Source organism: Ruditapes philippinarum, unplaced genomic scaffold, assembly GCF_026571515.1.
Source record: "Ruditapes philippinarum isolate M1 unplaced genomic scaffold, ASM2657151v2 ctg2529_1_1_1_1, whole genome shotgun sequence".
NCBI classification, from domain to species: Eukaryota; Metazoa; Mollusca; class Bivalvia; order Venerida; family Veneridae; genus Ruditapes; species Ruditapes philippinarum.
In genome coordinates, this window is record NW_026865887.1 from 60,707 (window position 1) to 132,795 (window position 72,089).

General features: G+C 33.3%; 4 protein-coding genes across 7 annotated transcripts in view; 3 read left to right on the forward strand and 1 right to left on the reverse strand.

Moving 5' to 3' along the window:
- Positions 1–497: 497 nt before the first annotated feature.
- On the reverse strand, positions 498–7,628 carry LOC132730655 (mediator of RNA polymerase II transcription subunit 4-like). The gene is made up of 6 exons (XM_060716630.1): positions 7,472–7,628; positions 4,788–4,909; positions 3,918–4,033; positions 3,155–3,299; positions 2,206–2,355; positions 498–1,415 (listed from the first exon to the last, which is right to left on the reverse strand). The coding sequence occupies exons 1-6, from the start codon at positions 7,588–7,590 to the stop codon at positions 1,225–1,227; spliced, it is 843 nt and encodes a 280-aa protein (XP_060572613.1). The 5' UTR covers positions 7,591–7,628; the 3' UTR covers positions 498–1,224.
- LOC132730656 (eukaryotic translation initiation factor 4E type 2-like) lies at positions 7,620–14,173 on the forward strand. The gene is made up of 6 exons (XM_060716631.1): positions 7,620–7,755; positions 8,492–8,576; positions 8,950–9,177; positions 9,851–10,003; positions 12,177–12,313; positions 12,648–14,173. The coding sequence occupies exons 1-6, from the start codon at positions 7,736–7,738 to the stop codon at positions 12,688–12,690; spliced, it is 666 nt and encodes a 221-aa protein (XP_060572614.1). The 5' UTR covers positions 7,620–7,735; the 3' UTR covers positions 12,691–14,173.
- Positions 14,174–21,769: 7,596 nt separating this feature from the next.
- Positions 21,770–29,057, forward strand: LOC132730663 (uncharacterized). Its single transcript, XM_060716639.1, has 7 exons — positions 21,770–21,906; positions 23,835–23,990; positions 25,938–26,153; positions 26,466–26,834; positions 27,152–27,277; positions 27,749–27,870; positions 28,333–29,057. The coding sequence occupies exons 1-7, from the start codon at positions 21,855–21,857 to the stop codon at positions 28,627–28,629; spliced, it is 1,338 nt and encodes a 445-aa protein (XP_060572622.1). The 5' UTR covers positions 21,770–21,854; the 3' UTR covers positions 28,630–29,057.
- Positions 29,058–50,534: 21,477 nt separating this feature from the next.
- LOC132730664 (uncharacterized) overlaps positions 50,535–72,089 on the forward strand; it is a 22,052-nt gene continuing 497 nt past the window's right edge. Inside the window, exons 1-25 of one of the 4 annotated variants that reach the window (XM_060716640.1) lie at positions 50,535–50,661; positions 51,128–53,823; positions 55,373–55,478; positions 55,726–55,825; positions 56,223–56,376; positions 56,826–56,861; positions 57,305–57,385; positions 58,290–58,406; positions 58,809–58,907; positions 59,638–59,793; positions 60,364–60,456; positions 60,730–60,843; positions 61,217–61,312; positions 61,800–61,996; positions 62,474–62,539; positions 63,140–63,227; positions 63,808–64,232; positions 64,716–65,290; positions 65,622–65,718; positions 66,245–66,329; positions 66,849–66,918; positions 67,588–67,670; positions 68,051–68,129; positions 70,355–70,611; positions 70,928–72,089. The exon at positions 70,928–72,089 is cut by the window's right edge and continues 497 nt beyond it. In XM_060716640.1, the coding sequence (XP_060572623.1) occupies positions 51,190–53,823; positions 55,373–55,478; positions 55,726–55,825; positions 56,223–56,376; positions 56,826–56,861; positions 57,305–57,385; positions 58,290–58,406; positions 58,809–58,907; positions 59,638–59,793; positions 60,364–60,456; positions 60,730–60,843; positions 61,217–61,312; positions 61,800–61,996; positions 62,474–62,539; positions 63,140–63,227; positions 63,808–64,232; positions 64,716–65,290; positions 65,622–65,718; positions 66,245–66,329; positions 66,849–66,918; positions 67,588–67,670; positions 68,051–68,129; positions 70,355–70,611; positions 70,928–71,098 (5,979 nt within the window). In that variant the 5' untranslated portion in view covers positions 50,535–50,661; positions 51,128–51,189 and the 3' untranslated portion in view covers positions 71,099–72,089. The remainder of the gene's footprint in view (positions 50,662–51,127; positions 53,824–55,372; positions 55,479–55,725; positions 55,826–56,222; positions 56,377–56,825; positions 56,862–57,304; positions 57,386–58,289; positions 58,407–58,808; positions 58,908–59,637; positions 59,794–60,363; positions 60,457–60,729; positions 60,844–61,216; positions 61,313–61,799; positions 61,997–62,473; positions 62,540–63,139; positions 63,228–63,807; positions 64,233–64,715; positions 65,291–65,621; positions 65,719–66,244; positions 66,330–66,848; positions 66,919–67,587; positions 67,671–68,050; positions 68,130–70,354; positions 70,612–70,927) is intronic. The other 3 variants (XM_060716641.1, XM_060716642.1, XM_060716643.1) reach the window with 3 other exon arrangements.

Below are 72,089 nucleotides of genomic sequence, written 5' to 3' on the forward strand. Positions count from 1 at the left end.
TCTGCTAGCAGCAAAAGGTTACACTCACATGACCAGTGCAATGCAGACGAAGAAATTGAAGATCCGTCAACACATGGGTGCAATCTGATTATGATCTGTACTGCTCACTGAAATATGGTGAATGGTTTAGGCTAGACTGCCAAGTCAATTCAAGATATATATGAGCCGCGTCACAACAAAACCAACATAGTGCGTTTGTGACCAGCATGGATCCAGATCAGCCTGCGCATACGCGCAGTCTGATCAGGATCCATGCTGTTCACTTTCCAACTCTATAACAAGTAGAGAAACTGATAGCAAACAGCATGGATCCTGATCAGACTGCGCGGATGCACAGGCTGGTCTGGATCCATGCTGGTCGCAAACCCATTATGTTGGTTTGGTCATGACGCGGCTCATATATAGTATATGCCAAGTATAACTAAGTCTTTCCCAAGCAACTTTTAATACATATAGAGGATATTGAATGAGTGTAAGTTCAATACTGAATTTATTGCAACGCTAATGACGTCACGTCAAAATATATGCACGGCCGTGCAATATCATATTAACAGAGTCGCAAAATCGGCACGGGTGTGTGATAAACATGTATATTACACAGGATAATGATTTTCTAATTTTTTCCCTTTCTTTTAGCTATCAAACCTTCATAAAATATCAGATACCAACAAACCTATCATCCATACAAGAAGATGCTGACAGTGTGTCCCAATAAGCTTATCTGAAAGTGATTTGCATTTTTTTATTTTTTTTTTACAAAATTTGTAAACATTTGTAATTTTGTAAACATTTGTAATTTGGCTAGCATAAGTTATTCTTCTCAAACCAGTGAGTCCATTAGTTATCTGATTTACCAAACTGTCATTCATTTTTGTATAATTGGTCCCTGTGTATGAAATCTGGTAAGAACAGTAATTGATTATGATTTCAAAACCATTTCATCTTTAATCTTGTTGGCACAACTTCTGTCAAAGTACATACTCTTCAGAACTTATGAGAATAGAATGGTCGGCTCAATTCTACTCCCAAAGGGTGTCTTTATCACACAGACTCTCCCCTTCTATCTAACTGGACCAGCCCAACATAGACAAAAGGTTGTAAAGGTCACTACACAATTGATCGTAGCATTATGCCAAACATCATATTATATAATTACTCTGTGGCATTATGCCGAACATCATTTATAGAATTACACCGTGGCATTATGCCGGACATCATTTACAATCATTCATCACTACTAGAACTACTAGAAGAGTCACTTGACATCAGTTCTACTTCCTCATTCTCTTTATTATGAGATTTAAAGTCGACGAGGCCGGTATGCGGATGAGACGACATTGACGATGAAGACATGTCGGAAGGTGTCTGCCACGTGACTGTCTGCTGCTGGGCTGGTGGAGCAGGTACTATCATTTCTGTAAAAGAAAAAAGCTAGATCAGCTCACTGAAAGTTGGTGACTATTGCAATTTAATGAATTTATCTATGCCAAAAGAACATTCTGGTTACCCATATAAGGCCAAACAGTTTGATCAATCTCAATATTGTTGTCTCATTTTTTTCTAAAATGAAATCAAGATTTCTTACGTCGGACAGCTTGAGATTCAAATCAGGGTCAGTTCATTACACATGTATATTTATAGCAGAGTAAATGTTAAATTTATTTTTCAGATGAACCTTTGACTCCATTTCAAAATAATAAATATAATAAATACACTTTAGTAATAACTTTTATACAATAATGGAAAACAAAATTATTCACAAGTAATAGATTTTCCCATCTTAACCCCGGGATACAAACAAACTTTACAGTTATTGTTTCACGGTGCACTTCTTTCTTAACAGAGTGAGTAAGGCATTATCAACACATTTACCATATTGTAAAATGTAAAAGTCTGTTTGCAACACTCCAGGATAAGAGCTTCAAAGTATCTCTGTCTCTTGGCATTAATTATTCATTACTAAAACTGTTTAACATATTGTCCCCTTAGTGCAAGAATGGGTTAAGTCATTCTAAATTTTATAGGAGTTAACCAGTTATTGCACTAAGGTGATGATATGTGACCTTGACTATGAGCTATTATAATTTAATTTGGTCACAGAGACTAACAAACACAAATAAACAACTTAACTAAATAGGCAATGAATGCAAATGACCATTTATTTTTAACAATTACATGTACATGTACTTAAAATTACAATTTTACCTCCAGGTAAAGGATTCCTGTTGGAGGCCATAGGTTCACCATAAGAGCCCTGGGCTTGTATTGCTGGTGTGTTTGCAGGTATGTCACTCATCTTTGCCAACCAACCACTTCTCATTTCATAGTCTGTAGGGTAGGGACGTCGGGGGTCACCTGGATAATGTACTCAGTAGTTTTAGTTAAATAAACCTTAATCTGCTTACTTTGTATAATAGATTTGCCCTGCTTTTAATTTGGAGCAGTGATGTACAAAGTTTTAAGCTCTAAATAGCAATAAAGATAAAATTTGAACTTCTTGCAAAGATCAAGTGATGCTCTTAAAATAGAAAAATCTGCCAAGGATAATAAAGAAAAATACACAATTTTTAGCCTGTTTTGAGTGAAAAGCATACAATGTAGCAATGCTTTTCATTTTTCAGTCATTTACCACAATCATTAATGTATTTTGGTCAAAGATTCATTCATATCAGGCCAAACTTTTTCTTGTGGATTTTAAGATGAACCCACTCTGTAAAGGCCATAAGGTTAACTTTCCAGTTACATTTGATGCAGGAGATCTCAGATGTCCCTCTTTGCATTATTTCTGGCACAAATGTCCCTCTTTGCATTATTTCAGACACAAAATTAATGTCCCTCTTTGCATTATTTCAGGCACAAATGTCCCTCTTTGCATTTTTTCAGGCACAAATGTCCCTCTTTGCATTATTTCAGGCACAAATGTACCTCTTTGCATTATTTCAGGCACAAATGTCCCTCTTTGCATTATTTCAGGCACAAATGTCATCTTTGCATTATTCCAGGTAGAAGCTGGTATCTACCGTAAGACAAACAAAGAATGTAAAACAAATCCAAACTTTCAGTAAAAAATACAATATACAGAAATAAGTGGGGAATTGATCTGCAATAATGGGATTAACCACTTTACCAACAAGTGACAAAATCACATACTAACCTGGTTGCCAAGTGGGCGGAGCTTCCACAGCATTACTAGCACTGATCCTGTGAGCAAATTTAATCAGCTCCTCAGAAGAGATTCTTTTCTCATTAGCCTGGCTTATAGAGTCCAACTTCTGCTTTGCTTGGAATATCGCCGTGGACTGAAAAAATTCACAAAAGTTGTTGTTTCTTTTGGGTCAATACAAAAATTAACTAAGTGCTGAAAGCAATATTTGAGAATAGGAAATGATTTCTTATAGGATATAATCTCTGTCATTTTCAGCCAATTTCGCAAAAAAAAAAATTGCACAATAATATCTGTATGTGCCTTGGTTGGTTTATACAGGCTAGATAAAATAACAAAGAATTGGGTTTATATTGAACAATGTTAGTGGTTCCAGATATAAATAATTTACATGCAAGTTCTATATTAACACTATCGCAGGAGCAAAATTATAAGGGCAGTCCAAATATCTTTTGGAAACTTCCGACAGCCGAGACATAAAATCAAAAATTTCTCAAACTATTCATTTAAGTGTTTCAGCACATGTTGATAATTAACTTTTCTTTGATACACAATGTTAATGTCTTAGTCATTTTCAGTTTAATATATATAGTACTGTATATGTTTAAACACCATGCACATGCTGCAAGTTTGTGTAAATTGTTTCTTTGTATACATGTTTTTGTGCCGATCAGAGGCTTTAAATCGAAATAAAGTATTGTGTTGTAATTGCTTTAAAATCATAAGAGATAAAATAACATAAACTATGAAATACCAGAACATTTTCTGCCTCTTTGAGATTTTTCTGAAGTATTTTGATATCTAAGTCTCTCTTGTCTACCTCATGTTTTAATTCATCTATAGTCTTCTGTACTTCACCCTGTTTACCAGCTGAAACAATAAAGCAAGTTTATCGCATACCCGTGCCGATTTTGCTACTTGGTAAAAATGGTATTGCATGACTGTGCATATACTTTGACGTGAGGTCAGTTACATCATACAAACATAGTGTAAAGACGTGCTACATTAAGTGTTACACTATAGGCATCCTCAGTGTTAAATGATTCTTTTGCACATTAAACAGTCTTTATTTTCGGTATACACATGTGATTAACAGAATATTATATTCATGAAGGTTGATTTCTGAATTTATTGAACTCATTGAATAAACAATATTTTGCTCGCCAAAGGTTCATATAATATAATATTATTCAACTTATTCAATAAATTCAGTATTGAACCTACACTCATGCACTTTTTAAATACTATAAAAGTTCACCAAAATTAAAAAGCTATTGAGAAATAAAAATTGAGGATTTCTGAGGCATAATGAGCCTTTTATTAATACATACATTTTATGTATGAGACTGGCCTCATATTTGACATTTGTGTTAATTCTTTGTGAACAAAGAATCTATCTTAAAATGAAACAGAAGAAACTGTTGAAATAACTCTAAAATTGTCATTTATATTAATTATCTCCCCTTCAAAACATTTATAATTAAAAAGCAAATATATTTAAGTCCTACAGCATAATAACAAAAAATTTTGATTATGTTTACTTTTGTTGAAAGATAACTTCAAAAAATATTTACAAACATATATTTAAAATATTACACTCTTGCACAATATTCAAGATTAATACCTGTTTTTAAGCAATCTTTGATTTCTTTGTCTTTATCAACCAGAAGTTGTATTAATTCAGACGGTTCTGGAGCTCCTTGCCGTTGTTGACTTTTTGGCGTACTCATAATCTCAAACAGTTCTCTGAAATTGAAGAAATTTATAAGATTTCACTATGAAAATATTTAATGTCTCAACCTTATTAATAATAGTAGAAAGTATTATATCTCTCCGTACAATCATGAATGTACATCAAGATGAATATGAACAGTTCGACAAAGACAACAAACTAATCATTAACATATAATTAGCTCTAATATACTTAAAATCAACAAAATTTGGCAGACGGCTTGTGGTCAAGTGCTAAATATTTTCACCTATCTGAACTTATTAGGTAGTTTATTTTTGAAATTAATGTTTTATATGTTGATACTTGGCTTATAAACATGGGAGAGTCAAAGGCCTGGTCTGCAAAGCGGGCCAGGAATAGGGCTGGCTTTGGCGGCTATTAACTCCATGTGTATATTTAAAAAGAAATGAAGTAAAATAATTAAAAAATATATAGACTTCGATAACTATCAGTGAAATTTTCAGTGTCAATTCTTGTTGCGCGCTGCAATTTTTTCAATGTAAGTCAATGATAATTGCCAGGCTAGTCAGATAAGGAACAATCGCGACTTTTCAGCTTAAAATAATGGTTGAAATGTTCAAATTGAAAACAGAAGTGCATGAAATACCAAATGACATCTTAAAAAAGAAAATTGTAAAATGAAAAATATTTTATCTAACTTTCCCTTTCATAGGCTTTGCCTACTTTCATATAAAATTACATATTATAGTTTTATCAGCATATGCTTCATTTAACTAAGTGGAGTGCTTCATGAAAGAAAACGATCATGACTAAACAACATTGTCTTCAGTGTACCCGTTCTTTCTACAGTATAAAAAACAGGAATGCTATTCAGCCTAAAGACCTTAACCCTTTCCCCCATGAGCATATTGTGAAAAATGGCCGTTTTCACTGAAAAGCCTCCTGTTACAAGTTCAAACTGCTATGAAACTATGAAAAATGCTTCAATACTAATCAAACTTGGCACAAATGTTGACTGGACCATTGCCTTTGTAACGACATGCTCAGTCTTAAATTTTCTGTTACCATGTCAACGAGGGGACATCTCAAAATTGCCAAAAATCACTATTTTGCCTCGATTTTTTCCATCAAATTATTTCAAAGTGCTGCAACTTCTCAAGGGATTGAGATAGAGTCAAAGGCTTTTCATCGTTGGTTACACGTTACCTTATGATCGACCTGGGGTCATTTTTAGCCTCTCACAAGTCCAAAATTTTCTTGGCGATGAGGGGGACTCCACCCCCCTTCAAACCCCCAAAACAGAAGGGGGCATATCCCCCTCCTGGCAACCCCCTGATATAGCTTTTGGATGGGGGGCGACGCCGAAAAAGTGCTCACTATTTTTAGCAACATTTCTCAAATGAAAACATGTGTTTGGGACCCAAATAGGACATTTTTTCACTATTTCAGGCCTAAAAAAGGGGGGGGGGGGGTTGAAAGTGCGTTGTTTCGCGTATATATGAGGTAAAGGGTTAAGCTATATCTATATCCGACTGTGAATTGGACGATCTGGCCCTTCTGGGTTTCATTCCTGGATGGTGCTTTCATTAAGATTGATCATTTAATCATTTCTTCTGTCATTCACACTGTACCTCTGCTCAGGCATGTACAGAATTTATGAATCCGGGTCAGCTCGGCCCTAAAACGTACTCGGCCCCCGAGTCAGCTCGGCCCTATTCCAACTCGGCACGGGTCAGCTCGGCCCACTTTTCAATTATTAATATTTAGGTTTGTGTTATCACTATTTATTGTAATTATTTTAATCAAACATTGTGTTGAAATATATATTGTTACGGGCTATTATTATCAATCAGTGTGTATGTTAAGGATACGATTAATTAGGTGATAATTATGATTGACTCATTCATTCATTTGATTAGTGACCACCTGCAATTAATTAGAAGCTGATGATATGAATATAAATCCGTGTATGAAGTAAACACGTTTTTGTTTCATATTTCTTTGAATATTACTTTACAAACAAAATGCCTCTAAGGAAACACATTTTTATTAGATCGATCTATATTAATTTTATCGAATCTGTGAGACAAATAAATAAAAAAAATTTAAATGTACTTATTTCGGCAGAAGTTTAATTATATAATAATAAAATATTTTTCATTATTCATTTACCTTAACAACATTCAAAGCAAAGCAAAGTTAATACGTTATATATATTTTTGTAAAGTGGGCCGAGTTGACCCGTGCCGAGTTGACCCGTGCCGAGTTGGTATAGGGCCGAGTTGACTCTTTTCCGAATTTATTGAATAAATAAATAAATAAATAGTTACTAGCAAAAGTGAAGGAACTAGAACTGGTAAACTGCTTGACAGCCTGTCCAGGAAATAATGCTGTGGCTGAACTGTGCTCTGGTAATTTAAAAAAGGCCTTCTGCCGTGAACCAGAGTGAAAACTACCAATACCACCACCAGACCTTAAGCTAATGTATTTTTGTGTGAGTACACAATAGATATTTTTTCAAGAAAAGTATTCTACACCACTCTGCTTTGTGATCAAGTTAATTATTTATGAAATAATGTCTTTGAAATTCTACTTTTTGAAATAATCATGTATACCTCGAGACAATCTCAACATCTTCGATCAATGATAAAAGTTTTTGTTTTGTGCTGGATGTTGTGGAGGCTGCCATCTTGCCGGCTTTATAACAATAAACCAATGAAAATACTCGATACATTTTACAATTTGATATTGACCAATCAAAACTCAAAAATATTTTTCTAAATCATTAGAGCGCTTGACTCGGAACAAATTGAGCGTTTCTTAACACAGAAGAGAAATTTGCAAATTATCAACGATTTTATCACATATTTTTGTGAATTATGAACAACAAATTTGAAGCGTAAGATATTTTTACTTCATTACATGCCTATTTCTTCGTTTCTCGGAAATATAACGGCTTAATCATGTTTAAAGTCCCTGTTTACGTACTTTGTACAAGAAATAACGTGTCATCGTGACGGTATAGGGTCAACTCGGCCCTATACAAACTCGGCACGGGTCATCTTGGCCCTAAAGGATAGATTGTTCAGCTAATTAACTTTTAAGTAGTAATAAAATTACTGTAAAAGTATTTAAAAGTTACGATCAGTAACAATCAAAATAGAAACTGAAAAATTCAACATATTTTTTGAAATTATCTTTGTTACTTAAAATGTTTTAAAACTGATCATCTTCTGGATAGTGTTTGTTCAAATGAAAGCTATGGGGTCAAAGTTGGCCTTGTCCCAGGGGGTCATCGATTTTTTCTGACATGTACACAACTTTTGGAACTGTTGGTTTCCCTTTGCAATAGCAACCTTTAATGTTTTTACACATTTACACTGTTTCAGACACAAATATGAACTTTCTGATATCAGTTTTAGATTTAAATTTCATATCTGCTTTTGTTTGCAGTTTTCAATATTTCTTGTTCCTTGTCATGGACTGGAGAGTTTTATATTCAGATGAGCGATTTCAGGGCCATCATAACCCTCTTGTTTATGGTATTTGTGTCAGTGGAACTGCTTTCAGGTTTTATGACATTGGATTTTATAGAAATTATTTGAACTAATATTTACTATAATTTTTATCAACAGTTTAAAGGCTGAAGACAGCAGTGGATCTGGTGAAGAGGAAAATGAAAACAAACAAGAACCAGAATCACCACCAAGACCCCCTCCAGTAAAATAACTTATAATTTCTGATAATTGTGCATGTATCAATTAATTAACATAAACTTCACAAACAAGAAAATAAATCTTTGTAATACCATTTCATTCTGAATGGGGTTTTTATTTGCTATCAATTGTGTAAATGGGGACAGTTTTAAAGTATGTAATTTGAACAAAATTAAATACATAAGTGTTGTATATGTAATGCTTTTTACTTTCATATGCTCATTGTATAAGATTGTTTTTCTGTTAAATTAGTTCGATCAGTGAAATCCAGTTTTCTATTTTGCTTTCTACTAAGCAAATATTGCATTTTTAACCCTTAAACATATCTTTGCAAACATGTTAAACATTTGACATGCCTTCATGTATGTTCATTACAGAAGCCAGGCCCAGGAGAGCACCCATTACAGTATAACTATGGTTTTTGGTACTCCAGAAAATCTCAGGGACATAAAACAGCGAGTTATGACCAGAATTTAAAGCTAATAGGGACGTTTGCGTCTGTGGAGCAATTCTGGCGACATTATTGCCACATAGCTCGGCCCAGTGATCTCACAGGACACACAGATTATCATTTATTCAAAGAAGGAATCAGGCCAATGTGGGAGGTATTTTACTCATTAATGCATTTTTCTGTCATTTAAAAATAAAATTATACGTTTAGATTTATTACTGGCTACATTACATTGCTGGCTAATGTTAACACCTTTAGAGTTGGAGCTACTTTGCAGTTGGTATATTCAATCCTGTCAGAAAACTTTAAATAATATCATAAGTTTTCTTATTAGTTTGTCTGTAGCGAAGAAAAAGTGAAGCTACAATGATTGCTGCATTGTTGTTCTTCTCTTCGTCTTGCATAAAACTTTAATGTAGCCCATTATTCAAACATTTTAAAAGTTAACAACATGAATTCTTGCTTATCATGACAAGGTGCACTTGTTAGACAAGGGGCATTATTCTGAAAGCTTTACTTTTGGAGTTATACCCCTTGTAGAATTTTGCAAAATTTGGTTATTCATAGTCATTGCCCTTAATTAACAGACAAGCATTGACACTTTTTTTATTTATTTTGTTTGTAATAACGTTTCTGTTCTGAAATGAAATATAAAATGTTAAAAAAAAGTATAGTTGGTCAAACCGTCAGAATATAATTATAATACATATTTTTTTAATTTCATTTATCATCAGTGAATGAATTAATATTGGATGAGAGACATACCATCAGCTTGCATACCATATTGTGTTCTATGATTCCTGAAGGAGGGAGGTTGTTTATTACAGGACAGTGCAAATAAGAATGGTGGAAAGTGGATCATTCGTTTAAAGAAAGGTTTAGCATCGAGATGTTGGGAGAATTTGATACTTGCCATGCTAGGAGAGCAGTTTATGGTTGGTGAAGAGATTTGTGGAGCAGTTATATCTATAAGATATGCAGTAAGTATATGTTGTCCATCACTTAGCTCTAACGTAGCATTAGATTATCTTAATAAGATGGCATATATTTTTTTACCAGGCCTTTGTTTAAGTAGCCTTATTTGTTGTATGTTTAGGAAATTCATATTAATTTTGAGTGAATTGTTGTAAAATACTGCACGCTACGAGTTCAAATGCGTAGGAATATAATCATGAAGGTCAGTAGGCATAATTTAGTATTATGCCAAAAAAAATTAAAATGATATCATCTCCATTCTAACATGCTAATAAACAAGAGCTGTCACAGGAGACAGCGAAGCTCGACTAATAAAATACTGGACGCAGTAAGGAGGACAAAACTATGAAAGAAAAATCAATTATGTATAATTATGTATTAAGTTATAGTAAAAAAAATAACATTTGTTAACATAAATTCCAAGATCAAGGGGAATAATTCTAGAAATAGTCATGCTAGAGTTATGGACCTTTTCACACAACATTTGTGTAATGATAAGAAATATATATTTGAAGTTTGAAGTAGATACCTTAAAAAGTAAAGAAGTTATCATATTTCTTAAAGAAAATCCTAAGTTCAAAGAGAGATAAATCTGTAAATATTGCTTTAAGAGTTATGAACATTGTCACATAAAATGTAATTGATGATAAGGAATAAGTATTTGAAGTTTGAGGTAGATACCTTTAAAAATAAAAAAGTTATAATAAAAAATAACATTTTTCTAGTAAAAAAATCTAAGTTTATGGGGAGATAATTCTTGCAATATTGGTGCTAGAGTTATGAACCTTGTCACATAAGATGTGGATGATGATTACGTAAATATATTTGAAGTATGAAGTTGATCCCTTTAGAAATAAATAAGTAACAGTAAAAAATAATATTTTTTATGGAAAATTCTAAGTTCAAAGGGAGATAAATCTCAAAATATTGGTGCTAGAGTTATGAACCTTGTCACATAAGATGGGGATGATGATAACGTAAATATATTTGAAGTATGAGGTTGATCCCTTAAGAAATAAAGAAGAAACAGTAAGAAACAGCATTTTTTGAGGAAAATTCTAAGTTCAAGGGGAGATAAATCTGAAAATATTGGTGCTAGAGTTATGAACCTTGTCACATAAGATGGGGATGATGATAAGGTAAATATATTTGAAGTATGAGGTTGATCCCTTAAGAAATAAAGAAGAAACAGTAAGAAATAGTATTTTTTAAGGAAAATTCTAAGTTCAAGGGGAGATAAATCTGTAAATATTGGTGCTAGAGTTATGAACCTTGTCACATAAGATGTGGTTGATGATAAGGAACATATATTTGAAGTTTGAAGTTGATACCTTAAGAAATGACAAAGTTATAGTGAAAAATATTTTACTGCACCAAAACTTTAATCTAAAATCTGGACGCGGACGCCGACGCCGGGGCGAGTAGGACAGCTCTCCATATACTTCGTATAGTCGAGCTAAAAATTGATAAAATTATGTTGCACTACATCGAACGGAGAAGTAATTTTTCTGATATCATATGAAATGTAAGCATTCCTTTTATATGATGTGCATATATCATGTAATAATGCACTTGACTGACCTATTTGTTTGATAGGGGGAATAGTGTGAGGCATTTTAGAATATGACTTTATTTCATACAGAGCATGATCCTTTTTGTGATGTTGTAGAATGAAGAAAACTATAGTTGAAGTATGAATAAGTTATGTGGGTTAGGGCCAAATAAACTGTGCATGTTTAATCATTAAAAACAGAAAATTTAGTTTAGCAATAGAAATATTTTACATCAAACATTTGAAAATGTAAATCATGTAGTTTATCCACTCAGTGGAGCAGTAAAGAACAATCTGTTTACTACGAAAGACTGGTGGGGGACATTTCAACTTCACAAATTCAACTTTGTGAATTCACATTTTCAACTTCATGAATTCACAATTTCAACTTCACGATTTCAACTTCAGTAAGTTTAAATCGGGAATTCATGAAGTTGAAATCGGGATTTTCTGAAGTTGAAATTGTGAATTCATGAATTCGTGAATTTTGTATGTTGAAAACAGGAATTCACAAAGTTAAAATGATGATAAAATTGGGAAGTTATGAAGTTGAAATGGCCATACGGGTCTTTTGTAGTTTACTATCATTGGTAAATCATTGTAAATTATTGATCATGTTCTTTCAGGAGGATATATTGTCTCTATGGAACAGAACGGCAAATGATCACACAACTACATCAAGAATACGAGACACATTAAAGCGTGTGCTGAATCTACCACCTAATACAATCATGGAATATAAAACCCACAATGACAGTATGAAGTAAGTACTTGCTTCATTTACACATGAATTGTTTTTTTGTTTTAGTTTTAGCTAGTACTATTTTATTACTTGTGGTCCTTCACTCACCTCTCACTGCTGTTTGGTTTGACCCTGCAAGGAAATTTGGGTTTTCTTATGCTAGGAAGCTATAAAGTAGCTTAGAGAAGAACTGTATAATATATAATTGATAAATTAAAATGTTGTTTATTTCTTGTCACAATTATAGGAAAGTACAAGTTAATATGTTCTTGAGGAATGTTTTTCCCAGAAAAAAAACAAGTGCTTTTTACCATTAATAAAGTTAATGTAGCTTTTCAATTTCTTTTTCTTTCAGAGACAATTCCAGTTTCAGAAATACAGATGTCTTCATGAGATAACGTTTGTCTTGGTGCAAGTTCTAAGAGAAGATTCAGAAATAATTCCAGCCGTGATGACATTTTTTCAAAACAAACAAAAAAAGCTGTTTTTTAGCCATTTTTTTAAAAAGGGGAATTAAAAAGTAGAGGTCTTGTTACAGTTATGTTGGCATTGATTTAGCTACAAGTGGCTATAACTTGTAATTTTTGAATGGATTGTCTTCTTTAGACTTGAAAATAATAATCTTTTAGGATAGAACTTTAAGTTAAATAGACATACCTTGACTTTAACTCATAATTGACCTTGTTGTTGAAGGTCAAAGTATTGAAATTTTCTTTTTTTGCTAAACTGGCTTTAATTTGTTATTTTGTAATGGATATTTTATAACATAACATTCTTTAGGATATGACCTTTATGTATATCATAACATAACATTCTTGAGGATATGACCTTTATGTATATCAAACTCAAACTGACCTAGGCTCTTTTATGACCTTGAAGGTTAAATTAATGAAATTTTACTTTTTGCAATAGTTGACTGTAACTGGGGAATTAATAAATAGATTATCTTAATACTTTAGAAAAATATTTGGGACAAGTCCTTCCGAAATGTGATCTGACCTTGAGCTTTAAATCTTGACAGTCAAGGTCAAATTAATGAATTCTCTTGTTTTTTTCTGTGACTGTCTTATTACTCTGTTATTTATGAATGGAGTAACTTGATATTAAGACACAACATCTTTTAGGTCAGGACCTTCATGTATATCAAATTCAAATTGACCTCGACTCAAATATGACCTTGACCTTGAAGATCAGTTTTAATTTTATTTTCACTGAGTATCACTATAATAGGCTGTAACTTTGGAATTAATCACTGGATTATTTGCATACATGGACAATACAACCTTTTTGACAAGATATTCTACAATTTTAACTGACCTTGACTGTGACCAAACAGACATGCCAAATAATTGAGATATAACCTTGATCTTTAAATGACCTTGACCGTCAAATGAAAATACTTGAACAAAACAATAAGTGTGACTAGACAGGAAAAAAATTTTTCTTTAATTTTCTTTTTAAGATTTGTGTAAAAGATTTAATTGTTTGGTTTTAGAAAAAGTAATGTTCGAGCGTTGCCCCCACCCGGCGGTGGCTCTTATTTAATTTTACTTATCAGTCAAATGGAAATGCCAAATTTAAAATAATTGCCTGGTTTAATTCTAGTAGATTGTATAGAGAACATTGTTTAACCTTTTCCCTGCCTTGACCGGAAGTGATTAGCATTGGCCACCAAAAGTAAGGCCAGGCCTATCTGGACTTCTGTGCAGTCTGACCAGACTCAATACTGTTGGCTGAGTAACCTTAATTTTTCAAGATGATGTGACTAAAGCTAATAATGGACAGTTCCAGAAATGGAAGCTGTATAAGATCACTTGTAAATGCAGCAGGTAGTGTTTAGAAAGCTTAGCATAAGTCACTAGTATTCTGTTGAAAAAGTATTTTAAAAAAATGCCCTACCTTGAAGCCAAAATAGATAACAACCTTGTTTTAATACCTGTAAATAATATGCTATCTCACTTTTAATTGTTATGCCCCCATTTCGAAGAAAAGAGGGTATATTGCTTTGCACTTGTCGGTCCGTCGGTCCGTCGGTCTGTCGGTCGTCGGTCCGTAGACCAAATGGTTTCCGAGTGATAACTAAAGAACCCTTAGGCCTAGGAACTTCAAACTTGGTATGGTGATTGGTCATGACAAGTAGATGACCCCTATTGATTTTGGGGTCAAGGGGTCAAAAGTCAAGGTCACATTGACCTTGTAAGCAAAAACGGTTTCCGATCAATAACTAAAGAACCTTAAGGCCTAGGAACTTCAAACTTGGTATGGTGATTGGTCATGATCAGTAGATGACCCCTATTGATTTTGGGGTCAAGGGGTCAAAGGTCAAGGTCACATTGACCTTGTTAGCAAGAACGGTTTCCGATCAATAAGTAAAGAAACTTAAGGCCTAGGAACTTCAAACTTGGTATGGTGATTGGTCATGATCAGTAGATGACCCCTATTGATTTTGGGGTCAAGGGGTCAAAGGTCAAGGTCACATTGACCTCTTGGGTAAAAACAGTTTCCGATCAATAACAAAAGAACCCTTAGGCCTAGGAACTTCAAACTTGGTATGGTGATTGGTTATGACCAGCAGATGACCCCTATTGATTTTGGGGTTAAGGGGTCAAAGGTCAAGGTCACATTGACCTTGTAGGTAAAAACGGTTTCCGATCAATAATGAAAGAACCCTTAGGCCTAGGGACTTCAAACTTGATATGGTGATTGGTCATGATCAGTAGATGACCCCTATTGATTTTGGGATCAAGGGGTCAAAGGTCAAGGTCATATTGACCTCTTGGGTAAAAACAGTTTCCGATCAATAACTAAAGAACCCTTAGGCCTAGGAACTTCAAACTTGGTATGGTGATTGGTCATGATCAGTAGATGACCCCTATTGATTTTGGGGTCAAGGGGTCAAAGGTCAAGGTCCTATGACCTCTTGGGTAAAAACAGTTTCCGATCAATAACTAAAGAACCCTTAGGCCTAGGAACTTCAAACTTGGTATGGTGATTGGTCATGACCAGCAGATGACCCCTATTGATTTTGGGGTTAAGGGGTCAAAGGGCAAGGTCACATTTACCTTGCCCTTTGACCTTGTAGGTAAAAATGCTTTCCGATCAATAACTTAAGAACCCTTAGGCCTAGGAACTTCAAACTTGGTATGGTGATTGGTCATGACCAGCAGATGACCCCTATTGATTTTGGGGTTAAGGGGTCAAAGGGCAAGGTCACATTGACCTTGTAGGTAAAAATGCTTTCCGATCAATAACTTAAGAACCCTTAGGCCTAGGAACTTCAAACTTGGTATGGTGATTGGTCATGACCAGCAGATGACCTATTGTTTTTAGGGTCAAGGGGTCAAAGGTCATGTTACATTGACCTTGTAGGTAAAAACGGTTTCCGATCAATTAACTAAAAACGCTTAGGCCTAGGAACTTTAAACTTTGTATGATGATTGGTGGTGACCAGCATATGACCCCTATTGAGTTTTGGGTCAAGGGGTCAAAGGTCAAGGTCACATTGACCTTGTAAGTAAAAACGGTTTCTGATCAATAACTGAAGAACGCTTAGGCCTAGGAACTTCAAACTTGGTATGGTGATTTGTCATGACCAGCAGATTACCCCTATTGATTTTGGGATCAAGGGGTCAAAGGTCAAGGTCACATTGACCTTGTAAGTAAAAACGGTTTCTGATCAATAACTAAAGAACGCTTCTGCCTAGGAACTTCAAACTTGGCATGGTGATTGGTCATGACCAGCAGATGACCCCTATTGATTTTGGGTTCAAAGGTCAAGGTCACATTGACCTTGTATATTAAACCAGTTTCTGATCAATAACTTAAGAACCCTTAGGCCTAGGAACTTCAAACTTGGCATGGTGATTGGTCATGACCAGCATATGACCCCTATTGATTTTGGGTCAAGGGGTCAAAGGTCAAGGTCACATTGACCTTGTAGGTAAAATCGGTTTCTGATCAATTAACTAAAAACGCTTAGGCCTAGGAACTTCAAACTTTGTATGATGATTGGTCGTGACCAGCAGATGACCCCTATTGAGTTTTGGGTCAAGGGGTCAAAGGTCAAGGTCATGACCAGTAGATACTTGATAACCCTTATTAATTGTTTGATCACTGGGTCAGAAGTCATGCATAATTACCTTATCACATGAATAATTGGCTGCTGATAGGGGGCATACATGTTTTACAAACATATCTTGTTGATTTTAGATTAGATGAAACTTTCTGAAAAGTGTGAAAACATGATGAAAAAAGAAATAAAATAAAAATCATTTTTAGCTCGACTTTTCTATGAAAAGGGGAGCTATCCTACTCGCCCCGGCGTCGGCGTCGGCGTTGGCGTCACACCTTGGTTAAGTTTTTCGTACCACCCCACTTTATTTCAGAAGTATTACAAGTATGGCTTTGAAACTTACCATACTTGTTCACCATCATAACCTCCATCTACAGACAAGAGTACATAACTCTGTCAAGGTTTTTGACAGAATTATGGCCCTTTTTTGACTTAGAAAGTGTATTGAGCTTGGTTAAGTTTTTTGTACCACCTCACTTTATTTCAAAACCATTGGAGGTATTGCTTTGAAACTGACCATACTTGTTTACCATCACGACCTTCATCAACAGACAAGAGGACATAACTCTGTCAAGGTTTTTGACAGAATTATGCCCCTTTTTGACTTAGAAAATACATTGAATATGGGTAAAATCCACTTATTGCCTTAACCCTTTGAGATATTGCTTTGAAACTTTTAATGCTATTTCACATCATTACCCCCATCTGTACGCAAGAGAAGGTAACTCTGTCAAGGATTTGTTTTAAAAATTAAGGCCTTTTATCGACTTAGAATCTTGGTTAAGTTTTTAGTACCAGTCCACTTTTTGACTGAACTGTTTGAGATATTAATTTGAAAGTTGGAATACTTGTTTACAATCATGATTCCCAAACATGTCCAGGAGAAGGTAATTCTGTCAAAGATTTTATTTGAATTATGGCCCTTAACTGTCAATGTTTTGTATTATAGGCAAGCACTAAAAAACTTAAAAAATCTAAAAAAATTCATTCCTATCCACTTGTTCACTTTACCATAAATTATGTCATATAAACATTGCTGTAATATTCAAGGGTATCAAACAACTAGTTCACTTTAAAAATACAGAGATTCTTGTATTGCCTTTTACTGCAAAAACTTTTTTTATTGGCAAGCAATAAAAAAGTCGAGTGCGCTGTCTTACGGACAGCTCTTGTAGTAATTGTTTTCTTTCTTTTACTAATCTCCAAATAGTTGAAGCAGTGTGCTGGTTGTCTGCCTCATGGAGCATAGGCTTGAGGCATCTCACTTGGGTCATTACCATGATACCTCATATGGCACCAGTACTGATCAGTTAAGATTGTTCAATATTCAAGCTTTAAAAAGTATGTTTAAATTAACAAGTTAATCAAGAGGAAAGAACACACCTCAAACATCAGGATGGTTTGTAAGAGGTTTAATCTAGGATCTGCTGGTTTTGGTCTTTCAAGACCTTCATCAGTATTTTTTAAGACAGAAGGATATTGTGTGTATTTCAGTATTACCTCTGTAACAGTGGAATCCTATTGAAGTGGTTTATTATTGAAGTCCTCAGTTTGTAAGATGGATATCAATTTGCTCTTGAAGTCCAAAATGTGTTAAAGTCACATACAATTTGAGAGAATTAACATTGCCCACATGTAACTGAAATAAGGTGTTCTTCATCTTGGCTTTACTTTCTGTATTTAGGACCATTAACTCCATAGTTTTCTCCCCTGATTATTAGCTCACCTGAGCTAGCTCAGGGTCGTGCGTCCACATTTGTTCGTTAACACTATAGTGGTCACATTTTTGCTTCAATCATCATCGAACTTTGTCAGGATGCTTATCTGGGTAATTGCTCAGATGAGTTCAAACATGGATCATCTCGGATGAAAAGCTAGGTCACAGGAGCTAAAAATAAATCTTGTTAACTCTCTAGTGGCTACTGTTGTTATCCAAATATCCATGAAATTGGTCTGACAGATTGTTTTGATGATATCTGGTTCAAGTTCTAATATGCGTCACCTGGGATCAAACCTAGGTCACACTGCCCAAATATGGAAAAAAAAACATTGTTAACACTCTAGTGGTCACATTTTTTACTCAATTGTCATCAGACTTCGTCAGGATGCTTGTCTAGGTCGTTGCACGTATTAGTTCGAACATTGGTCATTTTAGAAGAAAAACTAGGTCACAGGAGCCCAAAAAAAATCTTGTTAACACTCGAGTGGCTACTGTTTTGATCCAAATATCCTGGAAATTGGCCTGAAAGTTTTGTTTTGATGATTTCTAGGCCAAGTTTCAAAATGGGTCACCTGGGGTCAAAACCTAGGTCACACTGCCCAAATATGGAAACACCTTGTTAACATTCTAGAGGTATCATTTTTCAAAATTGGTCAGGATGCTTATCTAAGTAATTGCTCGGAAGAGTTCGGTTGGTTAGGTGAGCGATCTAGTGTCATCTTGGCCCTCTTGTTATTTTTTATGTAGGACTAATAATTCTATAGTATTCTTCACTAATTATAACTTTCTATCTCCAAAATTTTCCCCTAATTATTACTTTCTCTATAGGACCATTAAATTCATAGTTTTCTCCCTTGATTATTACTTTCTATATAGGATCATTAACGAACACCATAGTTTTTCTGCCGATTTATTTAATAATAAAGGCAAGCTTTATTAAATACCTTGCCTAAAATTTTGTGTTAATTGAGATGATGCCACAGGAGTTGGACTTTGTGACTCCTCCAGGTGCATAAGTGTCACCTAGACAGGAAAGTTCCGACGGGAAAGTCCTAGTATTTTCATCAGACAAGAAACTTAGAAAGAGAAATGCATATTTCAAACACATAACATTAATATATTTTGGTAGGCCATGGCAGCAAACGTATGGTGGTTTTGATTTTGGTAGAGAGTAAGGAATTCTATCACACGTGATTACAAAGTAATGACGTCTCTGTCTCTGTTGTGCGTCGGTAACAATAAGGCGTAAATTTGGTCAAATTGTTATGAAAGGTGGACGCCCGGTAGATAACTTATTAATAAACATCTTTAAAAGTTTTTATCCAATAAACGAATGATTTAAATATCGTTTTCATATAACTGAGGTTAATAATACGCAACTAATCTGGACATATGTTCCGTACATGAATTCACGATCATTTCAACTTCACGATTTCACAATTTTATCTTCACGAATTCAACTTCATGAATTCACGTTCTGAACATCACGATTTCGACTTCGTGAACTCACGATTTCAACTTCTTAAATGTAAAATCTTGAATCTGTGAAGATTCGTGAAATTCATGAAGTTGAAATCATAAATTCGTGAAGTTGAAATTGTGAAATTTGTGAAAGCCGTATAACGAAAACGTGAATTCACGAAGTTAAAATTGTGAATTAACGAAGATGAAATCGGGAGTTCATAAAGTTGAAAATGTCCCCACCGGTCTTTCGTAAAAATCCATTCAAATGTTTACTACTTCCCTTTTAAATGTTTTTCTCTCAAGTATATTTGTATCGCTTATCATTTATCACGCAAGAATACATTCATAGGGGAATTAATCGTATCAACATAGAAGAACTGCAAAACGTTTTGACTATTAAATATATTTATTTATAATTACAATTTATGTGTATCATAACAGACGAAAGTGTCGGGACAATTTGTCAAAATTCTTGTAATCAAAGGAGATAACCACGAAACCTGTCAGATTAAAAATGATGTCGATTCACAAGCATTTCTTTATTTTGTGTATTTAAAAGCCTATGTAATAATTAAGATAAGTAATTATTGATCAAACGTCCATTTAATATGACACGTAATTTTCGATACTTATTTTTGTATCAGATAAGCTTGAGTAATGGACGACCTCGTCTCACTAAAATGATTGATAGTGACACAGCCAAACAATTCTTCAATGGCAAGAAACTTGACTTACTTCATCGTCGGAACCCACGGTACTCATTCCGTATATACTACATTTAATGCATGTATACGGTAAATATCCTGGGCTTGCTTTGGCAGGTTGAATTGTAGTATCATCATCGTCATCGCCGTAATCATTATAATCATCTTCATCATCACCTTTTTCACCTTTGTCGCCATCATCATCATTATCATCATCATCATTATTATTTATTATATTATTATTAATTATTATTATTATTATTATTATTATTATTATTATTATTATTATTATTATAATTATTATTATTGTTATTATTATTTTTATTGTTATTATTATTATTATTATAAAATTATTATTATTAATATAATTATTATCATAATTATTATTATTATTATAAAATTATTATTATTATTATTATAAAATTATTATTATTATTATAATTATTATTATTATAAATTATTATTATAATTATTATTATTATTATTATCAAATGTATCCTAACTTTATATACGTGTATGATTATACTGTAAAGAATAAGAAGGAGTTGTTAATTGGATCTCAGTTAACAGACAGACTAGATCAGATACCAGATAACTGCTAGCTTGTGTTCGGTTAGACACCGTGTCTGCGATATCCTCCGACGCGTCGGGAACCAATACAGTAGGGTCCCTGTGCTGGAGTCGCGCAAGAAGTCTTTGGTGAAAGATATTGCTTCTGATAAAAAATACTCAATTCAAGACAAAAACTGGTTAAATACCGTCCCATGTGTAAAGCACATTACAAAGCAACGTCCGGTTAGCTAATTATAGGTATAGCGTTTGACTGTGAATCGGGCGATCCTGGTTCGATTCTCAGACGGTGCAGGTCGCTTTCATTACGATTGATCATGAAATCCTTTTAACAGTCGTTCGCACTGTATACGTTTGCTCTGGTATGTACAGAAGTTATCAGTTTCTTGCAACAAGTACTGGTAAACTGCTCGAAAGCCTGTCCGGGAACGATGCGGTGGTTTAACATAGCTCTGGTAAATTCAATGTGGCTTACTGACGTGATCCTGAAAGAAAACTACCAATACCGACACCAAGCACCATTAGTCTATCTATCTATCTATGAACATGTAGATATTATTGCTGGAGTTGTTTGAAATCGAACTTGTTTCATGATGATTTATATTCAGTCTATTTTACAGCGCCTGAAAAGGGGCCCTACTAGCAACCGCGGTTAACCCTGCATGTTCACAGTAATCATCCAATATCGTTGTCTTCCGTGTATATGTGGACCATTTTTTTCCGTGCTTCAATTTAATTGCTTATTTCAAAACCATATTTCATTTTGATTTGATAATAATCAATGTCAACAGCGGTTTTGATTGAATAAATGTTACATACTTTTTCAGTCCAAAGAATAGTCAATTATTGAAGAGAAAAAAACATGATCTTTTCATTAGATATTGTGTACCTATTGTAATTTAAATTGCCTCAAACTTTGCCTTTTTAAATATCTAATTGGAACAATTTAAAGGTGCATACGTATGAAAGCCACAAGTTTAAAAAAACTAGGCAAAAATACAAATGCCTGTTCCTCTTTAAATTACCGGTAATATGGAAATACATGGTGCACAAATCTTCGGATTTCTTTGTTTTATCGTAAAAGGTAAATTTGATAAATTCTGAAGACATTTAACACGTGTTTGTGAAAATATATTTTTTCACAGATTTTTGACAAAAATTGAAACTAAAAATATTAATGTAAGAATTATTTATAACTTTTTTATGTTCTATGAATTGAAGATATTTTTGGGAAAATATAATAATTCCAAAAAGCTATAAAATTATAAATTTATGTGTTTGTTTTGATTTCTTTCTTTCATTTTTCTTTCCTTCTTTTGTTTTGATTTCTTTCTTTCTTTCTTTCTTTCTTTATTTCTTTCTTTCTTTCTTAATAAGAATATTAATCCGTATCATTCAAAATCCACCGGTAAAATCATATACTAGTAATATCGACAAACTGTATTTAATTTTCAGTGTTTAATGCCATTTAAAAAAATCTCAGTGGTATTTAAAGGTAATTAATGCATAGAAGCGTGTAAATTGTTTTTCTTGTGAAAAAGCGGCATTTTGAAATTGTTGTTAATGTACAATGCATCTAAATTATTGGGATAACAATTTAATCAATAAATCAAAGTAATTGAAATAAGGTCTGACTAAAAACAAATAAAGTAACTGTAGTTCATTAAATTACGAAAAATGCACTATACATTATATAATGAAAAATGAAAACTCAATATATACAGTAGCATATACAAAAAAAATAAATACGTGTATTTAGATAACAAGTGACTTATGTACCTGTCCAGTAATAAGTTACTGGCGAATGAAACACGAACCATTTGGTCGCGGCACAAACTTCTGACCCATTAAATTGTATAATTTAATTAATTACTACCATGCACCTTTTATCTATCTTTAACATATTTAGTCAATCACTTGATGTTGGTAAAGAAGTTCGCGACGTCTTTTATGATATGAGCCGCGTCACGACAAAGCCAACGCAATGCGTTTGCGACCAGCATGAATCCACACCAGCCTGCGACCCCGCGAAGTCTTATCAGGATCCATGCTGTTCGCTTACCAACTCTATTACAAGTAGAAAAACTGATAGCGAACAGCATGGATCATGATCAGACTGCGCGGATGCGCAGGCTGGTCTGGATCCATGCTGGTCGCAAACCCATTATGTTGGTTTTGTCGTGACGCGGCTCATATTTCTGTTGCCTTTTATTGAGTATTAGAAGTCACAACGCACAAACATGTTACTTTCATAAATGACGGCACTTGAAATCATCATATTGATACTATCAAAGTAAAAGCATGGCAACGAAGCAACGTTATGAGAAAATTAAAATTGATACAAATCTCTAGAAATCATACCCCCGAACTTGAATTTGAGAAAATACAGCTTGAAGCGTGCAGAATTATCACTTGGGCCACTAAACAGGTCTCTTAACAGTTACAGAAACTTGACTGGAACCGCTAATTAAAAATCAGGAGAAGAAACCATAGACTAGTTAACATTATTTAACAAGATGGAAAACAACCTAACTTTGTCGTATCAATCAAACTTAGATCCTGATAATGTCGGCGATATTAGTACATATAATCTTTGCAAATGTGTCAACTCTAGAATTATACTTTGCAACATCCAACTTTATTCAAATTAATTTCTTCCACTTACTGTTTTAAATGGAACCAACTGTCAAATTATTACAGAAATTATTCATTATAAATGTAAAATACAATGTACATGTAAATTCAAATTCACAACAGATCCCGAAATAATATTATATTGGTTCGAAACTGACCAAAATATCTCACACACCACTGTACTTCTATAAAGGAACATTTATTTTCAAAAAAATAATGTTATAGACAGGCCTCTCTGTGAATGCGGGGAAAATCAAGACTCTCTAAGTGTCCACGCTTTAATGCACAACCTGCCGAACGTCTTGACAATTTACGAAATGCTACAAATAAAAAGTACAATGTTTACATTTATAAATATATTTGTCTTCCTATGTACAGTGTACGGACAGCAGACGGACTGCGCGTGCTACGGAAATGACATCACGATTGATTCCCTTATGCCTAACTGCTCTTCCTCTGATGGTATTATCGTCATAGATTCTATCTACAGAGCGGCAAAACCTCTTACCCTCGGGTGTTCAAACCCAGTTTCAGGTGAGCATACTTTCAAATGTTTCATTTACCTATTAATTATGATAATTGAAGAAGTCTATTACATTTGTATATAAGTATCAAGGTGTAATGTTCTAACATAAAACTTTTTGCGGATGACACGAGTTTGTATATAATCGTAGATAACCCACTTACTGCAGCAACCAGTCTTAACACAGACTTAGATCGGATACATTCTTGGGCCAATACTTGGCTTGTTTCTTTTAAACCAGAAAAAAACAAAAACAATAACTTTTTGAAGGAAATTATCTAAACCGTCTCATCCTACACTTAGTCATAACTCTATACCAATATCTCAGGTCACATCACATAAACATCTTGGTGTTACTTTATCTCATGATGCCCGTTGGAAAACACATATTCATCTATTACTTGATAAGGCCTGGAAAAGAATCGGGCTACTCAGAAGTTTTATTTTTTTATCACGAATAAGTTTAGAACGCATGTATTATTCATTCGTCCGCCCACTTCTTGAATATGCTGATGTAGTCTGGGATAACTTAACTGACGAACTAAATAAGGAAATAGAATCCGTTCAAAATGATGCAGCTAGAATAGTCGCAGGCGCTACCAAACTGTGTAATATTAACAAACTCATCAGTGAACTTTGGTGGGAATCGTTAGAAAATAGAAGACATAAACACAAATTAATCTTATTGTATAAAATGAAAAACCATGTATCACCTTCTTACCTTTAAATCTTCTAACTCCCACCCAACAAAGTACATATAACCTTAGACATATTGACGATTTAACTCCAGTTCCAACCAGAACACATTTATACTCAAAATCATTTCTACCTTCTACTATTCGCACCTGGAATTCTCTTCCTGAAACTATTCGATCTAGTCCAACTTTAAACATATTCAAGTCCAAAATAACCCCGAATATCAAAAGACCACCGTCTTCATACTATAATACAGGCACACGTAAAGATCAAATCCTTCACACAAGATTAAGATAAGGATGTAGTTCATTGAATGAGGATCTGTTCAGAAGGTATATTGTGGAAAGTGCAACATGCACATGCGGAATGAGAGAAACTGTATCTCATTTCTTATTGCAATGTACCAAATACAGAAATATACGCGAAAGGTTTCTCACTTATTTAAATTGTCCGGCTACAGTAAATAATCTTCTTTACGGCAGCGAACATCTCTCTTCTGATGAAAACAAAACCCTCTTTCAGAATGTCCAAAAATTCATTACACAATCGAAGCGCTTTTTGTAAGAATTACTATCAGTGTGAATAAATTTGGTCTTTCCGTACGCTCATATTTCCTTAATGTTAATCTTGATTATTAAACTCCGATATATTCAATCATACCTTTCTTTTAAATTCTTCCTTTCTTTTAGCATTTCACCATAATTTACCTTAGTTTCTCTATAGTGATAATTCAACAATCAATTATTCTCTTATTTTCTGTTGTACATTCAAAGAGCTTACATCTAACCGCAACATTTTTGTATCTTTATCTTGAAAATTACTTTTACTGGAAAGAAATTGATATAAGTATTGCTTTACTTGTTTTCCAATCCAGTCTAAATTACATTGTTGTGCAATGTTTGTAAATGTCATTTATGTACAATTTATTGAATAAATAAAGTTTAAACTAAGGTGTTATGGCCATCAGAATTATATAGTATTTTTCTTTTTTTATTCTACATACTTAATGGTAGCATATTCATTTTATTTTCACATATACCGTTGAATTATATGTAAGATCTACTTACCATACATTTTGGTGATGTTGAATGGCATTATATTCTAAATATTCAATATTAAATGGTGTTGTGATTTGTACATCCGAAGATGTTGTATTTTAGAAATGCGCAAATGAACATGCATGTGCATAAATGGTACTTTGTTTTAAGCATTGTTGTTTTTTTATTGGATTTACTTGCCCCTCGGTACTTACCATTTTACAGCTGGTACAAGAGACGAAGCCACTTGTTGTACTTATGATAGTGCCGCTGATTGTCGGATAGACCTTACATCTTCTGATATACCTAACGTCTACTCAGACTGTACAGGGGTCGCCACCTGCTCCAAACAAGTCACGTGGCAAGGATCGGCACCGGATTGCAATGCTACCTACATGACCCAGACTAACTACATGTGTATGGATTACACTTGTTTTCCAAGTAAGACAAAAAGAAAACTGAACACGTCCTTTTGATCGAGACCAGACTATTTTATAAATAAATGTATAATTATTTACTGCTGTGCAGTCATATTATACTCGTCATCCCCAAGTATAATAAATTCAACATTCTTACATAGCACTCCATTAATAAATGCACATTCGTAACGATTAATATGATGATATATCCCTTGTAAATTTGTTATTTTATTTTTTAATATTTAGAACTCAATTATGCCATTTAAAATATAAAACTTTTGCCGTATATTTTATATTTTGAGTGCCGCTTAAATGTAAATCCTTCTTTTTGCAGAATCAGATTTTTTGGAGTTTTGTGATACTTCCGGGGCGAACGTTCAAACCACACCATCGTACTTTTTTAACGATGGCTATTCCTCTGGTATTTCACATGTCAATTGTTGCGCATGCGTGATAACAGCTTCCGATGCGTCTGCAACAATCGGACTTGACGTCATAGATCTAAATCTTTATGATTCCACCGCAACCTGTCTTCAGACCGTATTTGTGACAGACAGTTCTGGAGTTTCAAGCTTTAACTGTTCACAAAATAACGACTACGTTATAAAAAGGTTGTTCACGTCAACCGGAAACACTCTGACCGTCACTCTGAAGTCGGAAGCAGCAGCTGTTGGTAACGGCAAGGCGTGGTTTAGAGCTTCCGGTATGACAATTCTCTTAGTTGGCAATCTCATTAATATACCATCTGATTTTAATGAGATTGCTTAGTTGGAAAAGCTTGAAGGTGAAATAGCAGAACATTTAAAACTTTTCTGTAAATAATGTATATCTTTAGCTAATGCACTTTTTTGATTGTTTGTTCTGTTTGTTTTTTTTTGTTTTGTTCTTGTTGCTGTTGTTCATGTTTTAAGTGTACTATTGGATAGTCTAAATGATAATGCTCATTTAAATGTTAATGACACTACAAATGGCAAACAAATCTCCATTAAATTGCATATATATTACTTTCATGAAATGAAGCATCAAGTGGCGGATTAACTACTTCCTGTAGCTCTGTTGCTCAGTGCCCGGATGAAACAACAACAACACCTGCTACAGGACAAGAATCCGGAAATAATACATCAAGCACGTCAGACAGTTCTGCTGGTAAGTGATTTCAGCTCATGTTTAGTAATATTCTTTCGTTTTTGTCTTTCTTTAATATGTACGAACTTCGTCTTTTCCTTTAATAAAATAAGCTATTTAATTTAAGGACGTTTTCGGGAGTTTTCATATAGACATGTAGGCAAAGTTAAAACTGTTCAATAGAATTTCTTTAAACTTGGCATGTTGTTAGAATATGATATGTCTATATGAAAACTCCCGAAATCGTCTTTAATACTAGCGGCACACGTGTAAAAGGCTAAAATGAAGCTTGTTATGAATGTAAAATGTATATCCTATTCAGTAGATGTGTCGGTTAAATTGCATAACTATATGACCTTTTGGAGTTCTTACTAATTGCCTACATGTAGCAAAATTTGATATTGAAAGTTTCTGTGATTTCAACATTTAAAATCATTCTTAAAGAGAAAAAAAAAACATAATTCTCCAATCAGATAAATGTATTCTTTCCAGACACTGGGATATTTGGTCTGTCTTTGTTGATATCTGCAATCATTATCGCAGCCTCGTTATTGCTGATACTCTGCACGTGTATTGTGTTTTGTGTAATGTGCTACAAGTTCGGGAAGTCAAAGGTATGAATCACATTACATTATTTTTGCATTCTACAGAGTGAAATAAAACTAGTTTTATATGCAAAATTTGCATTTCATTTACATCCAATGGTGAAGACAATATTAACTTTGGCTCGTGAAATGAACGATAATTTACAAAATTACAATTCACCCTATATATAGTTCATACTTGTCTATAATGTTTGAGATTGTATGTAGATCTGCAGATCTACTCTAATTGATTGTGTTATAATGAAGATTAGCCATGTTCAATGGTTGTTTAATACTGATCTAACGTACACAAGAAGTCTTAGAAAACATAGTAAATTTTGTATTAGCGGTTTAAAATGATGATATTCTTGGTAAATAGCTTCAAGTTAATATTTTATAATTGTTAAAACAGACTTAAAATACTTGCAATTTTTTGGAAAAGTTTATCAAATGTGGCTTTGATTTTGTATATAAAATTTGGCTTACTTTCAGTCATTTAAAGTAACTCAAGTTAGATCCAAAGACACCGGAGAGGCACTTTCAAACAACAAGAATCGCTCGCGTATTTCACAATCGAATAGCAGCACTCAATCTGGAGTTAGAAGTTCGCGGCCAAATGTACAGTCTTTACGCTCAGACAACCGTATCCCTCGAGGTCAACAAAACAGTTTGGTATCAACAAATACATTTTCCACGGGAATTAATGCTCAAAGACCTTCCGAAAACTGGTCGAATAGAAACCAACACTTCCAGCGCACAAGTTTAACAAGAGTTGAAAGTCCATGGTGACACTACTTCCAGTACTGGACCCTTCAACCACTCTTAATGTTTTATACTTACACTTTAAAAGATATGTTTGTAGAAACAGGACATTGTTATAGTTATTTGAGAACTACAAGTGCCAAGAAATTCATCCATTGAAAAGCTTTTTAGATACATATTTATAGTTTTCTAAATTTGGAATTAGTAAACTTTGCCCCTTAAAATTATTTTGCCCTCGTATATAGCTATAGTATTGTAAATTTATGTAAATAACCGATTTTTGTTTAAAGCTATATTGTAACTTTTATCTTATAACCAGAATTTTATTCTTTATTGCCTATGTTGCATTTTCTAAATCTAAAGCAGCATGCCTCCACATTCGTGACAATTTTTCATGTTAATTTTGAAAATGTATTTAAAAATAAAATATTGTGAAGTGATCAAGAAAAGTTATTTACACAGTGCAATTGGCACTTGCAATCTACGTACATTACCAAAAAGTTTAGAATATGCAAAAATATCCCTGCAAAAAGTAATTAATCGCACGTAACATGTATATTATTTCTTAAATCTTCTTTATTTTTCTTAAAATCTTAGTGCGTTTTTCTCCTGTTCGATTTTTTGGAATATATTGGACGAAATACTTCAATACTTCAATCGTCTAGAAGTGACAATAGTTAAAATGTTGGCATTGTCTTTCCTTTGATGCCATTTCTTGTTGTGCTTGTGGACGTCCGATCTATATCGTTTCTGCTTATAAAACTAAGAAATTACTCATTGTGCATGTATAAACAACACTTACAAGCAAGACAAAGAACTCGTCCTGAATAGAACCGAACGTTTAGTTCAAAAGGGAGACCATCAGGTTTGTAATCTAGGGGTCGCTGGTTCGATCCTTGGGCAGGGCAAACTTTCTCCGTGACAACTGGTTGATCTCGGAGATTTAGTCTAATGGTCATAAATCCGGAACAAAAATGCTCTGCTTACTGAGCACGACTCGAATTTTAAGAGCATTATCATCGTTCACCCAGTACTCCCTGAGAGGTTAATATATGATACATTAATGAATGTTGAACATTGAACAAATGTGGACAGGGATACAATTTTTGGCATTTTCCGTGCGTAAGTCGTAATAAGGTTTGGTGGGATTTTTAATCAAATATATTGTGCATGTACACCATCAAAGTGAAATATGTACATTGCATTTATTCTGTATCTCCTTCATAAGAACATGTACGTTAATAAGTACTAAAAGAGAGAATGCAGGCGAACAATATTGTTTACAGACAAAATTAATGGATGATCTTAGACAATAGTCGGAACCAATGTCTTTAATTTGAATGACCCTGTCCGTATTACTCTCATTCTCACTTAAGTACGACATTTCATAAATTCAAGAATTGAAAAATTAACTTTCTTGTATATAAAAATTCAATTCCATTCCAAAATTACAAGTATCTCGACATCTTTGTGGCGCCGTTATATGTCGCAACGCCGCTAAATGTCGCACTTACCGCTAAATGTCGCACCAATACCGCTAAATGTCGCAACTGCCGCTAAATGTCGCAAAATCATTTGCCGTTAAATGTCGCAATGTTAACGTTAAATGTCGCACGAATTTCCGCTACCGTTAAATGTCGCAACACTACCGTTAAATGTCGCAAGATATAAATTCATGTTAAAATCATGATTAAAAGTAGTAGTATTTTAATTTAAAACGCTCTCATAGTTATTTTTACTGTAATTGCCATTTAACAAAAAGTATCTTTGTTTTAATTGTTTTCTTTTATGAACCTAAATATCGAGGATTTGAGCTGCTATATAATGTAATATTGACGCTAGAAAGCGTATTCTAGAAAGATACAATTGAAATTCAAATCTCATTAGGTAAGTATTTTTCTTTTGTCTCCCTTTTTCATTTATAACTCTGCTTGACAACATCTTAAAAGTATTATGATATTGTCGCGATCAGAATTCGGTTTTAAGTAATTTCATTGATTTGAAGACCTTTTATTCTTGCTAGTACTAATAGTAATAAAGTCATACTAGGGCGGTTTAAGCCCCATTTACACATTCCCGGTTTGGTGTCCCGGTTTGCCACGGTTTAGTCAACCATGATCAACCGTGGTAAACCGGCGTTGGGTCGTTGAAATTCCTTGAAGTAAAGGGACAAACCATGGTGAACCGGAACAAACTGAGTGATCACCATGGTTGTCTTCAAATGTTTAATACAACCGGGGCTCACAGGCACTCACCGAGAGGAAGCCCAAATCCGTGTTCTATCGGCTTGGAACAGGGAAACCACCGTATCTATACTGCATCCATACCGTGACAAATCGTAGTAAACCGGGATGCGTGTCAATCAATGTCCAAACGGCAAAGTCCCGGTGATGACACGATGTTGCCACGGTAAAACAGGCAGAGCTACGGTAGAGCCAGGGTACATTGAGGTCACTGGCAACAACGCTCCGGTAATGTCCCGGATATTGCAGACAAGTACGGTTATACAACGATGATAGACGGTGGTGTAACGACCTCATGCCGATACAGGAAATTTAAAGAACAGGAATATATAAACTTGAAGCGCTACTTGGATCATTTTGTTTAGAGAAGGAACACGAGCATGGACAATTTGTTAAATGAGAGAAGGGAAAATTCTTCAGCTGGTGCATTTTCAGCTTCAGGTACCTCGAAGGTGTTGTAGACACAGTTTTTTTCTAACTTCCATCCCCTTTCCTTCGGATGGCATCTCTACTGTCTTTTTACCAAATGACTGATGTCATCGTGGTCAGTCAGTTTTATTCTCATAAACTTGAACAGGAAGCATCGGTGCATTACCAGGGCGTCACCGGCACAGTACTGGCATCACTAATAGCATTACCGTGGCAAAAACGGCGATGGTCGAGATGGACCGTGATGAAACCGTGTCTAGTCGGGGTTCCACCGGAATCAAGCGGAAATACACCGATTTAGCATCGGCGCTTATCGTATATATCCGGTGCTATATCGGGTTCTGAACCGGGAATACATCTGGGCTCTGTCGGGGATGTGTAAACGCAATTTGATTTCTCAGAAAAACACCACGGAACACCTCGGTTCACCAGCTTAAGACACAGTAGCGATTCCGTGGCCATTACCGGGACAGTGTTAATTTGGGCTTTATCAAACGGAACCTGCAACATTTTCAATTTTGCCGTTTTGGACTTTCTTTAGGGGTTCTTTTTTTCTCTATTTTATCAATGACTGATGTTCCTCAACACACATCTGAACAACTTAAGTATTCAAGGAAAATATAGCACTCAAACCCACTGATCCGGGGCCCACCCAAAGACCAAACAATTTTCATACAGTAAACCAGTGACATAACATTTAAGCTGATGCTTATGAAAGATTATACTTGAATGTCGAATATGATATCATTTAATTGTGGTTACTTTGTTTCGCTAATATGTTTGTTAATACAACCGCAGCCAATGCATTTAAATTTAATAGACTACAATGTACAGTTTATTTCAACATGATAAAAGTTCAAATCTTATGTTTACTTGTAGCGCATCGTTAGTTAGGAGCTGATTTTATTAATCAGGTTGCTCTAATAATTAATGTACATGCGGTTGTTATCTATCTTCCGATAATGTCAAACCCCTCGCGGGGACGTAAAAAATGGTTAACTTGGGTTTTGACATTGCCTCGTTTTGAAATGTTCAACGGGTTTCCAAATGCAGCATACTTAAGGGAATTAGGCGGCGGAAACTGATATGTGTTTAATGTTTGATATGATTGTATATCATATGTCATTACTTTCAGCTATTGTTTAACACAATATTTGCATTTATATCAAAAGGCATGAGAGGCCTCCGTGACCAAATGACAGCTAACTATTTACTCCCGAGAAATGATTTTTTTTCATTAATGAAAAGCTAAACGTGTCGGCGTTGGTTAACCTTTTTGGTTATGTTTTCGATTATGTTTTCGCCTTGATTAACCTTTTGGTTACGGCTTATTGCTCAAAATTTTAAACATATTCACTTAAAACATAAAATACTTATTTTATATAAAAGTAAATGTATTTCTAAAGGAATTAAGATGATCTTGAAAGGCATTTCTCCCTGTTTATATTTTTCTCCTAAACCATCACAAATATTCATTTCAAACTTGAAATATTGATTATCAAGACAAAAATTTCATTTTAACAGAAACGGCAAATACGTGAAAAACATGCACAGTATGAAATGCACGGTCAACACGAAAATCGACAGACGAGCTGGTCTTATTCGAAATGGGAAATGTTTTGGGCCATTTTGAAATCTTGCATTTAGCATTCGTATAGTACTCCTTGATCATTTAGTATTCCTCACAGGTTTGCCGATCCGCGGTCGGGTGTTAGATATGAGCGAATTTCACGATTAGCAAATAAATATGCCGACAGTTGAGTAAGCAGATGTCAAAATTAGAAAACGCACAGAAAAGTTAGTACATTTTACCATTTGTCAAACACTTTTTACGCTTGGACATTATTTCAAGTGATATTTTACTCGTCAAGTCGCTTTATACTATGATACCTTGATTTTAATAACTGTCAAATAAAAACAATGACTTATAAAAGCAAAAAAATGAATATAGACATAAAAATTCATAGCCCTATTTTAATTTTACAAACTAAGAACTCTTGCTGAGATTTGAACTCAGAACTCCTCTTATGTATGTGATACAATAAAGAGGCATTTTGACAATTAAACTACAAGAGCTTAAAACTTACTAACCATGGCTTGTTATTAAAAGATTAACATTCTTCCTACTTTTTTGCATCTATATATAGTTTTCAAATAGCCAAATTTAGGTCTATTATAAATGAAAAAAAACTGGCCAAAATTCATTATTTTATCCTGAAAATTCTTTTTTAAAACTTATTTAAAGGATTTTTCAGAATCATTTCAACTATTTAGTACATAAGAATTAAAAAAAAACACGCACACACACACACTTAAAATGTTTCTTTTTCATATGATTACACATTTCTAAAAGATTTTGTAAAATATTTTCTATTCCTTATGGTTCTTATTTTAACAATCTAAGGCATGAGCTGTTCTGATGAATAAAAAAAACAACACTATATTGAATTATCAACAGGAATAAATTCTGTCATGTACGTAAATTTTGCTTCTATAGGAGAAGCAAGTAAATGACTGCATACATTGTATGAAAATGTAACAACTTCGAAAAAATTTACGGAACTAAATTTCAACATTGGTACTGTGACGTCATATGTGTCATGGAATGCAAAAATGGGGTTTCTTGACAAAATTTTGGATTTTCACTTTTTTGAATTTTCTGAATCTATGAAATATCAGAAGTAATTCCTGAAAATTTGAAGGTCGTGTCTTTCTTATTTACAAAGATATACATAATTTTGTGTGTATGGTGTCCAGTAAATAATTAAAAATTCACATAAAAAGCTTTGATATTTGTGATGTTTAAAGGTGCATGAGGAAAACAACTTATGAAGCTAAAATGAATTTTGTAAAAAAAAATGTTTTATGTTATTAAAGCTAATAAATGTTGTACAATATTTTTGGAAGACAGCTACCATAATTAAAGCATCATTTACATTATGTTGCCTAGCAACGGACCTATTCCTAGGTTCTTCCTGGCCTTTTTCGTGTAAAAAGTTATGTGCTATGTTTATTTTATAACACTTGCAACTATCAATAGGAAATATATTCTTCTTTCACATTTACAAATAGTTCTATTACATTTCTACAGTGTTAACAGGACATATTACTGTTGAGAGATATCATAACTTCAAAAGAACTAAACACAGTGTCCATTTATCATTAATTTATTAACTTTATTCAGATATTTACTCTGACAGCAGACAACAGTTTAATACAACAGTAAATGAAAGATGATTTAAGTATAACAACATCAAAGGTAGTAACACTAAATAAAGGGCATAATAACACAAATACAACATGAAGGAAACTAAATTCTGTTACCTAGCAACCATGGAATATTCTAAAAAAATTTAATTTATTTTGTAAGTAAACAAATTTCTTGGTAAAATATAGCTAACAAAGCAGCAGAAATAAATTAATTTTCAATAAAATTACAAACAATGCCTATTATTTACTTTTAAATAATTTTCCATTCAAGATATTACATACATTCCATGTTCTGTACACCTGACTAGTGATAGTAGGCCATGTTAATTTTAGCAGAAACTCAGTATTTTTGCCATGTATATTGCTCTGTATGTGTTACAATAACCAATAAGCATTTGATCAAATCACTGTGACTTTCCATATTACATAAATATATCTATCTGCAGTATAACTGATTTACATAAGCAATTAGTCAGAATTAATCAGTGTTGCCAAGCAACCACAATATCTTCCATAATTTTCTTTTAAATTTTACAAATTTTAAGTTTGATTAAAATAGATCTCAAAATACCATGAACAAAGCAGCATGCTTACAAAAAACAAATTACATTTATTAAAACTGCAAATACAATCTGAATAATAGTTCTTGGATCAAAGCATCCTAAAACTCACATTACTATAGGTTTTGAATTTATATAGATAATATACATAATTTCATCAAAGTATTTTCAGGAACATCTGGTGTTAACTACACTGTTTCACAACAAAGTAAGGACTTTGAATTGACTAGCATGATTTAAATGACATAAAGATAATTCCTACAAAAAAGTTTACTTACTTAAAACTGTCTCTGTATTTAATAAGGTTGCTTAGCAACCAATGAATATTTATTATTTTTAATTAATTTCTAAATTTCCAGGGTTTACAAAATAACATTCTAATCTTATAATGTTAATATATTTATCATGTCTTTACAAATTACTTTTCAAGTAAGCAGGTAATTATCAATGTTTCTTTGGTTTTATATTATATGAAGGCCAATTGTTTATTATATGGCAGATAAAGGCCGTCAAATGAGTTTCAGGGTAGGGCAAGTTCATGCCTAGTAGAACCACTTACCTTCCAGTCTAGCTAGCTAAAAAGCTATCTCCAATAGACAATTCCTATCAACTGTTTGTTGAACTAGTAGAATTTTTTTATCTCTTAAATAGATGATACTATGCATACAAAAAGATCCTTAAAGTATAATATTGTAAAATACCTAACTGCTCCATCATGCCAGTTTCCAACCAATAATACACATGCAGCTATCCACATCATCACGTCTCCGCCACAATGTAGAACTAGAACACCAACATCAGTATAATATTGTAAAATACCTAACTGCTCCATCATGCCAGTTTCCAACCAATAATACACATGCAGCTATCCACATCATCACGTCTCCGCCACAATGTAGAACTAGAACACCAACATCTTCTTTCCAGGGGGTTTCCAAAAACACAGAAAAACACAAAACATTAGAATAGGGGAAAAAACAGTTAAAGAACCTGGCCAGTAGATCTGTAAAACAAAAATATAGGTATTAGAGCAAACAAATACAGGCATTTCAAAATCTAATTTATTATTTACATAATTAAACATATCAAACATAATCATAGTACACAAATTCTAAATACACAAGTCATAGCATAAAAAGAGTAGGTTAAACATGAAGCAAGAGGTCTAAAGATGATAGGAAGCATAAAACAAAAAAACAAAAAACATATGATTATTTTATTGATGAAAAAGATACAAATTCATATCAAATACAATACTCGAGTATGAGTATATCAAAAAACCGCGGGCGCATCACGTAGCCTGGCCAGAATCACATTTTATAACAACAACCATCAACAATAACTTCTACTCAAAACATTACTAACTATAGGGGGTACAGGGATAACGTACATAAAGATTTTTTTATAAATCGCGAGTATATAAAAAAAAAAACGCGGGCGCATCACGTAGCCTGGCCAGATTCACATTATATAACAAGCATTAACAGTAACTTCAACTCAACACATAACTAAGTACTTGAATAACATATATAAAGATTTTTTTTATAAATCGTGACTTTATCAAAAAACCGCGGCACATCACGAAGCCTGACCAGAATCACATTTTACAACAAGAACTTCTACTCAACACATTTCTAACTAAAGGGATAACATACATAAAGATTTTTTATAAATCGTGAGTATATAAAAAAACAAACGCGGGCGCATCACGTAGCCTGGCCAGAATCACATTTTATAACAACAACCATCAACAATAACTTCAACTCAACACATAACCAACTACAGGGGGTACAGGGATAACTTACATGAAGACTTTTTTTATTAATCGCGAGTATATATCAACAAAACCGCGGGCGCATCACGTAGTCTGGCCAAATCACATTTTATAACAACAACCATCAACAATAACTTCAACTCAACACATAACTAACTGCAGGGGGTACAAGGATAACTTACATGAAGACTTTTTTTATAAATCGCGAGTATATCAACAAAACCGCGAGCGCATCACGTAGTCTGGCCAAATCACATTTTATAACAACAACCATCAACAATAACTTCAACTCAACACATCACTTACTACAGGGGGTACAGGCAGGGATAACATACATAAAGATTTTTTTATAAATCGCGAGTAAATCAACAAAACCGAGGGCGCATCACGTAGTCTGGCAAAATCACATTTTATAACAACAACCATCAACAATAACTTATAAATCGCGAGAATATCAACAAAACCGCGGGCGCATCACGTAGTCTGGCCAAATCACATTTTATAACAACAACCATCAACAATAACTTCAACTCAACACATCACTTACTACAGGGGGTACAGGCAGGGATAACATACATAAAGATTTTTTTATAAATCGCGAGTAAATCAACAAAACCGAGGGCGCATCACGTAGTCTGGCAAAATCACATTTTATAACAACAACCATCAACAATAACTTATAAATCGCGAGAATATCAACAAAACCGCGGGCGCATCACGTAGTCTGGCCAAATCACATTTTATAACAACAACCATCAACAATAACTTCAACTCAACACATCACTTACTACAGGGGGTACAGGCAGGGATAACATACATAAAGATTTTTTTATAAATCGCGAGTAAATCAACAAAACCGAGGGCGCATCACGTAGTCTGGCAAAATCACATTTTATAACAACAACCATCAACAGTAACTTTAACTCAACACATCATTTACTACAGGTGGTACAGGGATAACTTACATAAAGATTTTTTTATTAATCGCGAGTATATCAACAAAACCGCGGGCGCATCACGTAGTCTGGCCAAATCACATTTTATAACAACAACCATCAACAGTAACTTTAACTCAATACATCACTTACTACAGGGGGTACAGGGATAACTTACATAAACATTTTTTTTATAAATCGCGAGTAAATCAACAAACCGCGGGCGCATCAAGTAGTCTGGCCAAATCACATTTTATCACATCAACTATCAACAATAACTTCAACTCAACACATCACTTACTACAGGGGGTACAGGGATAACTTACATAAAGATTTTTTTTATAAATCGCGAGTATATCAACAAAACCGCGGGCGCATCACGTAGTCTGGCCAAATCACATTTTATTACAACAACCATCAACAATAACTTCAACTCTACACATTACTTACTACAGGGGTTACAGGGATGACATACATAAAGATTTTTTTTATAAATCGCGAATATATCAACAAAACCGCGAGCGCATCACGTAGTCTGGCCAAATCACATTTTATTACAACAACCATCAACAATAACTTCAACTCAACACATCACTTACTACAGGGGGTACAGGGATAACTTACATAAAGATTTTTTTTTATAAATCGCGAGTATATCAACAAAACCGCGGGCGCATCACGTAGTCTGGCCAAATCACATTTTATAACAACAACCATCAACAGTAACTTTAACTCAATACATCACTTACTACAGGGGGTACAGGGATAACATACATAAAGATTTTTTTATAAATCGCGAGTAAATCAACAAAACCGAGGGCGCATCACGTAGTCTGGCAAAATCACATTTTATAACAACAACCATCAACAGTAACTTTAACTCAACACATCATTTACTACAGGTGGTACAGGGATAACTTACATAAAGATTTTTTTATAAATCGCGAGTATATCAACAAACCGCGGGCGCATCACGTAGTCTGGCCAAATCACATTTTATAACAACAACCATCAACAGTAACTTTAACTCAATACATCACTTACTACAGGGGGTACAGGGATAACTTACATAAACATTTTTTTTATAAATCGCGAGTAAATCAACAAACCGCGGGCGCATCAAGTAGTCTGGCCAAATCACATTTTATCACATCAACTATCAACAATAACTTCAACTCAACACATCACTTACTACAGGGGGTACAGGGATAACTTACATAAAGATTTTTTTATAAATCGCGAGCATATCAACAAAACCGCGGGCGCATCACGTAGTCTGGCCAAATCACATTTTATAAGAACCATCAACAATAACTTCAACTCAACTCATAACTAACTACAGGGATAACATACATATTTAAAGATATTTTATAAAGCGCGAGTACATAAAAAATAGCATACATCAAGAACAATATAAACGACCAAATACAAAAGTTGTAAAATATCATCACACTTACTCTATTCACAAAGAACGTCTTCTCGGCGCGAGTTTCCCACCAAAAATGACCTGTTAGCTCAAATGATCACGTGGTCTGTAATCTGTGAAGCGGGAAAATTCGGCATATTCCGCCGTGCTTCTCAACTCTGACCTTTTCATTATTAAAATATTGTTGGGCAATATTGGCTCGAGACATTTGAATATTCAATGACCTTTTATCGGCAATCATCGGAATCCGGCATAACGGTATCATCGAGAATGGGAAATCTTAATTTATAAGTACACAGGGGTGTCAGGATAAAGCCATATACGAAAACGCACCAACAGGAAAAACATTTGAAAGATAATTTATGGCCTGTTAGAGTAGTGGTTAAGGTCCTTGTTTCGCATGCAGAAGGTCGTAAGCTCAAATCCCACAACGGGTGATTTAGGGCTTTGAATTAAATTATTCTATTTTTGTTTTACTTTTTAATTTATTCATTTTTTTATATTTTTTTAATTTATTAATAATCATTATTTTATATATTTTTCCATGTATTTCATTTACGAGAATGATATAGCTTATAATGTATGGTGGCTGATTTGGAACACTTTGCGCGTTGCGTTGTCGATAGCGACAACACAACCTATACCGTTATCGCCTTTACGTCGCAGTGACGTCTTGTCGCTTGGCTTATAAGCCAATCCTTTGATATGAGCGATATCGCGACAACACGCAACACGACAGCGCGACATGTGGCGTGATTCGCTAGCTACAAGACGGCGCACAAAAACGTTCCAAATCAGCCACCATAGAAATCAACTTTCTCAACAGGAATGATTTGGAGTGCGGGTAACTGATGCCTGCACTCCAGTTAACTTAATGTGCATGTATATGTATACGATTTAACTGTGACACTTTTTCAAACTGGCAGATGGCGCAAGTCTTTTGTAGAACATGGTCAAAGGAAATCGATTTATGTAATCAAAATGATATTGCCGATGAATTCCACTATATGTTAAAATGCCCTTTCTTCTGTTTTAGTAGGAGAAGCCTAATTCCAAGTAAATATTTCAATCGACCGAACACACTAAAATTCAAAGAAGTGGCGCCGTTAAATGTCGCAACGACTTGCTGCGAAATGTTGCACCTTTGCCGCTAAATGTCGCAACCGCCGCTAAATATCGCAAAATCATTTGCCGTTAAATGTCGCAATGTTAACGTTAAATGTCGCACGAATTTCCCGTACCGTTAAATGTCGCAACACTACCGTTAAATGTCGCAAGATTGAACTCCAGTTTTATTGTTGTATCAAATTAATTGAATCTGCCTACTCAAGACGAATTTTGTCTGTTTGAAAGCGAGTGAATTTATTATATATGGAACTGCGTTTCAATTTTGGCGACGATAATACTCATCTTGTTAATAATGTATATTGTTTTGCGTTGGATTTTAGCTGAACTTATGCAAGTAAATATTGATAATTGTACAATTGTGTACTTTTTGTATGAAACTGCAAAATTGGCATTGTTCTGTAAATAGTTTTGTATAATCATGTCTGTAAAATTGGCAGAAGAGACAGCCTAACGGCCTGGCTGCCTGAGTTGGCAGAATGATGGCCTAGTAGACTGGAGAGGCAAATTGTCTCGCAGTCGGAAGAGGAAGCCTAAATAGCTGACGACCTGGACCTTAGGAGTTTGCCTAACGCCCTGGAAGCCTAACGCTGGCAGCCTAGTATCATGAGGAGGCCGCCTAACATCTTAATATCCTATCGATGTCAGCTTTGCAACCTGAAGTTGGCAATCTAATAGCCTAAAGTCGGCAGCCTAGTAGCTTAAAGTTAGTGACTTATATTATAAATATGGAAACAATTTAAAATACAGTAAAATAACTATGAAAGGTCTTGCAAAAGCACATACAAATGCATGATTATGGAAAAAACGCCTTTACCTTAAGGGCACTAAACTTTGCAGTCTAATAGCCTAAAGCTGGTAGTCTAGGAGCCTGGCAGCCTAAATTGGTGTCATGTTATAAAAAATGGAACGATCAAAATAATAAAATGGCATGTTGGATTTTTCCTAAAATCTACTAGTACAAATGGCTTCATAATTTACACATTTATTAATCAATACAATATACTTGATCCTGGCAAGTTACATAATTATTGCATCAATTTTTATCAAATTATTGCCATTTTCAGCAGTTTGATAATGAATATCGTGAACCTAAACCGGCAAGATGGATTTTTTTAAGTACTGTCTATACTTATGGCTTCATAATTTCCACACTTGCTTATTTAGAGAAAGTTCATGATATTGCCAAGTTATATAACTCTGACATTCATTTTCCCAAGTTATATTCCTTTTTTTCACTTTGAAAATAGGACCTTGTATGGTTAACCTAATACCTTTAATGGCCGTGTATTTTTGTGGAGTAAGGGGTCTCTAGTGTCAAGGTCACTGGTGTGAAATTTTTTTAACATTTTCGCTCATTAAGCCTCTATTGTTAAGTTGTATCATAGTTTGGGGACCTTGCTGTTGAAAATGTGTCAGAGTTAAATCGTATACATACACACGCACAGTGCATTAACTGGAGTGCAGGTATTAGTTACCCTTACTCCAGAGCATGCCCATTGATTGGTTCATTTTGTTCGGAGTTTACATATTGTGACGACAGAGAAAGGGATAGCGATGGAAATATCATATTCAGATGCTAGTTCATTGGTTACTTTTTTGTGGGTTTCATTTTTGTTGCGACATTTATCGGTAAGGGAAATTCGTGCGACATTTAGCTTTAACATTGCGACATTTAACGGCAAATGATTTTGCGACATTTAGCGGCGGTTGCGACATTTAGCGGCCATGGTGCGACATTTAGCGGCAAGTGTGACATTTAGCGGCGTTGAGACATTTAACGGCGCCACACATGTTTACTTCGATTTTGTGATTGCAATATACGTTTAAATGTATTCGTTCATGAAAGTAAGTATCCATTGAACTCTATAATAGTCAAAAAGTCTAAATATCAATTGCAATATCAAAATTATGATTTTAGAAGCTATCTGCAAGTGAAAAACACATTTCAGATGCGTATTTTTAAAAACTTAGTGGAAGAATACCATTCCAAAAATACCAACGTCCATTAACAAGTTGAAATAATTCAACAAATCAAGCAGAATAAATTACAAGAGAAGGTGAAAGAGGGTAAGTCCCGTAAATGATAGGCTCGCAAATGTTGAAAATTTGTTTTACAAGAGAATTTTATTACAAATTGTTAATGGTTTACATGAATGACAGACTATAAGCAAGACAAATATCCGCTCCATATATCTGAAGTATTATAACATTGATAGTATTGAAAATATATTGTAAAACGCATGGTTTTTAAGAGCCTTGTAAATTATTTTGTACAAATTACGCTTGAAAAATCCAAATTAACGTGAACTCCTTCACAAAATGGTTGCACAGATACTCTTTCCTGGAAAAACGCTGAAAATTGTTTCCTTGAATGACTTTCAGCGTTATTCATTCTTGCTGATGAATGGATGTCGATGTTATCATTAAAAAGAGGCGAACGGCTGATGACGTTACTCAAATTTTGACGACACTCAAACTAAAATACCCTATAACTTTAACAGAAAAGCATTTTTGTAGGGATGGTTTGGAATATTTAATGACGAAATATTGACGTTTACGAATCGTATGATGAAAAGTTTTTATGACTTAAAAAAATGCCTCTCATCGGAAAGTGTTGTTATTTTCAGTCAAAATTCACGTGAAGTAAAGCTTGCACAGGGCCAGAAATGTTTAAGCATGCTTCTTTTGGATGTTGACTATGAATCCATAACAGTGATTTCCTCGAACACAGTTGGGCTAAGTTAAAATTAGAAGAATACTTGCCGTCCGTCAATTGTGTTTTCTGCGCCGACATGTATATACTGGTACGACTGTCGACGGTTGAACGGCTGCCTGCAAATAATGAAAAGCGACGTTACAAACGTGCAGAATTACAAAGGTAAATAATATACACGGCTGTTGTCAATTTAAGAACAAATCTCACTTTTTTCTCTTAAATAAAGATGCTTGCTTTATTACAAATTCATTATAAATATTTCTGACAGGTTATATGGCCGTATATAAACAGTTATTTGCAGAGAAGTTCTTTATGTAGAAGCAGCAATCTTGTGATATACATGTATTAGTTTTGAAGTTCAATTGGTAACCTCTGAAATACTCTAAATCCTAGAAATAGGATAGAATAGAAAAGAATAGGAGTCTATGTAGAATCTACGGAAGAGCATAATTGTCAGGTGTATGTTTTTTATTAACTCGAAATTTCGAGTAAATAACTCGAAATTTCGAGCTACTAACTCGAATTCCGACTTACTAACTCGAACTTTTGAGTTAATTAACTCGAAATTTCAACTTATTAACTCGAAATTTCGACTTATTAACTCGAAATTTCGACTTAGTAACTCGAAATTACGAGTTATTTAGTCGAAATTACAAGTTAGTAACTCGAAATTTCGAGTTAGTGAGTCGAAATTTCGACTTTTTAACTCGAAATTTCGACTTACATTGCACGACTTACATTGGTTAACTTACATCGGTTGCCGGTGAAAGCAAGAATTGAATTCAAGATACTTTATTTCATGTTTAGCTGTTGCAGAACAATTCAATAGGGTCAAATAGTCCACTACAATTGTATATTTAAAAGAAAATCAAATAAAAAACACTTTTTTTCGAACCTTATCAGTTTGACTTCCCTTTTCCTGTAAAACTGACAGGGAGGATCTGACTATAAGAAGAATTTTCATTGGTCATTTTAAAGTAACAAACTGAAATCGGTGAATCTCCTTGGTCATTCTAAAATAAAAAGTAAAAGGATAGTTCTAACCATTCTAAAATAAAATGTAGGCCTAAAGGATAGTTCTTACCATTCTAAAATAAAATTAGAAGGATAGCTCTAAATTAAAATGTTAGGGATAGTTTTGCCACTATAGAAAATATCAGGATAAAATGTAAAGGATAGTTCTAAAATAAAATGTTTAGGAGTGAGAATTTTTTTTATTTTAAGTTAATTTATAAATGATAAAAAAAAAATATAAAGTCAAGCATAAAACAAGTTAAATCGCGGATTTATAAATCCGTGGTAAAATAAACACCTTAAATAGAAGATGTCCTACTTTGAAAAAGCATCAATATGTTATAATTTAATTTCACAATGGGTATTTTCTTAGCTGCAAGAAATAATTATCATGACATTGTTATGCAAGCATTACAAACATTGCTAGCATTTCTTTTTTGTACTGAAAACTTAGAAATAGCACAATTTTGCATGTTAATCAGTTTAACTTCGGTCAAGTATTTTTTCTCTTGTTTCTATTGTTTTTTATTTTAAGCGTGTTCAAACAGTGAAGATCAAAATGTTACTGAGGATATTCGTCAACGACATCATATTTCACAATATTTGTCATGTACTTAACCAAATAGGCTAAGCATTATTTTGTAAAGTTATATCGGATAATATTAATCACTTTAAAAATATTGTGAAGCTTAGACTACAAGATCAATTTTTACAAGATTGGCATAGTACTGTTGATACATCCTGTAAGTGTTTAGTGTATCGTACATATAAAAATACTCATTAATTGTTTTGAAAAATATCTAGATGTACTTCCTTTTGACATAGGCAAATATTTATGTAAATTTAGAACAATGAATCACCTATTATAGTCTGATTTTATTGACCTGTCAATTATGAATACATTATAGAACTCATTTAAATATTCGATCCCACTTCGGTTTGGTCCGTGTAGTTTACGAGAATTAATGTGGAGTATATTAGTCATGGATTGAAAGTCACGCCAGCTTAATGTAAAGGTTTTCGTTAATTCACAATAGGACAGTCGGTTAAGAACAGAACAGAACAGAACAGAACATATACTTTATTTCTGACTTGGGCTCAACACCCATCATCATACCATACATATACATGTATAATTATTACAATGCATGCGTCAAGAATCATATCATAACAAATTCAATCAGTTATATTCAAATATTATGACATAGCTAACATATTGATTGAGAATGCCAAAAATAAATTTCTACATTAATAATATCATATTGATATGCTAATCTACCAAATTGTCTCGTCTTTCAAATGCTTTAATACAAAATAATGCTAATTTTCTTATAACCAATTTTCTATCTGCGTTTAACAATTGTATGAATTTATAAACACTAGGATTAACAGTAAAGTATCTTGAAATGTACATACTTCTAAAATCACTATAAATTGGACATATTAATATAAAATGAAATTCGTCCTCTATATCCCCGGACGTACATAATGTGCATTTTCTCTGACTTCTTTCAATACCCCTGTGTCTTCCAGATTCAATATGTAGTTTATGGGAACTTAATCTAATTTTTGCAAGAACTGATCTGTATTTTGCATTTTCTAATAATTTAAGATAAATAGACCTTTCATATTTAACTTTAACATTTGAATACAATTGCAAGGAAGAGCATAACGCCATGTCTGCTCGCCAGTGGGTTACATATATATCCCTGAGACGTGATCTGAATACTGGTATAAAAATTTTAATATTAACCGATTCTGGATATAACCATACTTCGGCAAATCCAGCGTTTTGTAACATGTCTCGAACTTTTGATGACCAGTTGACAACATTTGAGTTATTTGATATATCATTTCTTTGAGAACTTAGAATAGTTGTTAAAATACAGTTTTGACTCTTATCGCCGTGTAACTTTAACCAATATTTTGCTATCCTAACATATCTTTCAAAATACAATGGAAATCTACCTAGTTCAGAATACAATGATAGAGTATTTGTTGACATTTTAACATTTAATAACCATTTACAAAATTTTCTTTGCACACGTTCAATATTTTCTGCTTTATTAAAGCCCCATACTTCACAATTATAATTCAAAATAGATAAAACATACGCATCGAACAAATTGAACATTATTTCTATAGATATATCTAACTCTTTTGTAATGTTAAGTAAAGAGTTCATTGCCCTTAAGCCTTTTCCACTAAGGGTATTTGTTGCTGGTACAAATGAACCGCCACTAGAAAATACAATTCCTAAATAATTGAAGTTTTGAACAATTTCTATATCAATTCCGTCATATGACCATTTGAACTCTCTACTTAATTGACCGCCTTTTCTAAAAACAACAATTTTAGTTTTATCAACATTTACAGTTAAATTCCATTTTTTGCAATACAATTGTAAATTATTTATATTGTTTTGTAGACCTTCTTTGGATTCAGAAAAAAGAACGGCATCATCCGCAAACAACAACAAATACATAGATATCTGGTCTAGTGTAATGCAAGCATTTGGGTCTTCTTGTAAAAACATTTCAATATCATTCAAAAATATAGAGAACATGATCGGCGAGGTGATCTCCCCTTGAAAGAGACCTACATCACAGCTGAAAAAATCTGACAAACTATTTAAATGTCTTACACAAAGTTTAACATCTTCGTACATTGACCGTATAATAGAGAACAGTTTTCCGTCCACCCCGGTCTTTATGAGCTTATACCAAAGGTAATTTCTGTCAATTAAGTCATACGCCTTTTTATAATCCACAAAACAACAAAAAGAGCTTTATTTTTCGTTCTAAATTGTCTTTCTATTAAAGCATTTAATATAAAAAATAGGATCAATAGTACCGTAATTCGGTTTAAAACCGAATTGTGCGTCTGTCAAAGTGTCTGTGTTTTCAGCCCAACGTTTCAATCGTTCATTTATGATAACTGTAAACAATTTAGCAAAACAGCTAATCAATGTTATTCCTCTATAATTATTCGGGTCAGACGAATCACCTTTTTTATATATTGGTATTATTACTCCTGTTGACCAGCTACGAGGAAACACTTTTGTATTTAATATGTGGTTAAACAATAATTCAATTGAACGTGCCGTTACAAATACACTTTCTTTGAAATATTCATATAGGATATTGTCTAATGAACACGCCTTATTACAACCGAGTTTCTTGGTGGCGGATATTATTTCCTCTTTTGTGATTGGTTGATCCAGTTCAGCGAAGGAACTTCCATAGGAGTCTGGGGCTGTATCAAATTGCGACAAAAAGTCATTACATTCCATATTTTCACTAAGCATTGTATTAGAAGACAAGTTTTTGAAATGATCATAAAATTCTTCAACAGTTATATTTTCACCATTTGGATTTGAAGATTTCTTTTTAAATGTTTTCCAAAACTCTCGTGGATTTTTTCTTCTCATATCATTCATTTTTTTACCGACATTTTTATTAAAGCTTCTTTTATGCTTTTTACAAGTGTTCTTGTAATCACGTTTCTTTTCATGCAGGATATTTCTAGTGCTTTCGTTTTTTTCTAAATTATAGTCATAAATTGCCTGTAAATAACTTTCTCTCTTTAATTTACATTCATCACTAAACCATTTCTTCAGATTTGAGTCATTATGCACAAAATAATTATTTCGTGCAACTGATTTAGTTTCAAAGTACTGTTTGCCTTTATCGTTTAAAAAGTCCGTGAAAGTCTTAGTTAATGTATCGGTACTATCTCCGTTGTTTATTTGCTCTTGTAAAATAGTTTCTATGTTTTGTATATCATGTGATACGTCATTTATAAATGCATCCCTTTGTGATGGTTTCCATTTATAAGAAATAGTTGGCTCCTTTTTTATCGTACTTGGAATCGAGTTAACTTTGAATGAAAATGACATCGGGGCATGGTTAGAAAATTCATTGAAATCATGCACATAAAAATCGGCTAAATCTTGAAAGTTTAACTGTGACGTCACCAGATAATCGACCACGCTTTCTCCGTTATATGTCATACAGGTAAATTTGCCTATGCCTTTATCTCTATACAATCTACCATTAACTACCCGAAAATTGGTTGATTTACAAAGGTCAAGTAAACGATCGCCAAAGCGATTTGAACCAAAATCACAAGAAGTCCGTGGCAAATATGGGTCAATCGTATAAATATCTGTTTGTCCTATATGTCTATCATATGTTATATAATCACTTTTCTGGCCAATGCGCGAATTAGTGTCTCCAGTAATGAATATTTTTCCTTTATTGCTAAATATATTTATATCATTTTCAATGTGCCTATAAATATCTTCATCGTACCTATCGTGAATCGGGGAATGTTCTGGTGCAATGTATACAACTGCTAAATAAATGTCATTTTCTATGTGAAAGAACGATTTATCAAATTTCAACCATACCAGACAATCAATGTCATTTTTAACCATTTTAACACCTTTTCTTATGGAATTTTTTATATATATGATAAGTCCACCGCTGGAGCGCTAAGCGTTAAGAGAATGCCTGATAATTGAGAGGGCTGTGGTTCGATCCTTACTGTTGCCATTGTTTTAGTACTCTTTCTTTATTTTTGCAGTATATTTTAATGGAACAGATTTTTAGTATGTTTTGCGGCATTGAAAAGACATTTATTGATTTTAATCGGTTTTAATTTTAAACATGAATTCTTAAAAAACATGTTATTTAAAAAGAGTATATACATAACAAAATTAAGAAAAACATAATCAAACAAAACGAACAACATAAAACATAAAATAATCATATATAGATTCAATAATGATGAAAATATTAATAAGAAAAAAACATGGACCAACGCGGCCTCGAACTTAAAACACGTGTGGCACTTAGATTATAAACTCTTGATTTACCCTATTGCGCTATAACGCTGAGTACACTCAGTTTAGAGATACAAATTAAATTTCAATTCTGTCGTACAGCATACATCTCACGGAACTTACCGAACATCTACCGAAGATTAATATACTGTGTGCATCGACCGTGTAATCAGTATGTAATTGACAGGTTAATAAAACCAAACAATACCAATTGAAAAAGGCAGACATTTGGCACTTGATCATAATAATAGGCTCTGTTCCTTATGTCCATATCAAGCTATTGGTGATGAATTTCACTATTTATTTGAATGTTCGTACTTTAATGACACAAGACGTAATTTAAATCTCTTCTTCCCAGGTTTTACATTCATCCCAATATTTTTAAACTTGACAGATTAATGAATAGTTGTGATAAAAAGATTCTACTAAAATTATCTTTATTTTGTAAAAACATTATGTTAAAATTTAGATAATTAATACCAGAGACATAGATATCTATGTTATCTATGTCTCTGTTAATACTCCTCATTCTCCGTTCCCATTTGTGAAAATGTAAAATACATGTATGTTGTATTGAATTCAGTACTTGAAATGAACAATATGATCTCCTTTTTTTTTGTTTATTTAGCTAGTCATAATTGTATTCTTATATTGTGATATTAGTGATTTTTGACTGTTATTTTTCTGTTTGTTTAATTGTTGTTATAACTAGTTGCATATTATATACACTGAACAAAAGTTCTAACCGATCACCCTGAGTTTTTGCTTATATATGAAAAAGAATAATACCAATAGATCCGACTTTTATCTTATTTCGAAGAGACTGAACATATTGAGAATAATAAAATTATAACGTTTTTCTATTTAAATAATACTTTATCGATATTTAAAAAAAAAAAAAAATATGAACAGCCACTCACCTGTCTGATAGAGGCTCCAGCATTCAACATTCCAACTGCTACGGCACGATCCTGCATCGACATTCGTGCCATGTTTTATGTTTTTTTCACTGCAATGTTAAATTTAATACTTACCACGCTCTGCACGAACATTTCGTGCCAAAATGTGTAAACCGCACCCTGTCTCCCGCTTGAGTGCATGGAACCGTATTAAATTATTTTTCTTTCCACAAATCGGTAGAAAATGACACAAAAATCACCTCTGCAAAAGTTTATAAGGATCTATTGACCCGTTATAAAATAATCAAAATTTAAAAAGTGATCGGTTAGAACTTTTGTTAAGTGTATGCCTTGGTTTAATCAAAAAACTGAAAACTGGATATATTGTCAAATTGTTTCTTACTGTTGATAACCTTTTTTAAGTATAATCCAGTACTTTGTAAAACAATTCAGTTTCATCGTCTAGGCTACCATCGTTGTTATTGGAAACAAAATCCTTTTTCTTTTTATTTGCACGTGTAAGGGCAATTAATCTGGCAATCGTGTGAGGTGCATATGGCTGTGTTGCGGAGTTTTTAGTAAGTCCGTAAAATCTTTTGGGGGTTTATTTATTTATTTTTTATTTGTCGCTTTCTTTTACTTTTGACAATAATATGATGTTTCTATAGACATCATAAAGCAAATTATCGGAAGACCTCGGCTATTTTTCACAACAATGGAAAGGACCGAGACAATGCATTGGATTTACATTACCAGCCTCGGTCTGGATTTGTTGTGACAGGTCCAAACAAACAAAATAATCCTATTAATTTACCGGTGATCAAACGTTTAAAAAGCCTGTGGAAAGCAAGGAATTTAAACAAGATTTAATTTTAAAAGGTTTTGCTATGTTTTAACTTACTTGAGCATCCATATTTAGAATGAATCTTACCCTTAACATAAATTGTCATGTAAATTCGCGACATTCAATAAATTATTTCTGTTGAATTGCTTTTGGTGGGTAAATTGATTTAGACATGTACGATTGAATATTGTGTCATATTCTAATATGAGATAGTTTTAATATTGATATTTAATTCCCAGAGTATGTTATCGCCGTCCAAATATGAACAATTGTTTTCAGATCTTGGATCTAGATAAATAGGGAATATTTTTGGATCGTTGGAATCCTGGGACCTGTTTAGGCTGTTAGTGTTGATACTGTGTGCCTGAGATTTTTGTATCATTTCATACAGACTGAAATAATTTTATCTCTAAATATATTTTGGAAATTTATCTTCTTAATTGTACAAAAATTGTCAACATTGTTTTGTATACATAATGATGATAATATCATGTTTTTCAGATTTGTAACTGTAAGTTTATGAAACCCAAAACCTTCAAGACAGATGTCACAAACCAGTGCAAATGAATGATTGTATTCCTGAAGTTGCATCATCCCCAAACAGGGCTGGAAACTTTGTTATTGCTTGTTCTGAAGAGAATAATTTTGTTAGAAATATACAGAGTGATAGCCTTATACAGTTTTTAGATGGTGAACTGAATTCTAAAGCTAAGGAAGTGTGTGATACAGATCCATCTTTCTTTCCTCGAGCTTTTACAGAAATTGAATTAATTGAGCAAAACGTTGTGATAAATGAACATGTCAATGTGAAGAATAAGTCTAAGTCTACTGACATTAAGGTTAAAGAATTAAAAGTTTCATCAATGGCAAGCAAAAGAAATGCTGGGTTAAGAGATGGTTTCCAACCTGATGTTATTGTGTCAAATTCGCGTCAACGTTCTGGACCAGATGGAAGCCCTGCTCTTGTTCCGTCAGTATCCCAAGGATTTGGTGCTAACTTGAGTGAAACTGGAGAACTATTTGCACCTGTGCGTACTCTAACATTTTCAGATATTGATCAAAGCTCACATATGGAAGATAGCTATATAAATAGTAGTAGATTTGTCTCTACTCCAAATAAATCAGGACATAAACCAAGTAACTATGACTATAGCAGCATGCATAGCCATCCACCAAATACTGAGAACGATGAAGATGTAGAAGCCGACTATAGTGATTCGAGTGATTCGGATAAATTGATAAATGGAATGAGGGATAGTGAATCTCCAGAATTTAGACAATTGGAAGGGGAAGCTGACAATGATCTTACAAATACTGGACCATTCCATCCCTCAGCCCATGGGCTTAGCAAAGAATTTATGGACAACTTTGTTGGGAAGACTGGAAATCAAGCTGCTATGTGCGATAATGGGGATATATTTTCTCCAATGAGATCCAATTCTTATGCCGATAGACAAATTAATAGTGTAACGCCACCGTTACATTCACCAAGACAAAATAATTTCTACACAAAGAAATATGGGTCATCTGCAGATAAAAGGTCACCTAGAGGTCGACCATCACCAAAAGGTCAAGCAGAACCACAAGATGACCAAGATGAGATCCAGTTTGTTATGTCACCTTCTAAAAACCAGTCAGACTTCCATCCTTTTGACAGGGAAATTTTAGGATTAGGTGATCAAAATGGGTACCAACAGAACCAAAACAGTAATAGTAGCAGCCGAGAAAAGTTTTATTTTGGAAAGCAGGGCACAGAAAACTGCTTTAAACCTATTGAAAAACAACCTCACAGTTTTAATCCAGCAACGGTTCCAAAAAATTTGAATGAATATTTTGAGCAAGTCACAAGTGATGAGTATTTAGTCAGCAGGGGTAAACAGAATCATTTCTTAGATAAACAAGAGGATCTATCAGATATTGATAGCAGACAAGGTGATGGTGTTGATAATGATTTAAATGAAAGACCTCAGAAACTTCAGGCATGTTCAGATAGAAGTGACCATTTTGCTCCAGTTTCACCTTCAGCTTTTGAGAAAAGATATTTACAGAGAACTCAAGTCTCAGTTAAACTTCCACAAGCAACGTATGACACTTTATCTGCAAACACCTCTCGTGATGAGAGGTTTGCTTCTAATGAACATTTGCAACTTGAAAGAGAGGAAAAATTAAGATTCCATTCCGATGTCACAGCTTCTGGAGGTACTAGTCCACCTGTAGTAGAAAATATACCAAAGTCAAGTCCAGGAAAAGTAATGGATCTTCTACAAAATCAAGTTACCAAGCTTAAAGGCAATGCAGAGGAAGTAAATGATGGTTCTAGGGATAGAGAAGGAAAGTGTAATGAGCACAATATTGAAGTCATGGGTGCTTCTGCAAAGTCAAGAGACACAAATGATACTAAACATAGAAAGAGCTCTGGTGCAAAGAATGGTCACCAGTTACACAATTTTGAATCCACAGAAAATTCTGAAAATCCTGACAATATACATATAGAGCAGACTGATACAAATATTAAAAATGATGGTGAAGAACACAAATTGAATTCTAAAAATTCTCTGATTAGTTCTTCAAGACAGGACGATGACAGTGAAAAACAGTCACAATCTGCTCAAGCAAGTGGCCAGTCTCAGTTACCAGTAACATCAAGATTGCTGCAAGAAACAGTATCCCAAAGAAATAAAACTACTCAAAAGTTTGTATCCAGTGCGCCAGGACCATCTAAACCTGTTGCTAGTACCCAGTCAAAAGAATTTAAGAAACCTTTTGATATGGCTCCAAAAGGTCAAAATGTTGCTTGTTCTGGTGCAAGAAAAACTCTTACAAGTGAAACTTGTCCTAAGTTTAAGGTTTCAGACAAAACCAAACTAAAATCTGTATCAAATGAATCTTTAAATAATAAACAAAAAACTGTTAACCAGTCAAGGAATAACTACTCAAATAACGCAGTAGAAAAAAAATCACAGTCTAGGTTTAGTTCTCAATTAGCACACCAGTTTGTTCCAAACCAGAGTCAAGGGAATGCTACTAGAGGTCAACTCAGTCAAAATAGTCAAGGTCATTTGAATGCTAGAGGTGAAGGTCACAATAGAAGTGCACACAGTCTAGAGGATGAAAGTCATGGACGTATTGTTACTCAGGTAGAAACAACCAGTCCTGTACCAGTAGAACTGCCAAGACAAAATATAGCACGTAGACAGGTAGGCTTGCTAGGCTTTAGTTGACAGTGTCAGAATATAATACTAGATTTGTCTGGTATTTTTTTTTATTATTATTTAGATTTGTCTGGTAAATGGGTCTTTTTTTTTCAAATTTTATATCTGTTCAACGATACTATAAATTTACAGTTTAGCTTTTGCACTAAGAGACAAATTATTTCTTGAATTTTACCTGATTTCATGATTCTAATATTTTAACATGGTCTCATATGGGTAAGAGAATGTTTGTTGATGCGTATCAATTTGCTAATATGCTTAGATATAAGATAATGCAGACAAACTACTAGGGTTTAATTAGTGTGAAGCTTTGAATATGCTAGTTTTATCCCCCCCCCCCCCCATGTGTATCATCTCTGCATGTACTTAAGAAAAGAAGTTTATTTACATTTAAAAAGAGACTGTAAAACAATTATCTGTATTTTCAAATATGAAATTTCAGCATAATATATATTTGTTACTGCAAGCTTGCTGTATTTTCACAAATTTTGAAAGGCATTCACGCCAAAAAAAAACTACATAACTTTCATTTCAAATAAAAATCAAGTATACCGGTACTTCTGATAATGACATGCTTTTTAACAGATTTAGCTTAAATATTCCTACTGATTGAACTAGTAGTATAGGACAATTAAATTCTTGTTGAGCAAAATGCATATTTGAATGAATTATAAATTTACTGTTTTATACAATGTATGTTTTATTAAGTATTGTAAGTGACAGTATCTTAATTAATATAATGGATATTCACTTAATTCTGTATTTAATTTTACTATAGAAGTTTTTTATTTCTTTTCTAATAACTTTTTTTCATAATTGTATTATCAGGAAAAAATGACATCAAAGAGGAAAATTCATTTGTTTGCTTATTTATCACAAATATACAGTGAGAAATCTTAAGAGATGTTAATATGTATTTTATCCTGTACTTGTGAAAATATTTTAACGCTAATTGCCAACATAAGGATTATTATTTCTCAAAGTTAATCAGTTGACATTGTCCTCTCTTTAAGGATATGAGATGTTTAATCAAACTTTGTCACAATGATAAGACTTAATGTTATAAAATTTAGGCAGGAATAGTCTAGACATGTATTATTATTATTTCTGTGTTTCAGTCGGGTCATATATTTACCTAAACTTTGTTATATGTATTTATTTGATAGTTTCTATTATCTTTATTTGATAAGACCAGATATATTTATCACTGATGATAGTACCCGTTATTGATGTTGCTAATAATGATGGTTTTGACTAATTGACTATTGAGGTGTGCGCAACGGTCATATTCAGTTCTTCTTGAATAAAATAAAAAAAAAATTCTGTCATTGTGTATGTAATATTTTTGAAATCATTTAATTTAAAGGTTGTTGTTTTAAATATGTTTGTTCGGCGTGAGTACAAGTTTTCAGGCATTTGCCCAAAGTTTTTTTTTTTTTTTTTCTATATAAAACTAATTGAAATAATATTAAATTCAAGGTTTTCCGGTTATCTGATATTTTTAACTTGCACCATGTATGTTATATTGAACCAGGGTTCGGGTATTGGCGATGCTAGTCTAGATATAAAGGGTATGGAGGAAGTGCGGCAACAGTTACAGGGAATGATGAAAATGTCACATGACAAAATGTCTGCACAAGGTATACTTTATGTTATGTTATAATTGATCCAACTTAGCTTGCAATGACTTTAGTTTAGGGTCTTTTTAGGGATTACATACAACTACATGTATTTAAATCACTCTGCAAAAACTATAATGAATGGAAGTTATAACCATGTTGTATATACAAGTATACATGTATATATTATTATTAATGTATGTTACTTGTACACAGATTTTTAAGTTTTACTAATGCCCTACTTTATTTTGTCATTTCTTACTTTCAGACCGGAGTCAGTACGAGCATTCAGATATCATAGCAGGGTTTGGAGTAGATTATGGAGACCATCACAGGCCGCCACTAGAAACTTCCTGGAATATGATTAGGTAATAATTGAATAAAACGGTTATGTACGGGCAGTTTAGAAATAATTTTTTTTATATTTTTGACTGGAATTTTAAATTCTTATGATACAATTTCAGGGGTGGCACAAAATCAATTGTCTGTATTGGCAAATTTGTATGGATTTACTTTATACATATCATAGACTGATTCAAATAAAAACAGACATGTAATTCAAAATCAGACTTTTCCAGCTCTATAAAATTACTAATTGTCAATTAGTAATGAAGAAATTTGATATTTTTAGTGGTGTAGAGGAATATTTAATTTTAATTTATTTTGATGCTTTGATGATGGGTATTTTGATCTCTATAAATCTGTCATTTCCGAAATAAGATCGCAAACTACCGGTTAGTGTATCTCCATTTTTTTTTTGAACAGAAAATCTGGTGAAGATGATTTAATGGAGAATTTTCAGAGTTTCACATCGCAGTATTTTACGGACAGCGGCAACGCTTCACGTACTGATGTCTCTGTTCATGCAGAAAACCAGAGACTTCGAGACATGCTAGAGAAGGAACGATATCGTAGAAAGGTTGTTTTAAAATGCCTTGGCGTTTATACGATTTACAAAAATAAATCATTTATTTTATTATAAATAAAATCTTTGTGGCAGAGTTGATAAGGTTATTGACCTTAATTCTTCTGGGTTTGCTTTTGGTTTTAAAATCGGACCAAGAACATAAGTTTTTTATGTTGGAGGCTGTCCATATGTGAAGGTCGATGGTTCCTTTCATTGCCTTCTCTTGATTGGACTAATGCACTGTAGGTCATCCACCAGCAAAGCAGAAAAGATGTCTTAACACCTTAACAGCTTCAGTGTTTCTTTGAACAAAAATGGGTATGTGAAGTTGAAATTATATAAATGCATTTGGGTTTATATAATAACATGGGTATATTCTGTAGCCACCATCAGGCTGAAGGTTAAGAGATATTAAAGTTTCACACTATCAATAAGTAATAATGATGTTTTGTATATTTCAGCATTGTGAACAGTATATTCAACAGTTAAATGTAAAGGTAAGTCTGTGAAAAAATATTATATATTTATTTACTCTAACATACTTCAGTTCAATGGATTTGAAATAATAAGTTTCTGCTCATTAGTTTTGGAAGGGGTTTAAGTATGAAAATCAGCCAACAGGAAAGTCATGTGATATTGCATTAATTTGCTGATTGACCAGAGTTGTCTGTGTATGTAATTATTATACAATTATTAAATGATGACAAGTTAAATATCCAAGTGTATGGACCTAGCTTATGTGAAAATTCTGATATAACAAAGACATTAGTATAGTTTACTCATGAGATTGGTATAGTCACATTAATTCTGATATATTTAAAATTTCAATGTAATAAATTACATTTCTCCATATCTACGTTTTACTAATAGCTAGGTAGGAAACTATAGATTTAACCAGATAAGTTTGGATAATATGTGTTGTGTATTGTATATTATTTAGCTACTGGAAACCCAGCAACAGGTGGCAGTAGCTGTATCCACAGACAAGAGGAAAGATATTATGATTGAACAGCTTGACAAGGTTTGTATGATGTCATTTGAGCTGCGTCACGACAAAATCAACATAGTGTGTTTGCGACCAGCATGGATCCAGACAAGCCTGCGCATACGCGCAGTCTGATCAGGATCCATGCTGTTCGCTATCAGTTTCTCTACTTGTTGTAGGGTTTGTAAACAAACAGCATGGATCCTGATCAGACTTTGCGGATGCGCAGGCTGGTCTGGATCCATGCTGGTCGCAAACGCACTATGTTGGTTTTGTCGTGACGCGGCTCATTTATTCTCTTATTAAATTATTTATAATTCAACTTTGTATGACTGACAGCAGGGAAGTTGGTTAACCTGTTTTGCTTAACTTCATGTTAATAGACAATACTTCCAAGTGGCAAAACTATCACCATTTTAATATCAGCAACAATGTTAACAGTTTACAGTCTGGCACTGAGAAAAGCGGAGCATGCAGTTATTTGTTTGAGCAAAGAAATTAAAGCATTTTGACATTTGTTATACTTAACTGTGTTTATTTTGCCATATTTATTGCATGTATTTCTTGAACAAATACAGATACAGCATAATAAAGATGAATATATTATATTACTGAAACAAATTTAGTAATTTACATTTGAATTAAAATCTATGCACAGGTTTAAGGTATAAGTAAGTCCTTAATTTGGTTACCTCAGCATCATCATATTCTTTGCTCCTGCTTATAATGTGATCTTAACACAGGAATATAGGCTTAAGATGAATAAATAACTCAAATAAAAATACTCAGATATTCTAGTTTATCTGTGAGATAAAATTATATCAATATTGGAATAAAAAAGTTGCATGCTTGGAATGTCTTTCTGTACAGTTGTGCATAATTTTTTTAATTTTTTTAATTTGAAAGAAACCATTAAAAGTTTTAATATTAAATATTACAGCAATTAGCACGAGTGATGGAGGGCTGGAGAAAGAGAGATCAGGAAAAAGATGCCTTTGTTGAGGAAATACAGAAAGAAAAAGAAGAAATAGAGAATAATTTAAAACAGCAACAACAGGTATCTTATTGTAACATCTACTTAAATAATAATTGATTGATCTAGGTGTCCTCATGTGCATGATCTGTTTCATACTACATGTAGCATAGTGAAGATTAAGACAGGATAAAATGTGAAACTACATTTATTTCACATAAATATGCAATGTACATGTATATAACACTTGTGTCTCTAGTATTCTCATATGCAAACATAAAACTTACACACATAGTACTTTTAAAATTAAATATCGAATCTATGGGTGCAAATTAACATAATTATTTTCTCTTTCTCTTAGAGCAACAGTTGTACATACACTCTTGCCGATTTTTTGTGTGATTTTTCTGTGTATAATTTCACGCTCATGACTTTCTTTTAGTTATATATTAGTATATATAACCATATAATATTATCTATTTTTAGATGATCAATAACTTTGAGCATGATATGTCAGCTGCTGTTGATGCCCTGAGACAAGAGAAAGAAAAAGCCGCCCAGAATGCTGACAAACTGAAGGAAAAGGTATGTAATATTCCACATAGATTATTATAGCAGAGTCTGCTCATGTCTTGAAAAGTGCTTGAAAATGATATGTGTCTTGAAAAGTGCTTGAAAATAAACTGTTTCTTGAAAAGTGCTTGAAATTAGGGTGTCCTTGAAAAAGTGCTTTAAAAAGCCTTTATTTTGAAAATAAAAACCTTGAAGATCTCTGATTTTGGTAGAAATAACAGTAATTATTAGAAACTAAAACAAATTTTTGTTAAAGATGGAAGGAAAAATTTTGCCAAAAATATTTGTTTACCAATATACTGATATGTTAAGAATATTATCAAGTATAAGTCAAGAGTGAATGTGTTTATACCTCACCGGTTTTGGTAGACATGTGAACATCATCATCACTTTTTACATTATGGGTTTCCACGATTATAAACAAATTAATAAACTTTGAAAACTTAAGTTAGAAAAGACTAAGAATGTGATGATGTAAATTCCTGGTAAAGTTGATTCAAGATTATTGATAGGTAGTAAAATAAAGTGTTGCTTAAGATCAATAACAATTGTTCATTATAAACCTCATAAATGGCAGTGTAAAACATTCAGACAATATTTTATATACATAAATAAACATGACACTTTGCTCTTAAACACAAGCTGTTGATAAAAAAAATCCCTGGTAAGAAAAATGTCAATTAAAATTAACTATGTGAGCATGATAATTAATGAAATTAATGGTGAGATATTTTGTGAACAGATTCAGGAGATGGAAAGATCTAAGAGTCATACAGAAGAACTGTTAGAGGCGGAGAAGGAGAAAGTTGACCTTGTACAACAAGAGTGTGACAATCTTAGAGAATCTAGAGAAAGCCTCGACAAAAAACTTGACCAGATGCAAAGACGTCTTCATAGGGTATGTACAGAACTCTATATATGATAAAATATGATAAAATACAAGACACAGGAAAATTCTTAACAACAACTCATTATGATACGCACCAATAAGATACATTACAACATGACAATCTAATACAGTATATGGTATACATCAATACAATACATAAGACTAAAATAGAACAGTTGAATACAATACAATATTTGGTTTGGAATTTTTGCAAGGATTTATACTTCTAAGTTATTCTTCAATTTCATAATTTGTAATTTGGTTTATACAGAATTTATTTTAGTTTGATAGTGTAGGAAAGTATGAGCCTTATAGAGACACACTTTCAAACCAACCAGCAACTTGTGCAAGGAAAAAATGTCTTGCCCCTGAAAGGGATCAAAGCCATGTGGCTTGTGATCATAAGATTTCTAGTTGGAAGTGTTAACCACTTGGCCTTGCTGCCATTTTCTAATTTGATCATTAAGTTCAACAAAATGAGCTGTTATGAAAAACTATGTTTCAACAAATGCACTTTTTATCAGTTTCCCAACATTGGGTTTTATAAAAAAGTTAATTGATGTATGTATATTTTACCAGGAGCAAGATGACTGGTTTCAGAGAGAACAAGAACTGTTACAAAGAATTGAGGAGGTGTCTGAGAAGAGCAATAGTATATTGCAAGCTGAAAGGGTAATTCCTATCTCATACCTTAAACTAAACTTATTTGTTGAAATTTGAACAACTTTATTTTATGCTCAATTATTGTAAAATAAAAGCTTTCATCTTGTTTGAAACAGTTTAAGAGTAAGATTCCTGTAACTAACAAATATAAGTGTAAATATGTGTAGAATATATTTGGAAGAAATATAGTCCTGATATGACCATAATGATTCCTATAGGAAAAAATTCTATTGAATATATTTTATAAGATGTGAAATAATGTTAGGTACATTTTATTTCTAGGCAAAGAATGAAGAACAAGGGAAGCTAGCAGAGGAAGTTATAGAGCAGTATCAGACTGCTAACACAAGAGTGAAGAAACTAGAGCTAGAGCTGGATGCCGCCCTCAGGGAAAAAGTTAGTTTATTGTCTAATTTGAATATATATAGATTTTTTTTTTCCACTTTATCTTTTAAGTTTATGTAATAGACTAGTCTGACTTTGAGTATGGAATAAATAGTTCATTGTGAGCTTTGTGGATTTCAATATCAAAATGATAGAGTTAAGTAACTGATAGTATAGACATTACGTAAGTGATAGTATAGACATTAAGTAACTGATGATATAGACTTAATGGTAAGAGTTTCCAGGTATTTCCCTGAATTTCAGGTTTTAAATACTCCTTCCAGCTCTTTATGTAAAGTAAAATCACAATAATTGATAAATTTTATTTATGTTATAAATGAATTGTTTTGAACCGTTAGTTCAGATTATGTTTTGCTTGTTATAGGAAAGTATTAAAGTAGAGATGGGAATTATGGAGGCTAAGTTCGAGAATGCACAGAGAGTGCTAGAGGCTGACATGCATTCAACCATGGAAAAACAGGTGAGCTTATAAAACAGTATAATGATTAAACTATTGTGTATGTAGATAATACTAGATAATACAGTATCAAACTGTTCAAACAATGTTGGGTAATCATTATCTAGAATTGATTGTGTAGATGTGCCTTCAATCTCATCTGATGCCTGAACTGGTGAACAGTAGGACATAAGTGTATTTTATCATTAAATGGCCAGTTACGACTTTATTTAATAAGGCTAACACATTCGGTTTCCTGATCTTCCATGACTGTGGACCTCAGCAAATTAGACTTATAAGTGCCATCTTTGTTACTTATACCCTACCCTCAATTAAACATCGTCACCCATCCACAATCTTCACACCCTACCCCATCCCAACACTTTTCCCCCTCCCCAAACTTTTCCCAAAATAAGGAAATGAAGTTAAAAAAATATAGGCATAAACAGCATTGAAAATCCTTCAGTTGAACATAAAAGCAATTACTTTTGATTTGTATGATTTATAACAGATTGCAGAGCAGATTAGTGATGTACAGAAGAGACATGAGAAAAGTGAGGATGTGATGAGAGAGAAACATCGGGAACAAATGTTAGAACTGAGCAAAAAGAACGGTATTGAGATGGAGAAGCAGTTGTCCGTGTATAGAGAAGAAATGCACAGAAAAGAGGAGGAGTTTAGGAAACAGTTACAGGAACTGGAAGCTAGGTACGGTACATAGTTATTTGCATCACTATTGAAAAAATAAATGAAGCTATTATACTTGATCTGGTATTGCTATTTGTATTGGCATAGTACATGTTCAAGGTTCTACATGTAAATTTATTTCTCGTTAGTCATTAAAGTAGCATGCCTCAAGATTCACGCTAATTTTTTTTATGAAAATTAAAAAAAAATTTGAAAGAAAAAGATTATGAAATGAACATAGAAAGTAATTTATACATTGCAAAATGACACCTACAATCCATGAAAATTACTGAAAAGAGGTGTCAAAATATGCAAAAATAGCCCTTATTGTGTTAGTCATACAGTAAGAATATGGTGACTAATTCTACAAATCATTATTATTTTGAATCACCTGGAGGTATGTAGCTTTAAGCAATGACAATATTCATGTAGAAAATCAATTAAAGAAGCTGTTTTCTTCACTACATATGTTGTGATAGTTTTGACAATGTTTTGTAGGTTGACAGAATACAGGACTGAGAATGCAGATCTTAAATTATCCAAACAGAAACTGGAATCTACCAGGTACATAATTGTTAATTGTTAAAGAATTAGTTTATTAATGGTTTTATAATACGGTTATTGTAATTGACATTCTAAGCCATGTCAGAACTTCATAATTTGCTTTTAAATTATGTTAGTCTTAAAATTTTAGTAATGCAGTTACAATTTCCTTACCTTCCATGAAAATATGTATATTCGTAATAACAAAAGTTATGGCTGATACTGTACAAATGTATATTTTTGATGCCCAATACACATGGCTTTTACCAAAACACAAGACCAGTCACACAGCATAAGACTAATCAAGAAACAAGGGGCTGATACCAAATATTTGGCTAATACCAAAACTTGTGGCTAATATCAGAACTTGTGGCTAATACCAGAACTTGTGACTATTATCAAAACTTGTGGCTAATATCAAAACTTGTGACTAATATCAAAACTTGTGGCTAATATCAGAACTTGTGGCTGTTACAAAATAAACAATTGTCTGACACCAATTGGTACTAAACTACTATACCAGTTCACAGGACTCATACTAAATGATTTGGCTATTATTTAAGGTTATAGAGATAATTCATTGATCAGTCGCAGGATTATACTTCATTATGTTGATCACAGGTTGGAGATATTAACAAAATTACAGTATGCCATGCAAACACAGTGGAATGAAGCATTGTCTTTACTCTCTGCTACACCTCAAAGACGAGTAAGTTTCTCTCTGATTTTATTTCTTCAATTATTTTTTTTCTCATTATATAATATAAAAATGTGTCCGTTGCCAAGTGGTTATGGCTGTTGATTTCAAACCACTAGCCAGACACCACTTTCAGGTCCTTCAGTATTAACAGATTGACGATATGTACATTGTATCATAGGTTCAAATGCTGATAAAATTGGTTGTATTTTCAACCTGTAGATTAAAATGTCCACCCTTTACCTTGACCAAAATCGTTTGTTTTGTGTTGGCATATCTGTTGCTGCAGATGAAAATGATAACACTGACTGTTAGTTTGAGTCTTGCAAGGGACTTGGACTATTAATTTTCATGTGTGAGTACACTTCTTGAAAAATTGTATACAGAGTTTACTAATGCTGTAATTGTTAAAACATAGATTTCTAAATTATACCTCCTATTTATTTCATAGTATATATATGTCTAAAAGTGCTATATCTGTATATGGACTCATTCTCATTTATTCAAGTGATTATTTATTTGTTTTGTTGCCACATTAAGTACGTGAACATTTTAGATCTCATATTATAAGTTGATCTTCTATGTTTTACAGTCAACCCAAAACAGGGTACCAGCAGAGCTGACACATAATAGGGAACCAGCTGTAGAAGACGATGCTGTTTCAGTCATCTCTGCGCAATCTGCTCCATCTGTCAACTTTAGTTTATGTGCACCAAATTTACAACCAGCCAATCAGAACAGTTCATTTAGACCATTAACCAATCAGACCACTCCTCCACGCAGATCAGCCAATCAAACTAGTCCCACACAACAATTAGCCAATGAACAGAGTCCAAGTAGATCTGTAGCCAATCAGTTTAGCCCGGTTCTCAGGCAATATACACAGCCCACATTTAGTCCTGGTGGGGAAAGTATGATATCACATTCCACAGAAAAAGATCATGGAGAAGTAACAGAGGCCTCTATAGAGACAGCTGCTATGTCTCATCTTAAACAGTTTCATGATTATATGAACAGGTAAATTAGTAAACATTAATGCATGAGTTACTTAAAAAAACATTATAAATTATACACCCAAAGTATTTCTATAACATTGTTTTGTGAGAGAAATTTACCATTTATATATAATGCATGTTTCTTTCATCAAATAATTTTTTATCTTTTGTAAAAATATGTTAAATGTTTGGTTTCTTATAAATTGATTTTATCAATGTTAAAATGTAATAAATTACAGGTATATTTAAGAAAGATGTTTTCACTTATTTTTTTGCTGAAATTGTTATATTATTACATTACTGTCAACCTGTTTTGCAGTAGATCTATAGATTTGGACATATAGATTCCAGTGATAATATAAAAGGAAATGTACTGTTCATTTATTTTCAGCAATTTAAACACAATGAAAAACTCTTTAATGTAAATATGCTTGAAATGTAGAATATATATACTAAAGTAAAAATCCTATCTATTATAAGTCAAAAGTTTTTTTTTTCATTACAGTTTTACAAAAACTCCAGAGTGGATTTCATCCATCAACAGTCAAAGTGACAGCTCTACATTACCACACATACCCCACGGTGGAGCAAATAACGATCCTCTTGCCCAGACTAGGCTACCATCACCTCCTGAGCTGGCAGCACTCCTCTCAACTCATTTACATAATATTCAACAGCAGCACCTAATGCCCCACCCATATGCTCCAGTCAACCAATCAGAGACATCATATTCTCAACCTAACTCTATTTTAACCAATCAGAATCTACCATCTAATCCAATAAGTGCTAGTTTACCTCCAAATTTAAATTTGGCCACATCTAGGTCACAAGTAACTTCAAGTGCTAGTCAAGTAGAGAGACCAAAGTTTAATGCAAGCACCGTGTCACAGGCAAGCGTGAGTCATATTAATGGAAGTGTTGTAAGTGAAGCTACTGCTATCAATTTCTCCATGCTGAGTGAAAAAGAGGGTGGGGCACATTGGGAAGGAGCCTCAGGGATCTCTCGTGCAGTACCTCTCCACCCACCACAGCAAGGACCAGATCCATACATGCTTGATTATCAACAGACAAAACCATCAGGTAGGCTGCTTCTTTGAAAAATTACACAGTAAAGTCAGAAGTAAAAATTGTACATGCTTTATGTTCTTTTGACACAGATGTTTTTATAGTTACATGTATATCCAATAGTTACATGTGAAATTGAAAAAATGATCCTTGCCTTGTTACCTGTTTTAAATACATTTATTGGTCATATGTTTGAAATGATTATATAGTATTGTACATTATATCTCATTCAATACCTCTAAAAGAGTTTTGACAAATTTTCATGAGAGAAAAAAAATATAATTATTTTGGCTGTGTAATATAATTCTTTGACCTGAATTATAAAATAAAAAGTATTTAATTACAGCTTATGGTTATTTTCAAGGAGGACAAAGTTTTTCACCACCAACAAAACAAAATAAAGAAAGTGGTTCCCAGGAAGATCTCACCAACCAGTCAGACAGGTAGGTCAAATGACTATTTTATTTAACAATCAAAATATTGAGCTTGAACTACTTTGTATGAAGAAATCTCTGTTCATTTCAGTGTCAATAGGATTGGGCAGTTAACAGTATAGAGTCTGCAAGTTACTGTAAGAAATTGGTATAGAAAGCTAACAGTTGTTACAAGTGTTTTAGCTAGTCTCATCAAGGGCATTTAATTCACTTGAATAAGGCAGCTCATTTTTTGACTAATGAACAAATTTGCTGTACAGGATCTTTGTCTTCTAATGCTCGAAATGCCCTGTAGGACTTTAGGACCCATGCAAAAGCAAATGTGTTCACATATATATTGAATTTTCTTTTGTTTTCTTACCATGATGCAATAATTTTCCTGGTATTCAAAAGAGATAAAAAGTGTGCAAAGATAAAGATATATGCACAAATGGGGAGCAATGCTCATGGAATGCAGGCCCAGACTTTAATCATTGTCATCAAGTCATGACTTCTGTAACATTTGCAATAAGACAGATATATTTATTCAATTCAGGTTAAATGAAGATTACAGTCATTTATCAGAGAGGCTGGAACAACATGAATCTCATCAGCAAGAATTACAACACTATATACAAATGGTAGGTTGATACCTGTTACATGCAGGTGCCTGACATCTAATATATCCTCTTCTTACCTTCTTATATCTATATTTATTATAATACATGTATATAGGGGTAGGGTAGTGGGGTTGGGGTGTTAGATGTCAGGCACCTGTGCTGTTACATATTATTTATTCTGCAACCTTTATCTTGAAAGGTAGCAATCTAATTAGCTTGGTACTCTCACTTTAAAGACAACACCTGGAATAATGGCACCTAGGTCGAGGAAGGAAGACCTAGCCTGTATCTCTAATGTAATACCTCAGGAATAAGAAAGCACAACCCAAGTAAAACCAGGGATTTCCTTTAAACTAACTGGATAGTCTGTTACGAACATAGCTCTGCAGGCGAATTAAGTAAGTCAAAGTAGCAAATATTTTTCCACCTATTAGTTTAACTTGAAAGTCCATGTATGATGTTTTCAGAAAGATATAAAATCTGACCAAAAAGGAAATAATACATAATAAAATAAACTGTCATATTGTATTTTACTTACAGTTATTACACAAATCTCCAGGGGAGGTCAGTAACAGGGAACAGAATGACTCCATGTTCTCCATAGATAATGGTATGTATATTCAATATTTGAAATTATATTCAATTTTTTATTTTTTTTGTATATCTGTAATTTTCCTTGAACTAACCTGTTTATGTTAGTTCTTCAATATTTTTTTCTACCAATTAGTATTGCTTAAATCACCATAAATATTTTCTTCACACGAAATCTGCAATTTAAAATTTGTATGTGAAAAATTGTAATTTCCTCGAATGTTTATAAAAAAAAACCCCAAAAAACAACAACAAAAAACAAAATACAAGCACATTTATTTAGAAAAATAGTTTTACACCACCATCCATCCCCATCTATCACCTTGAAGAACAGTGCCTTCTGGTTAAGATCTTGTCAGTATGTCTCTAATGGGAATAAGGCTCGTAAGCCAATACCAAGAAAGAAGGAGGCATACTGGCTCGGATTACACCATACTTAATGGTTTTAACATGTATGTGTCTTATTTCCAGTTTTAGTTATATAGTTATCATATAATCATTCATTTGGTCTGATGTTTCTTAGCCAGTTATGCCAAAAATAAAGATTTATAAGTCTATCACTTGTTTCGTGGTTTTAATTTGATTGAGTATAAATAGATAAGAAATGTATTATATTTTCATAAATCTTGATTAAACATTTACTGAAATAAGTATATAAACTTGGTATATCTGTTTTTAATTTTTTCAGAAGAATTTGATCTGAATGACACAGCCCAAGCTGCCCAGTTACATAGAGAATTAGATAGGATTCAGGAACTTAGAAAGAAACAGGTTAGTAGGATTTGGGGGAAAAAAACCTTTAATTATATGGCCTTATCTATAATTATATGGCTTTATATATGTAGTATCATTGTCAAGTCTGAGGGCATCAGTGGCTTGGTGGTTAAGGTCATTGACTTCAAATCACTTGCCTCTAGCTGCTGTTGGTTTCGAATTCTGCCAGGGACTTCAAATTCTATATTGTGAGGAAGCTATCTAGCTAGTATTTTGAGCTTCGGTTGTTATATTGTTTATGTGTGTTATTATCACTTTTGTGTCTATAAATGTAACTTTTTGGTCTATAAATGTCCTTTGTGTGTCTTTAAATGTCATTTGTGTGTCTTTAAATGTCACTTTTATGTCTATAAATGTCATTTGTGTGTCTGATTCAGGAAAAGGCAAGTAAACAGAATGGTCAACATGAAGCAGATACGAAAGCTGATCACAATAATTCATCAGGATCATCAAATGGTAAGGAAATACAGTTTTCATCAGACATAATTCTGTTACCTTGACAGTGAAATAACTCCATAAGATAATTTTGGATTTTATTCACTTGAAATATTGGTTGATGTTATTTCACTAATCAGAATGATATTTTGCCATCAGTGACATAAATGTGCATGTAATTGAATTTTCACAATTGTCAAATATAATAAATCTAAGTACATGTATGTGAATAAAATGATATATTTTACATTCTAAGTATTTTTGTTTATTTGCAGACAATAAATACTTGATCGAACATATTCAACAAATATGTTTATACCCCCACCACAAAATGTGGGGGGGGGGGCTTTAATGGATTCGCTTTGTTGCGTTGGTCGGTCCGTCCGTCCGTCTCCATTTTTCGTGTCTGCTCTATAACTCCTATACAAATTGAAGGATTTTCTTCAAACTTGGCTCAAATGTTCACCTCATCAAGAGGATGTGCAGAACCTATGTTGCCCATGTGTCAGCTCAAGGTCAAGGTCACAATTGAAGGTTAAATATCAAACACAATCAAATATTAGACAGTATGTCGTGTCCGCTCTGTAAGTCCTACAATAATTGAAGGATTTTCTTCAAACTTGGCTCAAATGTTCACCTCAACAAGGGGATGTGCAGAACCTATGTTGCCTATGTGTCAGGTCAAGGTCACAATTGAAGGTCAAATATCAAACAATCAAATATTAGACAGTATTTCGTGTCCGCTCTGTAGCTCCTACACTTATGGAAAGATTTACTTCAAACTTGGCTCAAAGGTTCACCTCAAGAAGGGGATGTGCAGAACCTATGTTGGCCATGTGTCAGCTCAAGGTCAAGGTCACAATTAAAGGTCAAATATCAAACAATCAAATATTACACAATATGTTGTGTCCGCTCTGTAAGTCCTACAATAATTGAAGGATTTTCTTCAAACTTGGCTCAAATGTTCACCTCAACAAAGAGATGTGCAGAACCTATGTTGCCCATGTGTCGGCTCAAGGTCAAGGTCACAATTAAAGGTTAGATATCAAACAAACAAATATTAGACAGTATTTCGTGTCCGCTCTGTAACTCCTACACTAATTGAAAGATTTTCTTCAATCTTGGCTCAAATGTTCACCTCAACAAGGGAATGTGCAAAGCCCATGTCACCCTTTTGCCAGCTTAAGGTCAAGGTCACACTTGAAGGTCAAAAATTGACTTAGAAAATATTCTTAAATTTTAACCTTTATATGAATATTTCTGAATCTAGAAAAGGTATTTGCATGAAACTTAAAATATATATGAAAGGTCACAATTAAGATATGCTGGTCAAGTTTCATAACTCTGTATTGCATTTTAACAAAGTTATGCCCCTTTTTTGAGTCTTCAAATTTACATAAAATCAAATATTAGGCAATATGTTGTTTCTGCTCTATAAATCCTACACTAAACGAATAATTTTCTTCAAACTTTACTCAAATGTTCACCTCAATAAGGTTATGTGCAGAATCCATGTCACCTTTGTGCCGGCTAAAGGTCAAGGTCACACTTGAAGGTCAAAAATTGACTTAGAAAATATTCTTAAATTTTAACATGTACTTGAATATTTCTGAATCTAGCACAGGTATTTGCTTGAAACTTAAAAGATATATGAGATGTCACAATTACGATATGCAGGTCAAGTTTCATAACTCTGTATTGCATTTTTACAAAGTTATGCCCCTTTTTACATACAATTAATACTAGACAATATGTTGTGTCCGCTCTATAAATTCTTTACTAATGGAAGGATTTTCTTCAAACTTTACTCAAATGTTCACCCCAACTGGGCGATGTGCAGAATCCATCTTACCCTTGTGCCAGCTAAAAGTCAAGGCCACACTTTAAGGTCAAAAATTGACTTATAAAAAGTTTAATATTGGGAAATGAAAGGTTATTTGTAACTGTTTCGAACATGATTTGATAATAAATATTTATACTTTTACCTGTACAATTAGTCTTTTTTTCACCAGAGATAATTTCTTTTTATGTATTAGCCCCACTTAAGTTATTCCCTTAACCACCTTTCCAAGTCGTCTTCAGTCAAGGACATTGGTGGGGGTATGAATCGCATTCAGCGATAGTTCTAGTTTTTTCCAAGTACATGCATGCAGTTAGGTAAAAAAACAACAGCATTTTGCAAACATATTGTATATGTCTCTGATAATTGATATGGCAAATTATTGGAGCATATTTTTCCATTTTAGATCAAGCTTCAAACAAGATCCTTAGTCCAGATCAACTTGCTGAGGTCACAAAATTACTGAACCAGGTCAAAGGTCAAGGTCAAGCACAACCTAGCAACCCACATGTCATGGAACTTCTGGAGCTTTTAAAACATGCTCAGCCTAATACAGGGAACCATCCAGAACAGAGAAAGGGAACAAGAGCGCCCCCTGGTAGCCATGGTGATAGACATAGAGGAGCAGGAATTAGACGAAATGTACAGTTCAATCCTGGGAAGGTTTGTGTAAAACTTTTTGACCTGTTTCAATATTATTAATTCCCATCTAGTATTATTATACATAATCAAACTCTCTTTTACATCCTGTAATTTCATTTAAAAAGTTTTATTTTTGAAGAATAATTATTTATCCTAACTTTTAATTACAAATCTTATTCATCAACAGCATAAAATCAATTTTTCTGAGAACACTTGGAAAATGCTACTCTCTTTAAAAGGTGAAACCAATGTCTTTTTTTGAAACAGTTGACATTGTGTTTCATATATTTGATTTTGACCTGTCCAGTTAATATGGACTTTTGTTTTATTATTTCAGGGTGTAGACACTTCAAGAAGTCACCAGGATGGTAGTAAATCTGCACAGACATCAAAATCTAACCAGCAGAAGAGAATAGAGAGAAAAGTTGCCAGCCAGACAGTTGATAAAAAAGTTACAGGCTCTGCAACAAAGGGAGATAAGGCATCAAAACCAGCTGCTTGGAAATGAGATTAAAACTTCTTTCACTAGTGCATCATCTTATTCTAGAACTGACATGTGTATCTTAACAGTAACTGGCCAGCTCTGTGTTTAGTACTGCAGTAATTGGCTGACATGTGCTTTGTTTTAATATATACATTCAACAGAAGCAAAATTGTGAAAACAGTGTACATTAATATTATTGAATTGACTTATGTTAAAGTGTACATGACATGTAGATTTTCATGAAGAATTTCTGTTATGCCATATTTGGCAACTGTTTTGCTTGGCTTCAAATTAGATGTCATAAACTAATAAACTTTTAACAAATCAGCTAGGATTTCCTGGTGTGTTGTGTAGTTCTAAATTGTCAAATAACATATTGTTTGCCATAAATATTTATGAAATATGTTCTGTTGAGCATGAAAGGAAGAATTTGTTTTTTACCATCTGTTATTTTGTTGCTGATCTATAGATAGTGGTGGTATTGTTTAATTTTTTGTTGAAAAAACATAAGCTTTCTTCTTAAACTTAAAAATTTAATTCATCTTCAACATTTTCATTGTTTTGTTTGTATCCATGCTGATGAAACTCTTCAGGTTTGTTTTCTTTATTATGAAAAATATTTTACGATGGTCATTTTGCATGTCACTATGTTTGATTATCAAAAAACTAAGGTCCTTATCTTGTATACCATTTGAATATATGACAATTCAGATTTGATATAAGGGATTTAACATAGGACACAGGTATTTGTGTTTAAAAATCCAAGTATGTACAAATTAATTAATTAAGTGTTGATTGATATAATGCATATTATCTCATTACATCTTTAATTAGCTAATTAATTAATTTTTTTATGTTATTGTTTCATTTTATTTTAATCATAGTATATTGATTTGTGGAAATGGTTATATGAAGGGGAGTGGTGACCCAGTGGATATTGGATAAGGTGTCTGCCTCTTAAACGAGGGATCGCGGGTTTGAGCCCTACTCAGGTCACGACCATGCTTCCACATAT

Bases quoted from the DNA above. Each gene is read 5' to 3' on its own strand.
- LOC132730655 (XM_060716630.1), bottom strand. From the start codon at position 7,590: ATGTATCGAGTATTTTCATTGGTTTATTGTTATAAAGCCGGCAAGATG. The intron at 3,300-3,917 runs GTATTTCATAGT...GAATTTTTTCAG, and splicing joins AAGAGGCAGAAAATGTTCTG to TCCACGGCGATATTCCAAGC. The intron at 2,356-3,154 runs GTTAGTATGTGA...TACATTATCCAG, and splicing joins TCCGCCCACTTGGCAACCAG to GTGACCCCCGACGTCCCTAC.
- LOC132730663 (XM_060716639.1), top strand. From the start codon at position 21,855: ATGGAAATACATGGTGCACAAATCTTCGGATTTCTTTGTTTTATCGTA. The intron at 23,991-25,937 runs GTGAGCATACTT...ACCATTTTACAG, and splicing joins GTGTTCAAACCCAGTTTCAG to CTGGTACAAGAGACGAAGCC. The intron at 26,154-26,465 runs GTAAGACAAAAA...TTCTTTTTGCAG, and splicing joins GGATTACACTTGTTTTCCAA to AATCAGATTTTTTGGAGTTT.
- LOC132730656 (XM_060716631.1), top strand. From the start codon at position 7,736: ATGAACAACAAATTTGAAGC. The intron at 10,004-12,176 runs GTAAGTATATGT...ATGTTCTTTCAG, and splicing joins TTATATCTATAAGATATGCA to GAGGATATATTGTCTCTATG. The intron at 12,314-12,647 runs GTAAGTACTTGC...TTTTTCTTTCAG, and splicing joins ACCCACAATGACAGTATGAA to AGACAATTCCAGTTTCAGAA.